We start from the raw sequence: 72,089 nt of genomic DNA, 5'->3' as shown, positions 1-72,089 counted from the left end.
GCGCGGCATGAGGAGGCAGGAGAAGAGGAGACGAGCGGAACAGGGCGAGCGCGGCATGAGGAGGCAGGAGAAGAGGAGACGAGCGGAACAGGGCGAGCGCGGCATGAGGAGGCAGGAGAAGAGGAGACGAGCGGAACAGGGCGAGCGCGGCATGAGGAGGCAGGAGAAGAGGAGACGAGCGGAACAGGGCGAGCGCGGCATGAGGAGGCAGGAGAAGAGGAGACGAGCGGAACAGGGCGAGCGCGGCATGAGGAGGCAGGGAGAAGAGGAGACGAGCGGAACAGGGCGAGCGCGGCATGAGGAGGCAGGAGAAGAGGAGACGAGCGGAACAGGGCGAGCGCGGCATGAGGAGGCAGGAGAAGAGGAGACGAGCGGAACAGGGCGAGCGCGGCATGAGGAGGCAGGAGAAGAGGAGACGAGCGGAACAGGGCGAGCGCGGCATGAGGAGGCAGGAGAAGAGGAGACGAGCGGAACAGGGCGAGCGCGGCATGAGGAGGCAGGAGAAGAGGAGACGAGCGGAACAGGGCGAGCGCGGCATGAGGAGGCAGGAGAAGAGGAGACGAGCGGAACAGGGCGAGCGCGGCATGAGGAGGCAGGAGAAGAGGAGACGAGCGGAACAGGGCGAGCGCGGCATGAGGAGGCAGGAGAAGAGGAGACGAGCGGAACAGGGCGAGCGCGGCATGAGGAGGCAGGAGAAGAGGAGACGAGCGGAACAGGGCGAGCGCGGCATGAGGAGGCAGGAGAAGAGGAGACGAGCGGAACAGGGCGAGCGCGGCATGAGGAGGCAGGAGAAGAGGAGACGAGCGGAACAGGGCGAGCGCGGCATGAGGAGGCAGGAGAAGAGGAGACGAGCGGAACAGGGCGAGCGCGGCATGAGGAGGCAGGAGAAGAGGAGACGAGCGGAACAGGGCGAGCGCGGCATGAGGAGGCAGGAGAAGAGGAGACGAGCGGAACAGGGCGAGCGCGGCATGAGGAGGCAGGAGAAGAGGAGACGAGCGGAACAGGGCGAGCGCGGCATGAGGAGGCAGGAGAAGAGGAGACGAGCGGAACAGGGCGAGCGCGGCATGAGGAGGCAGGAGAAGAGGAGACGAGCGGGAACAGGGCGAGCGCGGCATGAGGAGGCAGGAGAAGAGGAGACGAGCGGAACAGGGCGAGCGCGGCATGAGGAGGCAGGAGAAGAGGAGACGAGCGGAACAGGGCGAGCGCGGCATGAGGAGGCAGGAGAAGAGGAGACGAGCGGAACAGGGCGAGCGCGGCATGAGGAGGCAGGAGAAGAGGAGACGAGCGGAACAGGGCGAGCGCGGCATGAGGAGGCAGGAGAAGAGGAGACGAGCGGAACAGGGCGAGCGCGGCATGAGGAGGCAGGAGAAGAGGAGACGAGCGGAACAGGGCGAGCGCGGCATGAGGAGGCAGGAGAAGAGGAGACGAGCGGAACAGGCGAGCGCGGCATGAGGAGGCAGGAGAAGAGGAGACGAGCGGAACAGGGCGAGCGCGGCATGAGGAGGCAGGAGAAGAGGAGACGAGCGGAACAGGGCGAGCGCGGCATGAGGAGGCAGGAGAAGAGGAGACGAGCGGAACAGGGCGAGCGCGGCATGAGGAGGCAGGAGAAGAGGAGACGAGCGGAACAGGGCGAGCGCGGCATGAGGAGGCAGGAGACGAGCAGACGGAGCGGAACAGGGCGAGCGCGGCATGAGGAGGCAGGAGACGAGCGGAACAGGGCGAGCGCGGCATGAGGAGGCAGGAGACGAGCGGAACAGGGCGAGCGCGGCATGAGGAGGCAGGAGACGAGCGGAACAGGGCGAGCGCGGCATGAGGAGGCAGGAGACGAGCGGAACAGGGCGAGCGCGGCATGAGGAGGCAGGAGACGAGCGGAACAGGGCGAGCGCGGCATGAGGAGACAGGAGACGAGCGGAACAGGGCGAGCGCGGCATGAGGAGACAGGAGACGAGCGGAACAGGGCGAGCGCGGCATGAGGAGACAGGAGACGAGCGGAACAGGGCGAGCGCGGCATGAGGAGACAGGAGACGAGCGGAACAGGGCGAGCGCGGCATGAGGAGACAGGAGACGAGCGGAACAGGGCGAGCGCGGCATGAGGAGACAGGAGACGAGCGGAACAGGGCGAGCGCGGCATGAGGAGACAGGAGACGAGCGGAACAGGGCGAGCGCGGCATGAGGAGACAGGAGACGAGCGGAACAGGGCGAGCGCGGCATGAGGAGACAGGAGACGAGCGGAACAGGGCGAGCGCGGCATGAGGAGACAGGAGACGAGCGGAACAGGGCGAGCGCGGCATGAGGAGACAGGAGACGAGCGGAACAGGGCGAGCGCGGCATGAGGAGACAGGAGACGAGCGGAACAGGGCGAGCGCGGCATGAGGAGACAGGAGACGAGCGGAACAGGGCGAGCGCGGCATGAGGAGACAGGAGACGAGCGGAACAGGGCGAGCGCGGCATGAGGAGACAGGAGACGAGCGGAACAGGGCGAGCGCGGCATGAGGAGACAGGAGACGAGCGGAACAGGGCGAGCGCGGCATGAGGAGACAGGAGACGAGCGGAACAGGGCGAGCGCGGCATGAGGAGGCAGGAGAAGAGGAGACGAGCGGAACAGGGCGAGCGCGGCATGAGGAGGCAGGAGAAGAGGAGACGAGCGGAACAGGGCGAGCGCGGCATGAGGAGGCAGGAGACGAGGAGACGAGCGGAACAGGGCGAGCGCGGCATGAGGAGGCAGGAGAGAGGAGACGAGCGGAACAGGGCGAGCGCGGCATGAGGAGGCAGGAGACGAGCGGAACAGGGCGAGCGCGGCATGAGGAGGCAGGAGACGAGCGGAACAGGGCGAGCGCGGCATGAGGAGGCAGGAGACGAGCGGAACAGGGCGAGCGCGGCATGAGGAGGCAGGAGACGAGCGGAACAGGGCGAGCGCGGCATGAGGAGACAGGAGACGAGCGGAACAGGGCGAGCGCGGCATGAGGAGACAGGAGACGAGCGGAACAGGGCGAGCGCGGCATGAGGAGACAGGAGACGAGCGGAACAGGGCGAGCGCGGCATGAGGAGACAGGAGACGAGCGGAACAGGGCGAGCGCGGCATGAGGAGACAGGAGACGAGCGGAACAGGGCGAGCGCGGCATGAGGAGACAGGAGACGAGCGGAACAGGGCGAGCGCGGCATGAGGAGACAGGAGACGAGCGGAACAGGGCGAGCGCGGCATGAGGAGACAGGAGACGAGCGGAACAGGGCGAGCGCGGCATGAGGAGACAGGAGACGAGCGGAACAGGGCGAGCGCGGCATGAGGAGACAGGAGACGAGCGGAACAGGGCGAGCGCGGCATGAGGAGACAGGAGACGAGCGGAACAGGGCGAGCGCGGCATGAGGAGACAGGAGACGAGCGGACAGGGCGAGCGCGGCATGAGGAGACAGGAGACGAGCGGAACAGGGCGAGCGCGGCATGAGGAGACAGGAGACGAGCGGAACAGGGCGAGCGCGGCATGAGGAGACAGGAGACGAGCGGAACAGGGCGAGCGCGGCATGAGGAGACAGGAGACGAGCGGAACAGGGCGAGCGCGGCATGAGGAGACAGGAGACGAGCGGAACAGGGCGAGCGCGGCATGAGGAGACAGGAGACGAGCGGAACAGGGCGAGCGCGGCATGAGGAGACAGGAGACGAGCGGAACAGGGCGAGCGCGGCATGAGGAGACAGGAGACGAGCGGAACAGGGCGAGCGCGGCATGAGGAGACAGGAGACGAGCGGAACAGGGCGAGCGCGGCATGAGGAGACAGGAGACGAGCGGAACAGGGCGAGCGCGGCATGAGGAGACAGGAGACGAGCGGAACAGGGCGAGCGCGGCATGAGGAGACAGGAGACGAGCGGAACAGGGCGAGCGCGGCATGAGGAGACAGGAGACGAGCGGAACAGGGCGAGCGCGGCATGAGGAGACAGGAGACGAGCGGAACAGGGCGAGCGCGGCATGAGGAGACAGGAGACGAGCGGAACAGGGCGAGCGCGGCATGAGGAGACAGGAGACGAGCGGAACAGGGCGAGCGCGGCATGAGGAGACAGGAGACGAGCGGAACAGGGCGAGCGCGGCATGAGGAGACAGGAGACGAGCGGAACAGGGCGAGCGCGGCATGAGGAGACAGGAGACGAGCGGAACAGGGCGAGCGCGGCATGAGGAGACAGGAGACGAGCGGAACAGGGCGAGCGCGGCATGAGGAGACAGGAGACGAGCGGAACAGGGCGAGCGCGGCATGAGGAGACAGGAGACGAGCGGAACAGGGCGAGCGCGGCATGAGGAGACAGGAGACGAGCGGAACAGGGCGAGCGCGGCATGAGGAGACAGGAGACGAGCGGAACAGGGCGAGCGCGGCATGAGGAGACAGGAGACGAGCGGAACAGGGCGAGCGCGGCATGAGGAGACAGGAGACGAGCGGAACAGGGCGAGCGCGGCATGAGGAGACAGGAGACGAGCGGAACAGGGCGAGCGCGGCATGAGGAGACAGGAGACGAGCGGAACAGGGCGAGCGCGGCATGAGGAGACAGGAGACGAGCGGAACAGGGCGAGCGCGGCATGAGGAGACAGGAGACGAGCGGAACAGGGCGAGCGCGGCATGAGGAGACAGGAGACGAGCGGAACAGGCGAGCGCGGCATGAGGAGACAGGAGACGAGCGGAACAGGGCGAGCGCGGCATGAGGAGACAGGAGACGAGCGGAACAGGGCGAGCGCGGCATGAGGAGACAGGAGACGAGCGGAACAGGGCGAGCGCGGCATGAGGAGACAGGAGACGAGCGGAACAGGGCGAGCGCGGCATGAGGAGACAGGAGACGAGCGGAACAGGGCGAGCGCGGCATGAGGAGACAGGAGACGAGCGGAACAGGGCGAGCGCGGCATGAGGAGACAGGAGACGAGCGGAACAGGGCGAGCGCGGCATGAGGAGACAGGAGACGAGCGGAACAGGGCGAGCGCGGCATGAGGAGACAGGAGACGAGCGGAACAGGGCGAGCGCGGCATGAGGAGACAGGAGACGAGCGGAACAGGGCGAGCGCGGCATGAGGAGACAGGAGACGAGCGGAACAGGGCGAGCGCGGCATGAGGAGACAGGAGACGAGCGGAACAGGGCGAGCGCGGCATGAGGAGACAGGAGACGAGCGGAACAGGGCGAGCGCGGCATGAGGAACAGGAGGACGAGGGAACGGAGGAGACAGGAGACGAGCGGAACAGGGCGAGCGCGGCATGAGGAGACAGGAGACGAGCGGAACAGGCGAGCGCGGCATGAGGAGACAGGAGACGAGCGGAACAGGGCGAGCGCGGCATGAGGAGACAGGAGACGAGCGGAACAGGGCGAGCGCGGCATGAGGAGACAGGAGACGAGCGGAACAGGGCGAGCGCGGCATGAGGAGACAGGAGACGAGCGGAACAGGGCGAGCGCGGCATGAGGAGACAGGAGACGAGCGGAACAGGGCGAGCGCGGCATGAGGAGACAGGAGACGAGCGGAACAGGGCGAGCGCGGCATGAGGAGACAGGAGACGAGCGGAACAGGGCGAGCGCGGCATGAGGAGACAGGAGACGAGCGGAACAGGGCGAGCGCGGCATGAGGAGACAGGAGACGAGCGGAACAGGGCGAGCGCGGCATGAGGAGACAGGAGACGAGCGGACAGGGCGAGCGCGGCATGAGGAGACAGGAGACGAGCGGAACAGGGCGAGCGCGGCATGAGGAGACAGGAGACGAGCGGAACAGGGCGAGCGCGGCATGAGGAGACAGGAGACGAGCGGAACAGGGCGAGCGCGGCATGAGGAGACAGGAGACGAGCGGAACAGGGCGAGCGCGGCATGAGGAGACAGGAGACGAGCGGAACAGGGCGAGCGCGGCATGAGGAGACAGGAGACGAGCGGAACAGGGCGAGCGCGGCATGAGGAGACAGGAGACGAGCGGAACAGGGCGAGCGCGGCATGAGGAGACAGGAGACGAGCGGAACAGGGCGAGCGCGGCATGAGGAGACAGGAGACGAGCGGAACAGGGCGAGCGCGGCATGAGGAGACAGGAGACGAGCGGAACAGGGCGAGCGCGGCATGAGGAGACAGGAGACGAGCGGAACAGGGCGAGCGCGGCATGAGGAGACAGGAGACGAGCGGAACAGGGCGAGCGCGGCATGAGGAGACAGGAGACGAGCGGAACAGGGCGAGCGCGGCATGAGGAGACAGGAGAAGAGCGGAACAGGGCGAGCGCGGCATGAGGAGACAGGAGAAGAGCGGAACAGGGCGAGCGCGGCATGAGGAGACAGGAGAAGAGCGGAACAGGGCGAGCGCGGCATGAGGAGACAGGAGAAGAGCGGAACAGGGCGAGCGTGGCATGAGGAGACAGGAGACGAGCGGAACAGGGAGGAGACAAGGCAAAGGGGGCGAGAGGCAAAGGGGGCGAGAGGCAAAGGGGGCGAGAGGCAAAGGGGGCGAGAGGCAAAGGGGGCGAGAGGCGGCAGCTGGGGTGAGAGGCAAAGGGGTGAGTTATCTGACTGACAGTCCAGTATAGGGGTTGCAGTTAGTGATTGGCTGCAGCGGTCTCCTGGGAGGGGGAATGGGGAATATGGGGGAGGGGTAGGATTTATCTGTTAGCAGAGGCCTGTACATGGCCACAAGGTGGCGCACCATTGAGGCGGCTCCTGACTTCTTAGGCCGCAGAATGTGACATGATGGGAGTTGTAGTCCCATGTTAACACTGCAGGCACCACAAGTCCCAACATGCCCCGGGACTGTATGGAGAGCAGGGCATGCTGGGACATGTTCTTCCTCCAGTCCATGAGCCGCCCGGCCCTGTCATGTCATGTCTGGCCACACAGCACAGCCGCTCCACACCGCACTACCGGGGTACGGCCACCTCCGCTGCACTCCCCTCCACCACCCCGTACCGGTGCTCGGCCGCGCTCTCTTTCTCTCTCACCACAGGCTAAGTCGCTCCTTCTTTCGTCTCCTGCAGCAGTTTGAATTTGCGCGCTTTGCGGCACGTCGCATCACATGACCGACCTCTTCCAATGGTTTTCCGGCCGCGTTTTGCGTCATCTCCTTTCAGCCTACAGGAGACCGCCGAAGACGGACCAATCAGGATGCGGCCGTTGGGACAATCAGAGCGTTTGGCCAATCAGTGGTCAGTGTCGCGGTGTGCAGCCAATGAGAAGACGCGGATCGGTGAGAGCGGAGATGACGCCGGGACTGAGCCGGAGACCGGGAGATTCAGGTGATGCGGGGGGCGCCTGGGGCGGTCAGTCCGGGCTGAGCGGACGGCAGGTGACTGCGGCGGAGCGCTCTCCTGTCAGATGCTGTTTATTTGGTCACTTTACAATTTGTTGCGTTTTTTGAGAACAGAATTAGAACAAGCGGTAATTCTGGCGTTTTCTTTATTTTTCTTCCTCTCTTTACCTCTGGTGTAAATATTTGTATCTTTCCATTGCACTTATTTAAAGGGGTCGTCCAGAAGTGCACAGTCCCTTTAATGGTCTTAACTTTTTTGCCAAAATAATTTTGTGCCTTTTTCTGTGTTACATGAAATTTTTGCACATACAAAAAAAACAAAACTGCGCCCCACTCACCCTCCCCAGGTCCAGTGCGGAGTCTCCCGCGTTATCTGTTGATCGGCTCTATGTCGGCAGCGCTGCAGCTAATCACTGATCTTAGTAGCATTTGCCATATAGATTGGCTGCAGTGCTGTCTACAGAGATTGTGGCAGCGGTGGAGACTCTGCGCCGAACCTGGGTAGGGTGAGCAGAGCCATTATTTGGGGAATTGTTAGTCCAGGGATGATCACTGTCTCGTTCTTTTCCAGATTCCTCGGTGAGTCCGCCCGCTGCTCCGCGTCTCTCCACCATGTGGCGCTCACTCTCGTGGCCTCTCCGCGCTAATGCCGCCCAAGAAACGGAGCGCCTGTAACCCGCGGAGACCTCACCTGCTCTTCCTGGAGACCCCGCAGGACGGGAGGTCCACGAGTACGGGGCGGCTCCCTCCAAAGACGAGAAACCGAAATATGTCCCCACCAAACCCCTGGACCACAGCTCCTCCACGTCCTGGGTAACGGCTTGTGTTCTAGTCTCCTCTATTATCATGTAATACTTGGTTTCCCCTGTGGGGGCGCTGTGTAGATCATCGCTGATCCTGTCACAGGCGTCTGACGGTCTCTTCTGTCTCGCAGGTTTCCCCGCAGTTTGATCAGACGTTACAGCTGCACTTTCCTCCTCGCCTGCGCCGCCGCCGGGTGTCCAACAGCAGCACCGCTGCACACCGCCGCGCCAGGGTCACGGACCGGAGTCAGCACCCAGCGCCGGGGAGGAAGCCGAGCGTCTGCAGATTCCCTCCATTACCGTTCTCTACTGCTGAGATTCTAGAGACTCCGTCATCTGGCTCCACCAGGAGGAGGACGGGGCAGAATGTGCCCACCTCTCCGCCCAGCCCAGAGGGACACCCCAGCCCCCCGGAAATACGGACCCCAGAGATGAGCCCTATACAGACCCTGCTGATCAGAACACAGGCGGACCCTCCGGACACACCGCCGGCAGCCGGGCTGGGGCAGATCCTGGCGGAGGACACACCAGAGCATGAGTATGGCGTACGGCCCACCTGGAGGAGGAGGCAGGGACTGATGACCTTCCTGAAATCACGGGGGAGGCTGAAGAGCAGCCAAATCCTGGTGAAGCCCTGACGCGCATCACTGATCACTGGGAATAAAGGCAAAAACTGCCAAATATACAAAGTTTCCTTCTCGTTCCTGTATGGGGCTGCGGTGCCTGAGTGCGGGGCGCCGGGGGCTGCAGTGGCTGAGTGCTGAAATCGCGTATTCAACCCCTTTCTACTGCGGCCGTCTGTCGTTTCGGTGCATTCGTTTATTTCTGACATGATTACTGATCGCTGTGCAGCCGTCATCACCAGACGAGGGGCAGTGATGACTCGTATAGTGATGACTCATGTTACCATATAATGTGCTGGGAAACCGGGAAAAATCCAAATGCTGCAAGAAGGAAAAAAAGCCGCAATTCTTCCGTCTGTTTTCTTTCTTACAATGTTCATTGTACGATAAAAATGGTGACTTTTTTTTACTCTGCGGATGGTTCTGTGTGATCAAAAGAAACAGCGACTCTGGGGGCTTCTTGTTTGGACTTTTTTTTACGGTTGCGGCGATAATGTAATAAATGTGTTTTTCTTCTGATTTCTTTTTGAATAACTTTCTCTTGCTCTCTCTTCTCTCTGGCTCTTTTGCTCACTTGCTCTCTTTTTTTTCTTATAGCTGCTGTGGGTGCACCCCTAATGCGTCTCCAGCCTATTGCTGTGAGTCACTGGATATTTAAACCCCCTCCACCCAGAAGGAGGTGCCTGAGCAACACTATCAGTGTGCTCCTTGCCTCTGAGTTGCCAGGTCTTGTCCTGTATCTTGTCTGTTTCTGCCACCCTGGGGGCTGCATACCCAGGCTCATTCCTGTATCTCGTTACAGTATCAGTTCCTCTCTGAACGGTCTCCTAGCCCAGGGTTCCCCAACTCCAGTCCTCAAGGCCCACCAACAGATCATGTTTTCAGGATTTCCTTAGTATTGCACAGGTGATAATTCCATCACCTGCACAGGCAATAATTCCATCACCTGTGCAATACTAAGGAAATCCTGAAAACATGGCCTGTTGGTGGGCCTTGAGGACTGGAGTTGGGGAACCCTGTCCTAGCCTGTTACCTGTTAGTCTCTATATCCGTACCCTCCCTTTTCCTGAAGTGTCAGAACCTGCACCTAACTCCATCTCATTGTCTCTGTACTTCAGCTTGTGAGTTTTGTGTCCACTCGCTACTTCATTGTAAGTACCTTGTGTGTATCTGGTTCTGCTTGCCCGTTTTCCCTTCCTCTGTATCTACCTCCTGTGTTTTAGCCATCTTCCAGTCTGTTCCATGTGAACAGAGCCCTGTCCTCTCTGTCTGCACCGTTAGCCCTGTTCTGCTCTGCTTTCTCACCGCTCTGGCGGTTCCTCTCTGCTCTGCCTTGTCCACCGCTCCGGCGGTTCCTCTCTGCTCTGCCTTGTCCACCGCTCCGGCGGTTCCTCTCTGCTCTGCCTTGTCCACCGCTCCGGCGGTTTCGCTCTGCTCTGCGTTGTCCACCGCACCTGCAGTTTTGTTCTGCTCTGCTTGCTCACCGCGCCAGCGGTTTCTCTCTGCTCTGCCTTACCCACCGCTCCGGCGGTTCCTCTCTGCTCTGCCTTGTCCATCGCACCTGCGGTTTCGCTCTGCCTTGTCCACCGATCCGGGGGATTCCTCTCTGCTCTGCCTTGTCCACCGCTCCGGCGGTTTCGCTCTGCCTTGTCCACCACACCTGCGGTTTCACTCCGCTGTACTTGCTCACCGCTCCTGTGGTTTCGCTCTGCCTTGTCCTCCGCACCTGCGGTTCCGCCCTGCTCTGCCTTGTCCTCCTCTCCGGCAGTTTCGCTTTACTCTGCTTGTCTACCGCATCTGCGGCTCTGTTCCTGTCTCCCCGTCTGTACTGGACCCTATCCAGCCTGCGCTCCAACCTGCTAGTACCTGCCTGTCTGCACTCCAGCCGTGCTTCCCAGTATCTCCCTGTCTGCACTCCAGCCGTGCTTGCCAGTACCCACCTGTCTGCTTGCCAGCCGTGCTTGCCAGTACCCACCTGTCTGCATGCCAGCCGTGCTTGCCAGTACCCACCTGTCTGCATGCCAGCCGTGCTTGCCAGTACCCACCTGTCTGCATGCCAGCCGTGCTTGCCAGCACCCACCTGTCTGCATACCAGCCTTGCTTGCCAGCACCCACCTGTCTGCATACCAGCCTTGCTTGCCAGCACCCACCTGTCTGCATACCAGCCTTGCTTGCCAGCACCCACCTGTCTGCATACCAGCCTTGCTTGCCAGCACCCACCTGTCTGCATACCAGCCGTGCTTGCCAGCACCCACCTGTCTGCATACCAGCCATACTTACCAATACCCACCTGTCTGCATACCTGCCGTGCCTGCCAATACCCACCTGTCTGTATGCCAGTCTAACCTGCCTGTTCATGCATTCCCCGGTGTGGGTCAACAGCTGTGAGCGGGGTCTGACCTGGAGTAGCACCTGGTCCCTCTGCTCGGTTCCTCCTTGGTTCACGGAGTCGACTGAGCCGCCGTGCGACCTTGGTTGGATCGGGTTGATACTTAGTTACGCCCCTCCAGGCACTCCTCGATTCATGGTACAGTGGGATCACTAATCACGCTCACGGTAGTCAGTCCGGGCGTGAGCGTAACAACTACTATAATACCGCCCCTATGTACAAGAATATAACTACTATAATACTGTCCCTATGTAGAAGAATATAACTACTATAATACTGCTCCCTATGTACAAGAATATAACTACTATAATACTGCTCCTATGTACAAGAATATAACTACTATAATACTGCTCCTATGTACAAGAATATAACTACCATAATACTGCCTCCTATGTACAAGAATATAACTACCATAATACTGCCCCCTATGTACAAGAATATAACTACTATAATACTGCCCCTATGTACAAGAATATAACTACTATACTGCCCCCATGTACAAGAATATAACTACTATAATACTGCTGCTATGGACAAGAATACAACTCCTATAATACTGCCCCCTGTGTACAAGAATATAGCTACTATAATACTGACCCCTATGTACAAGACTATAACTACTATAATTCTGCCCCCTATGTACAAGACTATAACTACTATTATACTGCTCCTATGTACAAGAATATAACTACTATAATACTGCCCCCTATGTACAAGAATATAACTACTATAATACTGCCCCCTATGTACAAGAATATAACTACTATAATACTGCCCCCTATGTACAGTAATATAACTACTATAATACTGCCCCCTATGTACAGTAATATAACTACTATAATACTGCCCCCTATGTACAGTAATATAACTACTATAATACTGCTCCTATGTACAGTAATATAACTACTATAATACTGCCCCTATGTACAAGAATATAACTACTATAATACTGCCCCCTATGTACAAGAATATAACTAGTATAATACTGTCCCTATATACAGGAATATAACTACTATAATACTGCCCCTATGTACAAGAATATAACTACTATAATACTGCCCCCTATGTACAAGAATATAACTACTATAATACTGCCTCCTATGTACAAGAATATAACTACTATAATACTGCCCCCTATGTACAAGAATATAACTACTATAATACTGCCCCTATGTACAAGAATATAACTACTATAATACTGCCCCTATGTACAAGAATATAACTACTATAATACTGCCCCTATGTACAAGAATATAACTACTATAATACTGCCCCTATGTACAAGAATATAACTAGTATAATACTGCTCCTATGTACAAGAATATAACTAGTATAATACTGTCCCTATATACAAGAATATAACTACTATAATACTGCCCCCTATGTACAAGAATATAACTACTATAATACTGCCCCCTATGTACAAGAATATAACTACTATAATACTGCTCCTATGTACAAGAATATAACTACTATAATACTGCCCCCTATGTACAAGAATATAACTACTATAATACTGCTCCTATGTACAAGAATATAACTACTATAATACTGCTCCCTATGTACAAGAATATAACTACTATAATACTGCCCCCTATGTACAAGAATATAACTACTATAATACTGCCCCCTATGTACAAGAATATAACTACTATAATACTGCCCCTATGTACAAGAATATAACTACTATAATACTGCCCCTATGTACAAGAATATAACTACTATAATACTGCCCCTATGTACAAGAATATAACTACTATAATACTGCCCCTATGTACAAGAATATAACTACTATAATACTGCCCCTATGTACAAGAATATAACTACTATAATACTGCTTCTATGTACAAGAATATAACTAGTATAATACTGTCCCTATATACAAGAATATAACTACTATAATACTGCCCCCTATGTACAAGAATATAACTACTATAATACTGCCCCCTATGTACAAGAATATAACTACTATAATACTGCTCCTATGTACAAGAATATAACTACTATAATACTGCCCCCTATGTACAAGAATATAACTACTATAATACTGCTCCTATGTACAAGAATATAACTACTATAATACTGCTCCCTATGTACAAGAATATAACTACTATAATACTACCTCTATGTACAAGAATATAACTACTATAATACTGCCCCCTATGTACAAGAATATAACTACTATAATACTGCTCCCTATGTACAAGAATATAACTACTATAATACTGCCCCTATGTACAAGAATATAACTACTATAATACTGCTCCCTATGTACAAGAATATAACTACTATAATACTGCTCCTATGTACAAGAATATAACCACTATAATACTGCACCCTATGTACAAGAATATAACTACTATAATACTGCTCCTATATACAAGAATATAACTACTATAATACTGCTCCTATGTACAAGAATATATCTACTATAATACTGCTCCTATGTACAAGAATATAACTACTATAATACTGCTCCTATATACAAGAATATAACCACTATAATACTGCACCCTATGTACAAGAATATAACTACTATAATACTGCTCCTATATACAAGAATATAACTACTATAATACTGCTCCTATGTACAAGAATATAACCACTATAATACTGCACCCTATGTACAAGAATATAACTACTACAATACTGCTCCTATGTACAAGAATATAACTACTATAATACTGCCCCCTATATACAAGAATATAACTACTATAATACTGCCCCTATGTACAAGAATATAACTACTATAATACTGCTATATACAAGAATATAACTACTATAATACTGCTCCTATGTACAAGAATATAACTACTATAATACTGCCCCCTATGTACAAGAATATAACTACTATAATACTGCCCCCTATGTACAAGAATATAACTACTATAATACTGCCGGTCTCTGTATATTGGGGGGTGTCTCTGTATATATCAGGATCTCTCTGCATCTCGGGGTTCTCTGTATGTATCGGAGGGGTGTCTGTGTATATCGGGGGGGTCTCTGTGTGTATCGGGGGTTTCTGTGTATATTGGGGTATCAATTCAAGTCAAAGAAGCTTTATTAGCAGGACCAAATAAACATTAGTTTTGCCAAAGCAAGTGTACAGTAGGGGATGGGGATGGGGACTGTTGGGATGATGGATGGGGACTGTTGGGATGATGGATGGGGGCATATTCAGGGTGGGGGCTAAGGAAGTCCATGACGTATCATAGTCCTCTTTCTCGCATGCGTTCACATACTGCGCTGCTATCTCCACCGCACGCTCTTCTTCCGCCAGCAGGATATATGTTTTCTCTTCCTCCTTCATGGATCTGAAGTTTGGGAAGAGATCTGAGAGTCTCATGAAGTGAGTGTCCCTCATTACTGAGTATTTGGTGCAGTGTAGCAGGAAGTGGGTCTCATCCTCCAGGTCACAGTGTGGGCCCAGTCTGTCCTCTCTGGGCTTGTAGCTCTGTCTGTGCCGGCCGACCTCGATGGCCAGATTGTGGGCACTGAGTCTATAGCGGCTCAGGATCTGGCGGTCTCTGGGGTCCGGGAGTTTCTCCAGATATGGAGCCAGTCTGTATTCTCTCTGTAGGCTCCGGTACATGGTCAGTTTCTGTGAGGCGATGATATCGCTCCTCCAGTCACTGACGTATCTCTCCTGGCCCTCATCTACCATCTTCCTGATTCTGGCTTTTGTCAGGCTGCTGGGGTTGTTGTTTCGGTCCGGTTGGGTTTGGTCAGGTTGGGTTTGAGTGAGTTGCTCCGGTGGTCCTGGTTTGTTTGACCCCCTTACATGTAGAAGAGCTTTATGGTGATGGGAGCTTGGATTGCTACTATGTAGATGAGCCTGGAAGGACAGCGCCCTCTTCAGGACTGCTAGGTGCAGTGGGAATCTGCCCAGCTCAGCCCGACATGCACTATTGGTGGTGCTCCGAAGGATCTGGAGAAAGTGCTTACAAAATTCCAGGTGGAATATTTCTGTTGGGCTGGAATCCCACCTTCATTAGCCAGGGTACAGTACAGACCAAAAGTTTGGACACACTTTCTCATTTAAAGATTTTTCTGTATTTTCATAACTATGAAAATTGTACATTCACACTGAAGGCATCAAAACTATGAATTACCACATGTGGAATTATATACTTAACAAAAAAGTGTGAAACAACTGAAAATATGTCTTATATTCTAGGTTCTTCACAGTAGCCACCTTTGGCTTTGATGACTGCTTTGCACACTCTTGGCATTCTCTTGATGAGCTTCAAGAGGTAGTCACCGGAAATGGTCTTCCAACAATCTTGAAGGAGTTTTCAGAGATGCTTAGCACTTGTTGGCCCTTTTGCCTTCACTCTGCGGTCCAGCTCACCCCAAACCATCTCGATTGGGTTCAGGTCTGGTGACTGTGGAGGCCAGGCCATCTGGCGTAGCACCCCATCACTCTCCTGCTTGGTCAAATAGCCCTTACACAGCCTGGAGGTGGGTTTGGGGTCATTGTCCTGTTGAAAAATAAATGATGGTCCAACTAAACGCAAACCGGATGGAATAGCATGCCGCTGCAAGATGCTGTGGTAGCCATGCTGGTTCAGTATGCCTTCAATTTTGAATAAATCCCCAACAGTGTCACCAGCAAAGCCCCCCCACACCATCACACCTCCTCCTCCATGCTTCACAGTGGGAACCAGGCATGTAGAGTCCATCCATTCACCTTTTCTGCGTCGCACAAAGACACAGTGGTTGGAACCAAAGCTCTCAAACTTGAACTCATCAGACCAAAGCACAGATTTCCACTGGTCTAATGTCCATTCCTTGTGTTCTTTAGCCCAAACAAGTCTCTTCTGCTTGTTGCCTGTCCTTAGCAGTGGTTTCCTAGCAGCTATTTTACCATGAAGGCCTGCTGCACAAAGTCTCCTCTTAACAGTTGTTGTAGAGATGTGTCTGCTGCTAGAACTCTGTGTGGCATTGACCTGGTCTCTAATCTGAGCTGCTGTTAACCTGCGATTTCTGAGGCTGGTGACTCGGATAAACTTATCCTCAGAAGCAGAGGTGACTCTTGGTCTTCCTTTCCTGGGGCGGTCCGCATGTGAGCCAGTTTCTTTGTAGCGCTTGATGGTTTTTGCAACTGCACTTGGGGACACTTTCAAAGTTTTCCCAATTTTTCGGACTGACTACCCTTCATTTCTTAAAGTAATGATGGCCACTCGTTTTTCTTTACTTAGCTGCTTTTTTCTTGCCATAATACAAATTCTAACAGTCTATTCAGTAGGACTATCAGCTGTGTATCCACCAGACTTCTGCACAACACAACTGATGGTCCCAACCCCATTTATAAGGCAAGAAATCCCACTTATTAAACCTGACAGGGCACACCTGTGAAGTGAAAACCATTTCCGGTGACTACCTCTTGAAGCTCATCAAGAGAATGCCAAGAGTGTGCAAAGCAGTCATCAAAGCAAAAGGTGGCTACTGTGAAGAACCTAGAATATAAGACATATTTTCAGTTGTTTCACACTTTTTTGTTAAGTATATAATTCCACATGTGATAATTCATAGTTTTGATGCCTTCAGTGTGAATGTACAATTTTCATAGTCATAAAAGTACAGAAAAATCTTTAAATGAGAAGGTGTGTCCAAACTTTTGGTCTGTACTGTATGTGTAAGGACCCCAGACTTCGCTGCCGTACAGGAGGATTGGGGTGATGATGGCATAGAAGATTTTTAGCCAGACCCTCACTGGCGGCTTCAGATGGTAGAGTTTCTTACGGATGGCATAGAAGGTTTTGCAGGCCTTGTCATTCAGGGTCTCTATGGCGTGTTTGAAGCTCCCTGACCGGTGAATTTCCAGGCCCATGTAGGTGTACTTCTCAGTTTCTGTGAGAGCGCAGTTGTTTAGCACGAATGAAGGATGCTGGTCCAATCTTGTCTTTCTCTTCTGGAACACCATGATGTTGGTTTTGTTTGGGTTGATGGGTAATGCCCATGCTGAATTTCTCTAAGATTTTCAGGTGGTCTTGGAGACCTTTCTCGGTTGGTGACAGCAGCAGTAGGTCATCTGCATACAGCAGGAATTTCACCTGGGCTTCATGGAGTGTGAGACCTGGTGCCGCAGAGGATTCTAGGGCAGTGGCCGGCTCATTGATGTAGATATTGAAGAGCGTTGGACTTAGGCTGCAGCCCTGTCCGACTCCTCGGCACTGCTGGAAATCAGCCGTTCTTTTCCCGTTCACCCTCACGCTGCAGCGGTTCTCAGTGTAGGAGCTTTTGATGACATCATAGGTCTTTCCACCTATTCTGCTCTCCAGCAGTTTCAGGAACAGGCCCAGGTGCGATATCGAGTCAAAGGCTTTTTTAAAGTCTACAAAACAAGTGTATATCTTCCCGTGCTTTGTGTTGTGGACGTGACTCTGAATCAGACTGTGCAGGGTGTAGATGTGGTCGGTGGTTTGGCATGAACCCTGCTTGGCTTTTGCTGAGGACATTGTGCTCGTTGAGGAAACAGAGGATCCTCTTGTTTAGGATACTGTTGAACAGTTTTCCCAGGTTGCTACTGACACATATGCCTCTGTAGTTGGAGGAGTCATATCTGTCCCCACTTTTGTGAATGGGTGAGATGTGGCCTTGATTCCAGGTGTGAGGGAAGTAGCCAGTGCTCAGCACTTTATTGAACAGTTTAGCCATTGCAGCCTTTATTTCTGGTGGGCTGTATTTCAGCATTTCGAGCGGGATTCCATCCATGCCACTGGCTTTCCTACACCTTATGGAAGACATTGTCTTTGAAACTTCCTGTAATGTGATTGGTGTATCTAGAGGATTTTGGAAATTCTTTACTTTTTCCCCCATTGCCTTTAGTTTTGCAGTTATGTTTTCCTGTTCTTGGCTTAGTCCTTCCTTCGGGATGTCTTTATAGAGGTCGCAGTAGTATTGGAGCCAGATGTTGCCGTTTTGGATATGGATGTTGCTTTTCTTGCTTTTTGTGCCCATGTGGTTCCATGGTTCCCAGAAGGAGTTGTCTTGGAGAGCGTCTTGGAGTTGGTTAAGTTTAGTGGAGATGTAACTCTGCTTCTTCCTCCTGAGAATGGTTTTGTATTGCCTTTGTAAGGTGTTGTAGGTTTCTCTGAGATCCGAGTGGTTGGGGTTTCTGTGTTTCTTGTTTGAGTCTGTTCTCAGGCTCTTCCGAACAGCTTTACATTTTCTGTCAAACCAACCATAGATCTGTTTTTCTTTTGGCCTCTTGTAGGGTGACTTTTTTAAGGTCGGACAATTCGGCCATGGTGTAGAGTATATCAATGAGGCCTTTTGCAGCTTGACGCACTCCTTCTGGGTTTGACTTGTACTCATAGTTGTAGAAGTGGTGGAGCATCTCCTGTATTTCGGGGCTGCTTGGGACCTCTTTATATTTTGTTGCTGACGTCTTGGACCATTTATAGGATAGAGGCCGTTCAGCTGGGGCTTTTCTGTTGATGATTTCTTTGAAGATTTCATGTATAGAAGAAGTTGGCTGTGATCTGTCAGGTGCGTTTGTGGGGTGACAATGAAGGCACCGATATTTGTCGGGTCCATGTCTGTAATGGCATAGTCAACAACACTCCTTCCTACATGGGAGTTTAATGTAAATCTTCCTAGAAGGTGAGTGTCCTTTGGTACAGCCATTGAATATATGAAGTCCTAAACTTCTGCATAGGTTCAGGAGCTTTTTGCCACTTTTGTTGACTGTACTGTCATAGCTGTTTCTCTCCATGTGTACTGAGCCGTGGCCGTCAGCCTCTTCTCCAAATATTATTATTATTTATTATTATAGTGCCATTAATTCCATGGTGCTTTACATATGAAAAAGGGGTATATATAGCAAACAACAAGTACAATAGTTTGAACAAAAACAAGTCGTCGACTGGTACAGGAGGAGAGAGGACCCTTCCGCGAGGGCTCACAATCTACAAGGGGGGGTGAGGATACAGTTGGTGAGGGTAGAGCTGGTCATGCAGCGAGGGTTACTGCATGTTGTAGGCTTGTTGGAAGAGGTCGGTCTTCAGGTTCTTTTTGAAGGTTTCCACAGTAGGCGAGAGACTGATGTATTGGGGTAGAAAGTTCCAGAGTAGGGGGGATACAAGGGAGAAATCTTGTATGCGATTGTGGGAAGAGTAGATAAGAGGGGAGTAGAGAAGGAGATCTTGTGAGGATCGGAGGCTGCGTGCAGGTATGTACCGGGAGACTAGATCACAGATGTATGGAGGAGACAGTTTGTGGATGGCTTTGTATACCAAGGTTAGAGTCTTGAACTTGAGTCTCTGGGCAATGGGGAGCCGGTGCAGGGATTGACAGAGGGGAGAGGCAGGGGAATGGCAGGCGGACAGGTTGATTAGTCAGGCAGCAGAGTTTAAGATAGATTGGAGGGGTGCGAGAGTGGTAGAAGGGAGGCCACAGAGCAGGAGGTTGCAGTAGTCAAGGCGGGAGATGATGAGGGCGTGCACTAGGGTTTTTGCAGATTCATGGTTGAGGAATGTGTGGATCCGGGAAATCTTTTTGAGTTGGAGTCAGCATGAAGTGGAAAGGACTTGGATATGAGGTTTGAAGGAGAGGTCAGAGTCCAGGGTTACCCCGAGGCAGCAAGCTTGCGGGACTGGGGAGAGTGGACAGCCATTGACTTTGATGGATAGGTCAGATGGGAGGGTTGAGTGAGATGGTGGAAAGATGGTGAATTCAGTTTTATCCATATTAAGTTTTATGAATCTAGCAGAGAATAAAGATGAAATAGCAGACACACATTGTGGGATTCTGGTTCGTAGGGAGGAGGCATCAGGTCCAGAGAGGTAGATCTGTGTGTCATCAGCATAGAGGTGATACTGAAAGCCGTGATACTCTATGAGCTGTCCCAGGCCTAAGGTGTAGATAGAAAAGTGAAGTGGTCCTAGAACTGAGCCTTGGGGGACACCAACAGATAGAGGGTGAGATGAGGTGGTGTGTGAGTGGAAGACGCTGAATGTCCGGTCTGTTAGGTATGAGGAGATCCAAGATAGGGCCAAGTCTGTGATGCCGAGAGATGAGAGAGTCTGTAGTAAGAGGGAATGGTCCACTGTGTCAAAAGCAGAGGACAGGTCCAGGAGTAGTGTCGCTTGGATTTGGCAGTCAGTAGGTCGTTGGTGACTTTAGTCAGGGCAGTTTCAGTGGAGTGATGCAGTCGGAAGCCAGATTGTAAGCAGTCAAAGAGGGAGCAGGAGGAGAGGTGAGCGGACAGCTCAAGATGGACATGTTCTTCCAGTAGGTTTGAGGCATAGGGGAGAAGTGAGATGGGGCGATAGCTAGACAGAGAGGATGGGTTAAGGGAGGGCTTTTTGAGGATGGGTGTGATCAATGCATGTTTGAAACATGAGGGGAAGACGCCAGTTGTTAGTGACAGGTTGAAGAGGTGGGTTAGGGTTGGGATGAAGACTGCGGTGAGGTTTGGGATGAGGTGGGATGGGGTTGGGTCAAGTTCACAGGTGATAAGATGTGACTTGGAGAGTAAAGAGGAAAGTTGATCTTCCGTGATGGCGGAGAAGCTGATTTTGGAGGCGGATAGTCGAGTAGTTATGAGAAGGGGCAGTGGGGACTTATGGCCAAAGCTTTGCCTTATAATGTCAATCTTCTGCTTGAAGAATGAGGCAAAACTTCAGCTGAAATGAGTGGGGAGGGAGGAGAGAATTGAAAGTACTGAATAGCTGTTTAGAGTTGTGAGACAGGGAGGATATGAGCGATGAGAAGTAGTTTTTTCTGCTGCAGTTAGTGTGGACTTGAAAGTAGTGAGGGACTGTTTGAATGCGATAAAGTGCTTGTTGGAGTGGGACCTTTTCCATTTCCGTTCAGCAACCCTGGAGGCCCGCCTCAGTTTTTTAGTCTGGCTGGTGTGCCAGGGTTGCCTGTTGATTGTGTGAGCTTTGGTATGTGTGAGGGGGGCGACCAAATTGAGAGCTGCAGCTGTTGTGGTGTTATATAAAGTGGCAGCAGCATCTGCATCGCGTAAGGAATTTATGTCTGTAAGAGGGAGGAGGGATTCAGAGAGTGAGTGAAGGTCAAAGGTGTTTGAGATTTCTGCGAGGGTGTGCAAGTTTCTGGATGGGGGATTGTGGACCTGGAGAGGAGAGGGAAGGGAATGTGAGTAAGTTATTGTCAGAAAGAGGGGAGTTAGAGAGGTTAGATAGGGAACAGAAGCGGGTGAAGATGAGGTAAAGTGTGTGTCCATCTTTGTGAGTGACCATTCAGCGAGGCCGAAGGAAGAAGTGAGGGATAGAAGCTTACAGACAGATGATTGGGACGTGTCAATAGGGATGTTAAAGTCACCCATGATGATAGTGGGGATGTCAGAGGAAAGGAAATGGAGTAGTCAGGTAGTGAAGTGGTCTAAGAAGTTGGTGGCTGGACCTGGGGGAAGGTAAATGACAGCCAGTTGGAGGTTGGAGGGGGAGTAGGTGCGCACACATTGCATTTCAAAAGAGGGGAGGGTAACGCAGGGTGGCAATGGGATATGTGAGAAGGAGCAGTTAGCTGACATGATAAAGCCAACTCCTCCACCATGCTTGCTGCTGGGGGGGGGGGGGGGGGGGGGGTGGAATATGTAGATGTTTCCGTCCGTGGTCAGAAAGTCTTTTTCTCTCCCTGTTCTGGAATTGAGGTCTCCAAATATGAGAACTTTGCCCAGGACCTGATAATGGGCAGCTTCTCCTTGTAAGGTCTCCACGCTGTCTGGATTGAAGTAGGGTGACTCTGGAGGGGGTATGTAGGTAGCGCAGAGGTAGACATCAGACTGAGAGGTGAGGATGGAGCTGCTGATTTTGATCCATACGTGTCTGTCTCCCCTCTTCATCGGTTTGATGTACGGTTGGAGCTCCTCTTTATACCAGAGCGATATTCCTCCTGAGCAGCGGCCCTGTTTGATGTTTTAATTTTTCAGGGCAGGGACGGAGATTTCCCTGAATCCAATGGGCACCAGGGATTCGTTTTCAGTTCTGGTCCATGTTTCCATTCACATATCGGGAGGTCTCTGTGCATATCGGGGTCTCTGTATGTATCCGGGAGGTCTCTGTGTGTATCGGGGGGCTCTCTGTGTGTATCGGGGGGTCTCTGTGTGCATCGGGGGGGTCTCTGTGTGCATCGGGGGTGTCTCTGTTTTCATCGGGGGTCTCTGTGTGTATCGGGGGGTGTCTCTGTGTGCATCGGAGGGGTCTCTGTGTATATCGGGGGGTCTCTGTGTGTATCGGGGGGTCTCTGTGTGTATCGGGGGGGTCTCTGTGTGTATCGGGGGGTCTCTGTGTATATCAGGGTGTCTCTGTTTTCATCGGGTGTCTCTGTGTGCATCGGAGGGGTCTCTGTGTGTATCGGGGGGTCTCTGTGTGTATCGGGGGTCTCTGTGTATATCGGGGGGTCTCTGTGTATATCGGGGGGTCTCTGTGTGTATCAGGGGTCTCTGTGTATATCGGGGAGGTCTCTGTGTATATCGGGGAGGTCTCTGTGTGTATCGGGGAGGTCTCTGTGTGTATCGGGGAGGTTTCTGTGTGTATTGGGGGTCTCTGTATATCGGGGAGGTCTCTGTGTGTATCAGGGGATCTCTGTGTATATCGGGGAGGTCTCTGTGTGTATGGGGGGGTCTCTGTGTATATCGGCGGGGTCTCTGTGTATTCCGGGGGGGTCTCTGTGCATCTCTTGGGGGGGTCTCTGTGTATATCGGGAGGGGTCTCTGTGTATATCGGGGGGGGTCTCTGTGTATATCGGGGGGGTCTCTGTATATCGGGGAGGTCTCTGTGTGTATCAGGGGATCTCTGTGTATATCGGGGAGGTCTCTGTGTGTATGGGGGGGTCTCTGTGTATATCGGCGGGGTCTCTGTGTATTCCGGGGGGGTCTCTGTGCATCTCTTGGGGGGGTCTCTGTGTATATCGGGAGGGGTCTCTGTGTATATCGGGGGGGGTCTCTGTGTATATCGGGGGGGTCTCTGTATATCGGGGAGGTCTCTGTGTGTATCAGGGGATCTGTGTGTATGGGGGGGGTCTCTGTGTATATCGGCGGGGTCTCTGTGTATTCCGGGGGGGTCTCTGTGTATCTCTTGGTGGGGTCTCTGTGTATCTCTTGGTGGGGTCTCTGTGTGTATCGGGAGGGGTCTCTGTGTATATCAGGGAGGTCTCTGTGTATATCAGGGAGGTCTCTGTGTGTATCAGGGAGGTCTCTGTGTGTATTGGGGGGATCTCTGTGTGTATATCGGGGGGTGTCTGTGTATATCGGGGGGGGTGTCTGTGTATATCGGGAGGTCTCTGTGTATATCGTGGGGTCTCTTGTGTATATCGGGGGGGTCTCTGTGTGCATTGGGGGGATCTCTGTGTGTATATCGGAGGGGTCTCTGTGTATATCGGAGGCGTCTCTGTGTATATGGGGGGGTCTGTGTATATCGGTGATCTGTGTATTTATCAGGGGGTCTCTGTGTATATCGGAGGGGTGTCTGTATATCGGGGGGTCTCTTTGTATATCGGGGATCTCTGTGTATATATCTTGGGGGGGGTCTCTGTGTATATCGGGGGGGTCTCTTTGTATATCGGGGATCTCTGTGTATATATCTTGGGGGGGTCTCTTTGTATATCGGGGATCTCTGTGTATATATCTTGGGGGGGTCTCTTTGTATATCGGGGGGTCACTATATTACACGTCCACCTCTTGTCCAGTTTCGGGGTCTGTTAATTACACATAAAGTTTCGTCTCCCGTTTCTTTAGCCCCGCCCTTCATTCCACAGTTCAGCCCCGCCCCCAGGACGCTCTCACGTTCTACCAACCAATGAGGAGAGACCTCTGACCAATGGGCGGGCGGGACACTGCCGGGTGCGGTTGTCAGGTGCAGACTGGTTGCTAAGGGACTGGGGACGGGAAATAACGGGGAGAAAAGCTGCGGAATGGAGTCCAGCGCGGAGTGGGGACCCGGAGCCAGGTACAAGGGAGGGAGACCCCCCATCATCCTCCTCCCCCAATACACAGACCCCCAGCATCCTCCTCCCCCAATACACAGACCCCCAGCATCCTCCTCCCCCAATACACAGACCCCCAGCATCCTCCTCCCCCAATACACAGACCCCCAGCATCCTCCTCCCCAATACACAGACCCCCAGCATCCTCCTCCCCCAATACACAGACCCCCAGCATCCTCCTCCCCCAATACACAGACCCCCAGCATCCTCCTCCCCTAATACTCAGACCCCCATCATCCTCCTCCCCTAATACACAGACCCCCATCATCCTCCTCCCCTAATACACAGACCCCCGTCATCCTCCCAATACACAGACCCCCATCATCCTCCTCCCCTAATACGCAGACCCCCATCATCCTCCCAGTGCACAGACCCCCATCATCCTCCCAATACACAGACCCCCATCATCCTCCTCCCCTAATACACAGGCCCCCAACATCCTCCTCCCCTAATACACAGACCCCCATCATCCTCCTCCCCTAATACACAGACCCCCCATCATCCTCCTCCCCTAATACACAGACCCCCATCATCCTCCTCCACTAATACACAGACCCCCATCATCCTCCTCCCCTAATACACAGGCCCCCATCATCCTCCTCCCCTAATACACAGACCCCCATCATCCTCCTCCCCTAATACACAGACCCCCATCATCCTCCTCCACTAATACACAGGCCCCCATCATCCTCCTCCCCTAATACACAGGCCCCCATCATCCTCCTCCCCTAATACACAGACCCCCCATCATCCTCCTCCCCTAATACACAGACCCCCATCATCCTCCTCCCCTAATACACAGACCCCCATCATCCTCCTCCCCTAATACACAGGCCCCCATCCTCCTCCTCCCCTAATACACAGACCCCCATCATCCTCCTCCCCCAATACACAGACCCCCTTCATCCTCCTCCCCTAATACACAGACCCCCCATCATCCTCCCAATACACAGACCCCCCATCATCCTCCCAATACACAGACCCCCCATCATCCTCCCAATACACAGACCCCCCATCATCCTCCCAATACACAGACCCCCCCATCATCCTCCCAATACACAGACCCCCATCATCCTCCCAATACACAGACCCCCATCATCCTCCCAATACACAGACCCCCATCATCCTCCTCCCCTAATACACAGACCCCCATCATCCTCCTCCCCTAATACACTGACCCCCATCATCCTCCTCCCCTAATACACTGACCCCCATCATCCTCCTCCCCTAATACACTGACCCCCATCATCCTCCTCCCCCAATACACAGACCCCCAACATCCTCCTCCCCCAATACACAGACCCCCAACATCCTCCTCCCCCAATACACAGACCCCCATCATCCTCCTCCCCTAATACACAGATCCCCATCATCCTCCTCCCCTAATACACAGACCCCCATCATCCTCCCAATACACAGACCCCCATCATCCTCCCAATACACAGACCCCCATCATCCTCCCAATACACAGACCCCCATCATCCTCCCAATACACAGACCCCCATCATCCTCCTCCCCTAATACACACACCCCCATCATCCTCCTCCCCTAATACACAGACCCCCATCATCCTCCTCCCCTAATACACAGACCCCCAACATCCTCCTCCCCCAATACACAGACCCCCATCATCCTCCCCCAATACACAGACCCCCGTCATCCTCCTCCCCTAATGCACAGACCCCCATCATCTCCCCAATACACAGACCCCCATCATCCTCCTCCACTAATACACAGACCCCCATCATCCTCCTCCACTAATACACAGACCCCCAGCATCTCCCCAATACACAGACCCCCATCATCCTCCTCCCCTAATACACAGACCCCCGTCATCCTCCTCCCCTAATACACAGACCCCCATCATCCTCCTCCCCTAATACACAGACCCCCATCAGCCTCCTCCCCTAATACACAGACCCCCGTCATCCTCCTCCTCTAATACACAGACCCCCGTCATCCTCCTCCTCTAATACACAGACCCCCATCAGCCTCCTCCACTAATACACAGACCCCCAGCATCTCCCCAATACACAGACCTCCATCATCCTCCTCCCCTAATACACAGACCCCCGTCATCCTCCCCAATACACAGACCCCCGTCATCCTCCTTCCCTAATACACATTCCCCAATACACAGACCCCCATCATCCTCCTCCACTAATACACAGACCCCCAGCATCTCCCCAATACACAGACCCCCATCATCCTCCTCCCCTAATACACAGACCCCCGTCATCCTCCCCAATACACAGACCCCCATCATCCTCCTCCCCTAATACACAGACCCCCGTCATCCTCCCAATACACAGACCCCCATCATCCTCCTCCCCTAATACACATTCCCCAATACACAGACCCCCATCAGCCTCCTCCCCTAATACACAGACCCCCGTCACCCTCCTCCCCTAATACACAGACCCCTGTCATCCTCCCCTAATACACAGACCCCCCATCATCCTCCTCCCCCAATGCACAGACCCCCCATCATCCTCCTCCCCCGATACACAGACCCCCATCATCCTCCTCATCTCTCATACACAGACCCCCATCATCCTCCTCCCCCAATACACAGACCCCCATCATCCCCCTCTTCTCTCATACACAGACCCCCATCATCCTCCTCTTCTCTCATACACAGACCCCCATCATCCTCCTCTTCTCTCATTCACAGACCCCCATCATCCTCCTCTTCTCTCATTCACAGACCCCCATCATCCTCCTCTTCTCTCATACACAGACCCCCATCATCCTCCTCTTCTCTCATACACAGACCCCCATCATCCTCCTCTTCTCTCATACACAGACCCCCATCATCCTCCTCTTCTCTCATACACAGACCCCCATCATCCTCCTCTTCTCTCATACACAGTAATTACTTTTTGTTTCCAGTATCTTGGATGATGAGAATCTTCGGCTCCGGCAGCTCAAGTTGCACAATCAGGTGCGGGAAGTGTGAGATCTGCGGGTGTGGTGGGGGTATTGTGGGTGCGGGTAAGGTTGGGTGTCAGGTACGATTGGGTGTGGGTTCGGTGGTGTGTGGGTATTGTGGGGTGCGGGTACGGTTGGGTGTGGGTTCGGTGTGTGGGTATTGTGGGGTGCGTGTATGGTGTGGTCTGGGAATTGTGGGGTGCGGGTATGGTGAGGTGTGGGTTTCGGGGTGTGGGTATTGTGGGGTGCGGGTACGGTGTGGTGTGGGTATTGTGGGGTGCGGGTACGGTGTGGTCTGGGTATTGTGGGGTGCGGGTGTGGTGTGGGTATTGTGGGGTGTGGTGTGGGTATTGTGGGGTGTGGGTACGGTGTGGTGCGGGTACGGTGGGGTGTGGGTATTGTGGGGTGCGGGTACGGTGGGGTGTGGGTATTGTGGGGTACGGGTATTGTGGAGTGTGGGTATTGTGGGGTGCGGGTACGGTGGGGTGTGGGTATTGTGGGGTACGGTGGGGTGTGGGTATTGTGGGGTGCGGGTGGGGTGCGGGTACGGTGGGGTGTGGGTATTGTGGGGTGCGGGTGGGGTGTGGGTATTGTGGGTATTGTGGGGTGCGGGTACGGTGGGGTGTGGGTATTGTGGGGTACGGTGGGGTGTGGGTATTGTGGGGTGTGGGTATTGTGGGGTGCGGGTATTGTGGGGTGCGGGTACGGTGGGGTGTGGGTACGGTGGGGTGCGGGTACGGTGGGGTGCTTGTACGGTGGGGTGTGGGTACGGTGGGGTGCGGGTACGGTGGGGTGTGGGTATTGTGGGGTACGGTGGGGTGCGGGTACGGTGGGGTGTGGATATTGTGGGGTGTGGGTACGGTGGGGTGTGGGTATTGTGGGGTGCGGGTACGGTGGGGTGTGGGTATTGTGGGGTGCGGGTACGGTGGGGTGTGGGTATTGTGGGGTGCGGGTACGGTGGGGTGTGGGTATTGTGGGGTGCGGGTACGGTAGGGTGTGGGTATTGTGGGGTGCGGGTACGGTGGGGTGCGGGTACGGTGGGGTGTGGGTATTGTGGGGTGTGGGTACGGTGGGGTGTGGGTACGGTGGGGTGTGGGTACTGTGGGGTGCGGGTACGGTGGGGTGCGGGTACGGTGGGGTGTGGGTACGGTGGGGTGCGGGTACGGTGGGGTGTGGGTATTGTGGGGTGCGGGTACGGTGGGGTGTGGGTATTGTGGGGTGCGGGTACGGTGGGGTGTGGGTATTGTGGGGTGCAGGGTGCATGTACTGTGGTGCTGCTCTGCCTTACATCTCCATGTGATCCCTGCACTGTCTCTTCCTCTCTCTGCTGCAGTCAGTCTTCGGTCGTAACCAATGACACAATCTACACTATACGTTTTGTAATTGGGGGCCCGTACAGTCCCTGTTCTCCTTCCTCCGCTCCTCACTGTTCTCCTCCCTCCGCTCCTTCCTCCGCTACTTCCTCTACTACTTCCTCCGCTCCTTCCTCCGCTCCTTCCTCTGCTCCTTCCTCCGCTCCTTCCTCTGCTCCTTCCTCCGCTCCTCTCTCTGCTCCTTCCTCCGCTCCTCTCTCTGCTCCTTCCTCCGCTCCTCTTTCTGCTCCTTCCTCCGCTCCTCTTTCTGCTCCTTCCTCCGCTCCTCTTTCTGCTCCTTCCTCCGCTCCTCTCTCTGCTCCTTCCTCCGCTCCTCTCTCTGCTCCTTCCTCCGCTCCTCTCTCTGCTCCTTCCTCCGCTCCTCTCTCTGCTCCTTCCTCCGCTCCTCTCTCTGCTCCTTCCTCCGCTCCTCTCTCTGCTCCTTCCTCCGCTCCTCTCTCTGCTCCTTCCTCTGCTCTGCTCCTCACTGTTCTCCTCCCTCTGCTCCTCACTTTTCTTCTCCCTCCGCTCCTCTCCTTCCTCTGCTCCTCACTGTTCTCCTCACTGTTCTCCTCCCTCTGCTCCTTCCTCCGCTCCTCTCTCTGCTCCTTCCTCCGCTCCTCTTTCTGCTCCTTCCTCCGCTCCTCTCTCTGCTCCTTCCTCCGCTCCTCTCTCTGCTCCTTCCTCTGCTCTGCTCTGCTCCTCACTGTTCTCCTCCCTCTGCTCCTCACTTTTCTTCTCCCTCCGCTCCTCTCCTTCCTCTGCTCCTCACTGTTCTCCGCTCCTCCCGCTGCTCCTCACTGTTCTCCTCACCCCTCTCCTTCCTCTGCTCTGCTCTGCTCCTTCCTCTGCTCTGCTCCTTCCTCTGCTCTGCTCCTCACTCTGCTCTTTACTCTGCAGCGCGCCCTGCTGGAGATGAAGCAGAGGAGGAGGCGTCAGGAGTCGCACATGGTGCTGCCGAACCAGGAGCCCCGATCACTACGAGGAAGGAGCAAGAGGAGCGAGGAGCAGGCGCCCCTGATGCAGCGCAGCAGCCCCCGATCCAAACCCACAGATGTCGTGTTACATGGTGAGTGTGGACCCCAAACACACCCAGAGCCCTCCAATATTGGATGTCACTTCTTGATTATTATCAGCAATGTCCAGAAGGTGGCAGCAAAGCACAGGATAATATAGGGACGCGTGTGGCCACCTGTGCATACAGCCGGCGCCTGCAGCAGGGACCATCCTGTCTTTTCGGCCCCCGGGGGCCGTTCTGTTACTCACATGACGTTGCGTTGTCTCGCAGGCATCGATGGCCCCGCCGCGCTCCACACCACCAAGGAGCTGGAGTTTAAGATCCACATTCTGTCCGTGGGTGAAACCTGCCCCGATGAGATCACATCAGATGATTCCCGGCCGAGCTCGGGCACGAGGCCCGGATCCCCCCAGAGCAAGCCCACCGCCTCCCCGAAAGAGTGGAAAGGCCGATTCCAAATATCTGAGGCCATTCCCCAATCCGGGACCACCAGGAGCGACGTCACACAGGCGCGGACCCACCCTGCTCCCCCCAGCGAGCCCGCACCCAAACCGAGCTCCAAGGAGGAAGAAGAGACCCCAAGAAAGAAAGAGGTGTCCAAACGGGACCTCCAAAAAATGCTGCAGAAAAGGGGTGAGTTTCCCTGTTCACTGCTCCAGAGCTGCACTCACTATTCAGCTCTTGGGGTTTCACTGCTGTCTGACTTCTTCCAGGAATATCGGACAGTCTGAAGTTTGATGAGGAGTCTTCAGACGAGGGGCCGCCGGGGTCTCGACCGGGATCAGCCTCCAGTAAGAAGTCCCAGGCAGTGAGTACCGGCCCCCAGGATTCTTGCTGTCGCCCCTCTTCTTCCTCCTCCATTAACCCCTTCTTGCAGGACTCGGCCTCTCCAGACACCGCTCCGGCTGCACCGTCTGGAGACGCGGTGGACGTGGGAGACCTGAAGGAGTTCGCTTTACGCCCAGCGCCTCGGGGCGTCACTATAAGGTGCCGGATCAGCCGCGACAAGAAGGGCATGGACCGCGGCCTGTACCCGACGTACTACATGCACCAGGAGAAGGACGACAGCCGGAAGGTGAGAGAGGAGGGGTCTGCGAGGGCAGGGACCCCCGCGATCCGTCCTGACCTTGCTCTCTTGCAGGTTTTCCTTCTCGCTGGAAGGAAGAGGAAAAAGAGCAAAACCTCCAATTACCTGATCTCCATCGACCCCACGGACATGTCGCGAGAAGGGGGCAGCTTTGTAGGAAAACTCCGGTATGTGTGAGGCGGGATCCCTGCTTGCTGACGTGCTCCGCAGGGTTGGTTTGTAACCATGGAGACACATAGGACTGCACAGGAGCTGTATAACCCTCTGTCCTCATTTTATTAGATCCAACCTAATGGGGACCAAGTTCACGGTGTACGATGATGGGGTGAACCCGACCAAGGCCCGGGGGTCGCCGGAGGGCCATGGCGTGCGGCAGGAGCTGGCGGCGGTCTGTTATGTAAGTATAGCGCTAAGATCCGGGGTAACGTCCCCCCTGCAGGTCCGTATTCACCCCACTGTCCTCCAACAGGAGACTAACGTCCTGGGCTTTAAGGGGCCGAGGAAGATGTCCGTCCTGATACCGGGGATGAACATCAACCACGAGCGCATCCCGTTCCAGCCGCAAAACGTACGTTGTTTAACCCTTTGGCTGCCAGGGCGGTTTTTTGGGGACAATTACAGCTGGAATATGCGATTTCCTTAGAAACGGCGCCATCATGGGCTGTGTTGTGGTATTACAGCTCTGTGGATTAGCTGCAGCATCAGAAAGCGCCACGAGGAGAAGGCGGCGCTGTGTCTGCGGTCACTGAGGTCTCTTGTGTTTCAGGATTCGGAGAGTCTTCTTTCCCGGTGGCAAAGTAAGCGTCAGGAGAACATCATCGAGCTGCACAACAAGGCGCCGGTGTGGAACGACGACACGCAGTCCTACGTGCTGAACTTCCACGGGCGCGTCACGCACGCCTCCGTCAAGAACTTCCAGATCGTACACGACAATGACCGTGAGTCTGTGAGCGCCACGCTCCTCCTCTGTGCCGCCGCCGTCCTCCTCCTCTGTGCCGCCTCCGTCCTCCTCCTCTTCGCCGCCCTCCACCTCTGTGCCCTTGTCCTCTGCGCCGCCCTGTTCCTCTGTGCCGCCCTGTTCCTCTGTGCCCTTCTCTTCCTCTGCGCTGCCGTCCTCCTCCTCTGCTCCGCCGTCCTCCTCCTCTGTGCCGTTGCCCTCCTCTGCTCCGCTGTCCTCCTCCCCTGCACCCACCTCCTCCTATGCACCGCCGTCCTCCTCTGCGCCACCCTCTCCTGATCCAATTTCCACCTCTGTGCCCTCTTCCTCCTCTTCGCCGCTCTCCACCTCTGTGCCCTCGTCCTCCTCGCCGCCCTCCACCTCTGTGCCCTCTTCCTCCTCTTCGCCGCCCTCCACCTCTGTGCCCTCGTCCTCGCCGCCCTCCACCTCTGTGCCCTCGTCCTCTTCGCCGCCCTCCACCTCTGTGCCCTCGTCCTCCTCGCCGCCCTCCACCTCTGTGCCCTCGTCCTCCTCGCTTCCCTCCACCTCTGTGCCCTCGTCCTCCTCGCCGCCCTCCACCTCTGTGCCCTCGTCCTCTGCGCCGCCCTGTTCCTCTGTGCCCCCCTCTCCCTCTGCGCTGCTGTTCTCCTCCTCTGTGCCGCCGCCTTCCTCCTCTTCGCCGCCCTCCACCTCTGTGCCCTTGTCCTCTGCGCCGCCCTGTTCCTCTGTGCCCTTCTCTTCCTCTGTGCTGCCTTTCTCCTCCTCTGCTCCGCCGTCCTCCTCCTCTGTGCCGTTGCCCTCCTCTGCTCCGCTGTCCTCCTCCCCTGCACCCACCTCCTCCTATGCACCGCCCTCCTCTGCGCCACCCTCTCCTGATCCGATTTCCACCTCTGCGCCGTCCTCTGTGCCCTCTTCCTCCTCTGCTCCGCCCTCCACCTCTGTGCCCTCTTCCTCCTCTATGCTGCCCTCCACCTCTGTGCCCTCGTCCTCTTCGCCGCCCTCCACCTCTGTGCCCTCGTCCTCCTCTATGCTGCCCTCCACCTCTGTGCCCTTGTCCTCTTCGCCGCCCTCGTCCTCTGTGCCCTCGTCCTCCTCTATGCTGCCCTCCACCTCTGTGCCCTTGTCCTCTTCGCCGCCCTCGTCCTCTGCGCCGCCCTGTTCCTCTGTGCCCTCGTCCTCTTCGCCGCCCTCCACCTCTGTGCCCTCTTCCTCCTCTATGCTGCCCTCCACCTCTGTGCCCTCGTCCTCCTCTATGCTGCCCTCCACCTCTGTGCCCTTGTCCTCTTCGCCGCCCTCGTCCTCTGTGCCCTCGTCCTCCTCTATGCTGCCCTCCACCTCTGTGCCCTTGTCCTCTTCGCCGCCCTCGTCCTCTGCGCCGCCCTGTTCCTCTGTGCCCTCGTCCTCTTCGCCGCCCTCCACCTCTGTGCCCTCTTCCTCCTCTATGCTGCCCTCCACCTCTGTGCCCTCGTCCTCCTCTATGCTGCCCTCCACCTCTGTGCCCTTGTCCTCTTCGCCGCCCTCGTCCTCTGTGCCCTCGTCCTCCTCTATGCTGCCCTCCACCTCTGTGCCCTTGTCCTCTTCGCCGCCCTCGTCCTCTGCGCCGCCCTGTTCCTCTGTGCCCTCGTCCTCTTCGCCGCCCTCCACCTCTGTGCCCTCTTCCTCCTCTATGCTGCCCTCCACCTCTGTGCCCTTGTCCTCTTCACCGCCCTCGTCGCCGCCCTCCACCTCTGTGCCCTCTTCCTCCTCTATGCTGCCCTCCACCTCTGTGCCCTCTTCCTCCTCTATGCTGCCCTCCACCTCTGTGCCCTTGTCCTCTTCGCCGCCCTCGTCCTCTGTGCCCTCGTCCTCCTCTATGCTGCCCTCCACCTCTGTGCCCTTGTCCTCTTCGCCGCCCTCGTCCTCTGCGCCGCCCTGTTCCTCTGTGCCCTCGTCCTCTTCGCCGCCCTCCACCTCTGTGCCCTCTTCCTCCTCTATGCTGCCCTCCACCTCTGTGCCCTCGTCCTCCTCTATGCTGCCCTCCACCTCTGTGCCCTTGTCCTCTTCGCCGCCCTCGTCCTCTGTGCCCTCTTCCTCCTCTATGCTGCCCTCCACCTCTGTGCCCTTGTCCTCTTCGCCGCCCTCGTCCTCTGCGCCGCCCTGTTCCTCTGTGCCCTCGTCCTCTTCGCCGCCCTCCACCTCTGTGCCCTCTTCCTCCTCTATGCTGCCCTCCACCTCTGTGCCCTTGTCCTCTTCGCCGCCCTCGTCCTCTGCGCCGCCCTGTTCCTCTGTGCCCTCGTCCTTTTCGCCGCCCTCCACCTCTGTGCCCTCTTCCTCCTCTATGCTGCCCTCCACCTCTGTGCCCTTGTCCTCTTCACCGCCCTCGTCGCCGCCCTCCACCTCTGTGCCCTCTTCCTCCTCTATGCTGCCCTCCACCTCTGTGCCCTCTTCCTCCTCTATGCTGCCCTCCACCTCTGTGCCCTTGTCCTCTTCGCCGCCCTCGTCCTCTGTGCCCTCGTCCTCCTCTATGCTGCCCTCCACCTCTGTGCCCTTGTCCTCTTCGCCGCCCTCGTCCTCTGCGCCGCCCTGTTCCTCTGTGCCCTCGTCCTCTGCGCCGCCCTGTTCCTCTGTGCCCTCGTCCTCTTCCCCGCCCTCCACCTCTGTGCCCTCTTCCTCCTCTATGCCGCCCTCCACCTCTGTACCCTCTTCCTCCTCTTCGCCGCCCTCCACCTCTCTGCCCTCTTCCTCCTCTATGCTGCCCTCCACCTCTGTGCCCTCTTCCTCCTCTATGCTGCCCTCCACCTCTGTGCCCTCTTCCTCCTCTATGCTGCCCTCCACCTCTGTGCCCTCTTCCTCCTCTATGCTGCCCTCCACCTCTGTGCCCTTGTCCTCTTCGCCGCCCTCGTCCTCTGCGCCGCCCTGTTCCTCTGTGCCCTCGTCCTCTTCGCCGCCCTCCACCTCTGTACCCTCTTCCTCCTCTTCGCCGCCCTCCACCTCTGTGCCCTCTTCCTCCTCTATGCTGCCCTCCACCTCTGTGCCCTTGTCCTCTTCGCCGCCCTCGTCCTCTGTGCCCTCGTCCTCCTCTATGCTGCCCTCCACCTCTGTGCCCTTGTCCTCTTCGCCGCCCTCGTCCTCTGCGCCGCCCTGTTCCTCTGTGCCCTCGTCCTCTGCGCCGCCCTGTTCCTCTGTGCCCTCGTCCTCTTCCCCGCCCTCCACCTCTGTGCCCTCTTCCTCCTCTATGCCGCCCTCCACCTCTGTACCCTCTTCCTCCTCTTCGCCGCCCTCCACCTCTGTGCCCTCGTCCTCCTCTATGCTGCCCTCCACCTCTGCGCCCTTGTCCTCTTCGCCGCCCTCGTCGCCGCCCTCCACCTCTCTGCCCTCTTCCTCCTCTATGCTGCCCTCCACCTCTGTGCCCTCTTCCTCCTCTATGCTGCCCTCCACCTCTGTGCCCTCGTCCTCCTCTATGCTGCCCTCCACCTCTCTGCCCTCTTCCTCCTCTATGCTGCCCTCCACCTCTGTGCCCTCGTCCTCCTCTATGCTGCCCTCCACCTCTGCGCCCTTGTCCTCTTCGCCGCCCTCGTCGCCGCCCTCCACCTCTGTGCCCTCTTCCTCCTCTATGCCGCCCTCCACCTCTGTACCCTCTTCCTCCTCTTCGCCGCCCTCCACCTCTCTGCCCTCTTCCTCCTCTATGCTGCCCTCCACCTCTGTGCCCCCCTCTCCCTCTGCGCTGCCCTCCTCTCCGCTCCTGACTGCCGCTTTTCTCTGTTTCCAGCCGAGTACATCGTCATGCAGTTCGGCCGGGTGGCGGAGGACCTCTTCACCCTGGACTACAGCTACCCGCTCTGCGCCCTGCAGGCTTTCTCCGTGGCGCTCTCTAGTTTTGACAGCAAGTTGGCGTGTGAGTGATGGAGGAGCCGGAGCCAAGGGACAAACTGATCACATTAAACCTGCACAATCTGCGGGACGAGAGGAGCCGCCGTCCGTGCCTTTAATAGTCCCAAATATCCAGCGGCTGTGGGGGCCGGACCCCCGCCCTCCACCGCCCGTCCTCTGTATGTAACCAATGCTTTGCACATTGAAACCACGTGTAGGTGTCCTTACACGTAATATACAGCGCTGTGTACATGGGGGTCTCCTGTGTATTGCGCTGTGTGTATGGGGGTCTCCCATGTATGGAACCGTGTATCTGAGGGTCCCCTGTGTACAGCTCCATATACATGGGGTTTCCCTGTGTAGAGCATTGTATATAGGGGGGTTTCCCTGTGTACAGCGTTGTGTATATGGGGGTTTCCCTGTGTACAGCGTTGTGTATATGGGGGTTTCCCTGTGTACAGCGTTGTGTATATGGGGGTTTCCCTGTGTACAGCGTTGTGTATATGGGGGTCTTCTGTTTATGGGGCTGTGTATATGGGGTCTCCCGTGTATCTGGGGGTCACCTGTGTGCAGCACTATATACGTGGGGTTTCCTTGTGTACAGCGTTGTGCATATGGGGGTCTCCTGTGTACAGTGTTGGGTATATTGGGGTCTCCTGTGTACGGTGCCGTATATCGTTGCTGCTGCCTTGTTTTTGCTTTGTGTACAGAATTATGTATGGAGACTACGGCTACAGCCTTAATGTTCACCCTCGTGTACAGTACTGTGTACGGAGGCCGCGGTCTCATATTCGGCCTCGTGTGTGGCGCTGTGTACGGAGGCCGCGGTCTCATATTCGGCCTCGTGTGTGGCGCTGTGTATGGAGGCCGCAGTCTTATATTCACCCTCGTGTACGGTACTGTGTACGGAGGCCACGGTCTCATATTCGGCCTTGTTTGTATACAGTATTGTGAATGGAGGCCGCGGTCTTATATTCACCCTCGTGTACGGTACTGTGTATGGAGGCCGCGGTCTCATATTCGGCCTCGTGTGTGGCGCTGTTTACGGAGGCCGCAGTCTCATATTCGGCCTTGTGTGTGGCGCTGTGTACGGAGGCCGCAGTCTTATAGTCACCCTCGTGTACGGTACTGTGTACGGAGGCCGCAGTCTCATATTCGGCCTTGTGTGTGGCGCTGTGTACGGAGGCCGCAGTCTTATATTCACCCTCGTGTATGGAGGCCGCAGTCTCATATTCGGCCTCGTGTACGGAGGCCGCAGTCTTATAGTCACCCTCGTGTACGGTACTGTGTACGGAGGCCGCGGTCTCATATTCGGCCTTGTGTGTGGCGCTGTGTATGGAGGCCGCAATCTCATATTCGGCCTCGTGTGCGGGGCTGTGTACGGAGGCCGCAGTCTCATATTCGGCCTCGTGTGCGGCGCTGTGTACGGAGGCCGCAGTCTTATAGTCACCCTCGTGTACGGTACTGTGTACGGAGGCCGCAGTCTCATATTCGGCCTCGTGTGCGGCGCTGTGTACGGAGGCCGCAGTCTCATATTCGGCCTCGTGTGCGGCGCTGTGTATGGAGTCCTCGGTCTCCTATTCGGCCTCGTGTGCGGCGCTGTGTACGGAGGCCGCAGTCTCCTATTCGGCCTCGTGTGCGGCGCTGTGTATGGAGTCCTCGGTCTCCTATTCGGCCTCGTGTGCGGCGCTGTGTACGGAGGCCTCGGTCTCATATTCGGCCTCGTGTGCGGCGCTGTGTATGGAGTCCTCGGTCTCATATTCGGCCTCGTGTGCGGCGCTGTGTACGGAGGCCGCAGTCTCCTATTCGGCCTCGTGTGCGGCGCTGTGTATGGAGTCCTCGGTCTCCTATTCGGCCTCGTGTGCGGCGCTGTGTACGGAGGCCGCAGTCTCATATTCGGCCTCGTGTGTGGCGCTGTGTACGGAGGCCGCAGTCTCATATTCGGCCTCGTGTGCGGCGCTGTGTACGGAGGCCGCAGTCTCATATTCGGCCTCGTGTGCGGCGCTGTGTACGGAGGCCGCGGTCTCATATTCGGCCTCGTGTGCGACGCTGTGTACGGAGGCCGCGGTCTCATATTCGGCCTCGTGTGCGACGCTGTGTACGGAGGCCGCGGTCTCATATTCGGCCTCGTGTGCGGCGCTGTGTACGGAGGCCGCGGTCTCATATTCGGCCTCGTGTGCGGCGCTGTGTACGGAGGCCGCGGTCTCATATTCGGCCTCGTGTGCGGCGCTGTGTACGGAGGCCGCGGTCTCATATTCGGCCTCGTGTGTGGCGCTGTGTACGGAGGCCGCGGTCTCATATTCGGCCTCGTGTGTGGCGCTGTGTACGGAGGCCGCGGTCTCATATTCGGCCTCGTGTGTGGCGCTGTGTACGGAGGCCGCAGTCTCATATTTGGCCTCGTGTGTGGCGCTGTGTACGGAGGCCGCAGTCTCATATTCGGCCTCGTGTGTGGCGCTGTTTACGGAGGCCGCGGTCTCATATTCGGCCTCGTGTGTGGCGCTGTGTACAGAGGTCGCGGTCTCATATTCGGCCTCGTGTGTGGCGCTGTGTACGGAGGCCGCGGTCTCATATTCGGCCTCGTGTGCGGCGCTGTGTATGGAGTCCTCGGTCTCCTATTCGGCCTCGTGTGTGGCGCTGTGTACGGAGGCCGCGGTCTCATATTTGGCCTCGTGTGTGGCGCTGTGTACGGAGGCCGCGGTCTCATATTCGGCCTCGTGTGCGGCGCTGTGTATGGAGTCCTCGGTCTCATATTCGGCCTCGTGTGTGGCGCTGTTTACGGAGGCCGGTCTCATATTCGGCCTCGTGTGCGGCGCTGTGTATGGAGTCCTCGGTCTCATATTCGGCCTCGTGTGTGGCGCTGTGTACGGAGGCCGCGGTCTCATATTCGGCCTCGTGTGCGGCGCTGTGTACGGAGGCCGCGGTCTCATATTTGGCCTCGTGTGTGGCGCTGTGTACGGAGGCCGCAGTCTCATATTCGGCCTCGTGTGCGGCGCTGTGTACGGAGGCCGCAGTCTCATATTCGGCCTCGTGTGCGGCGCTGTGTACAGAGGTCGCGGTCACATTTCTGACCTGTAATCCCAGGGTCTTCTAACTAGATTTGGGGTGACTCATTTCGCAGCCCCCAGAACCTCGTCCCGCCACCCCCCCTCTCTTGTTCGCCGGCATGTGCTGCAGGTAAGCGGCGATGTTTCTTGGCGATGGATGGGTCCTGGGAATCGATTCGCACCAACTCCAATATATTCAAAACTATGGCTGACGCCGCACTGCCCCCTGGTGGTCGGTCTCTGTATGGTCACAGGGTCACATGATCTGCTGCAACTCTACACCATGGCCAAGAGAGGGCGACTGTGAGCGGACAAATCCCCCTGTAATACTTTGTTACAGTAATACCTTATGTTACAACCCTCATAATTGCAGGTCTTCTGGCATTTGTAGTTCTACAGGTCCCAGTCCTGGGATTCCTGATGTCTGTAATAGAGGATAATTATGTTTTCATAGTAATTGATACCAATGAGTGAGAGGCCGGGCAGCACAACGGCGCCACCTAGTGGCACAACCAGTAGAAGCCTCAGGTGAGAGCTGCCCGGAATCACCCGGCGTGGAGCCGCGGCGTGGAGGCTTCAGATTCACTGCACATCATGAAAAGGGATCATCTGTAATCACCCGATCGCTGATCGCCGGGCGAGATCACACCGGGCGAGATCACACCGGGGTTTATATCCAACAATATGACAATAAAATTATTGGATTTCAGCTTCTGACCAAAAATCGTGTTTGTTTATTTCTCCCCATAGAGGGGAACGTCGGCAAAAACGGGGCGAGATCTGCGGAAATGGGGAAGGTGCAGGTTGTCAGAGGATGGAGGGCATATACCGGGTTGTCAGAGGGTGCTGGTATATTAGAGGTTGTCAGAGGGTGCTGGTATATTAAAGGTTGTCAGAGGGTGCTGGTATATTAGAGGTTGTCAGAGGGTGCTGGTATATTCCAGGTTGTCAGAGGATGGAGGGCATATACCGGGTTGTCAGAGGGTGCGGGTATATCACAGGTGGTCAGAGGTTTCCCGGTATATCACAGGTGGTCAGAGGGCTCCCGGTATATCACAGGTGGTCAGAGGGCTCCCGGTATATCACAGGTGGTCAGAGGGTTCCCGGTATATCACAGGTGGTCAGAGGGTTCCCGGTATATCACAGGTGGTCAGAGGGTTCCCGGTATATCACAGGTGGTCAGAGGGCTCCCGGTATATCACAGGTGGTCAGAGGGTTCCCGGTATATCACAGGTGGTCAGAGGTTTCCCGGTATATCACAGGTGGTCAGAGGGCTCCCGGTATATCACAGGTGGTCAGAGGGTGCCGGTATATTAGTGGTTGTCAGCCGGTGAAGCTGGAATTGTAAAGTAATCCCCAGCAGTTGTCCGTTTATCCTGGATGCTGGGAGTTGTAGTCCTGCAGTACCTCTCAGCCGATCAGTCCTGACTGTGGAGGTGGCAGCTTGTCCTGGGCATGCTGGCACCTGTGGTTCTTCTCTCACTGAACTGCACAGGACGTGCTGGGACTTGTAGTCCCCGCTTACAATCTCCGCACACACTCGGGTGTTTCGGGTCACCTCATCTTCCCCGTTCCACCTTAACCGGGAGGACGTCTGTGGCAGCCAATCACCAGCAGGGGGCGTTTAAATCCCCCCGTCGGGCGCTGGCTCGTACAGCCGCCATATTGGGCAGCGCAGGGTCGCCCGGTGACCCGCTGAACTGCGTTGTGAGCCCCATGTCGGGCGTGGGCCTGTCCCCGGGCTCTCCGGGTGTGGAGCGGGTGTCTCGGACCCCGGGCTCGCCCCGGCCCCCCGCCCGCCGGTGCTTGTTCGGGCCGGTAGACCATGAGAGCCTCGCCCGGGAGCTGGCCCGGTGCCGCCGGGAGCTGGAGGACGAGCAGCGGGAGCGCTGGAACTTTGACTTCCGAAACGAACGCCCGCTGGACGGCGCCCTGAAATGGGAGGTGGCTGGGCCCGACACACCCGACTTCTACCGGCGGGGACCTCACCAGGAAAGCGACACCCGCGGGAGGAAGAGATGCGGAGAGCTGACGGGTGAGAGCCGAGCGACAGGTAAGACGCCCAGCTGTGGGCGGGGCCTCGGGTGTGGGGGGTCACCTATCTGTCAGAGTGGGTGTAAGGTCACTAGGGGCGACTCAGCCCGAAAATCCGTCGCAGGGGAATCGCACAGAGTCGCGTCCGAATGTCGCCTCCGAATGTTTACATGTTTACACTTTGTGTCCGAACGTTCCATTCAAACATTGCAACATTGTATCAGTCCCAGGTAACGTCCGCGCCTGCGCGAGCTGTGTCCCCCTGTGCTGGGAGCTCCGCGGTCACTCAGGGGAGTTTTACTTTTCTGCCATATATGTTTTTTTCTTAATCCCTTTTAGCCTCACTTCATTTTTGTGATTTTATTTCATTGCCTTCCATTCTAACAAAATCAATACTTATATATTTTTTTATTTTCCCCCATTCACTTAAACTTCGGTGCGGGGCGTCTTGTCGTTTTAGGGTGACACCAATCATTTTGTGAGATTATGTACTGGAGAATGAAGGGGGTGGGGGAGCGTGATAAAATAATGAACATTAAAATGCAATTCCACTATTATTTTATTAAAGGTGCTGATTTTACACAAAAAAATGACCTGATAATGGGATTCTCTAGGTCGGTCTGATTACAGCAACACCAAACTGTTTATACTTTTTTTTATTATTATTTTATTTGTGAATTTTGTATACCGTATTTAAAAATAAATAAAAAATATTCGCCTTTTTCTTAGACTCATAGCTCTATTATCGGGCAAATAAAGTTGTGATAACTTTTTTTGCATATCAATGTGACGTTTTTATTATCATTTTAGGGTACATACGTTTTGATCGGTCCTTGCTGCTTTTTTTTGGGGGGGGGGGGGCGCGGAGAGGGGGGGGGGGTGAATGCAGCCACAAAAATCCTTGGAAATGTTAGCTTTTTACATTTGTCTCATTTTTTTACTACGTTAACCAAGTGGGTTAAATAATGTATGTTTATAGACTGGACTTTTATGATCATGGCGATGCTGGTTATGTTTTATATTTTTCATTAAAAAAAAAAATTACTAAGAAAATTGGGGTGGTTCACATTTTTTTTATTTTTTTTTTTATAATTATATTATTATTAAATGTTATATTGAATTTTTATAAATTTTATTATATATATATATATATATATATATATATATATATATATATATATTATTTTTTTAGAGTCGTAGGGGTTAGTAATTGGCATAGTTAAACAGCAGCGATGAAAGCTAGCTGTTTAACTATAAGCAGGTGACAGCTGTATAACACAGCCAGCTCCTGTCCAGGATGGTGCAGGCTCAGCTTTATCAAGGATATCGAATGAGCCCCTTTATAATCCACAGTCAGGATTATGGTATGACCGCTGCTCACCCTTCTCACCCACAGAACCCCCCACATCCATTGCAAGAATATCCCACAGAACGGAGACTGGAGAAACCGTGGAGGGCAGCTCGACCCCCGTCACTTGAGAAGACTCCGAAAAAGAGCCGACCCGGCATGTAGAGCCATGGGTACGTACGAGCTTGGACTCTAAAACCGCCTTCCCCCGTCGTCATGCTTCCTAGCGGTGGTCACTCTAGACTGAATACACTGTAACAAACCCTCAGCTGTGGGATGTTGGGTATGTGCAGGTTTGATGACAGCAAGCAGAGATCTTCAAACTGGTGAACAATTGTAACACAAAGTCTATTCAGAAGTTTCCAAACTTTTCCTTATGCAGCTAATTAATTTAGATAATTAATCTGGATGCCGCTCCTTTAAGGAGTGTTCTCTGGGTTGGAGACACCTGCACAGTCGCATCATGTTATATAGAAATACACAGTATGACTGATCGCCGGCCCGCACCGCACAAGTTCGTCTGCAGCTAAAACTTTATCAAAGTGTCTGGAAGTCAAAGCTGAAAAACAACATATAGCGGAAATGGGGGGGAGGGGTCAGGAAGCGGTCGCTGCAGGAACACGCTGGGGACACGGTGAACGGCTGTTTGATAACAAAACAAACCAAACCCCCTCAGGCCGTACAATGAGCTGCGGGCGAGAGTGTACTACACAACACGTGTATCTGATGATAGAGGATCTCCTCTAATACTAATATTTACAGAGAGGCCGTCACGTGAGAGCGAAGGGGCAAGAGCCGGCCCATAACATCACCGCCATGTAGTGAAGAGGAGATGAGCAACATCCCATAATATCATTACAAGAGTATAACTATAATACTGCACCCCATGTACAAGAATATAACTACCATAATACTGCTCCTATGTACAAGAATATAACTACTATAATACTGCTCCTATGTACAAGAATATAACTACTATAATACTGCCCCTATGTACAAGAATATAACTACTATAATACTGCTCCTATGTACAAGAATATAACTACTATAATACTGCTCCTATGTACAAGAATATAACTACTATAATACTGCCCCCTATGTACAAGAATATAACTACTATAATACTGCCCCTATGTACAAGAATATAACTACTATAATACTGCTCCTATGTACAAGAATATAACTACTATAATACTGCCCCCTATGTACAAGAATATAACTACTATAATACTGCCCCTATGTACAAGAATATAACTACTATAATACTGCTCCTATGTGCAGGAATATAACTACTATAATACTGCTCCTATGTACAAGAATATAACTACAATAATACTGCCCCCTATGTACAAGAATATAACTACTATAATACTGCCCCTATGTACAAGAATATAACTACTATAATACTGCTCCTATGTACAAGAATATAACTACTATAATACTGCTCCTATGTACAAGAATATAACTACTATAATACTGCTCCTATGTACAAGAATATATCTACTATAATACTGCTCCTATGTACAAGAATATATCTACTATAATACTGCTCCTATGTACAAGAATATAACTACTATAATACTGCCCCTATGTACAAGAATATAACTACTATAATACTGCCTCCTATGTACAAGAATATAACTACTATAATACTGCCCCTATGTACAAGAATATAACTACTATAATACTGCCTCCTATGTACAAGAATATAACTACTATAATACTGCCCCCTGTGTACAAGAATATAACTACTATAATACTGCCTCCTATGTACAAGAATATAACTACTATAATACTGCCTCCTATGTACAAGAATATAACTACTATAATACTGCCTCCTATGTACAAGAATATAACTACTATAATACTGCCCCTATGTACAAGAATATAACTACTATAATACTGCCCCTATGTACAAGAATATAACTACTATAATACTACCCCTATGTACAAGAATATAACTACTATAATACTGCCCCTATGTACAAGAATATAACTACTATAATACTGCTCCCTATGTACAAGAATATAACTACTTTTAATACTGCCCCTATGTACAAGAATATAACTACTATAATACTGCCCCTATGTACAAGAATATAACTACTATAATACTGTCCCTTATGTACAGGAATATAACTACTATAATACTGCTCCTATGTACAAGAATATAACTACTATAATACTGCTCCCTATGTACAAGAATATAACTACTATAATACTGCCCCTATGTACAGGAATATAACTACTATAATACTGCTCCCTATGTACAAGAATATAACTACTATAATACTGCCCCTATGTACAAGAATATGACTACTATAATACTGCTCCTATGTACAAGAATATGACTACTATAATACTGCCCCCTATGTACAAGAATATAACTACTATAATACTGCTCCCTATGTACAAGAATATAACTACTATAATACTGTCCCTTATGTACAGGAATATAACTACTATAATACTGCTCCTATGTACAAGAATATAACTACTATAATACTGCTCCCTATGTACAAGAATATAACTACTATAATACTGCCCCTATGTACAGGAATATAACTACTATTATACTGCTCCCTATGTACAAGAATATAACTACTATAATACTGCCCCTATGTACAAGAATATGACTACTATAATACTGCTCCTATGTACAAGAATATGACTACTATAATACTGCTCCTATGTACAAGAATATGACTACTATAATACTGCCCCCTATGTACAAGAATATAACTACTATAATACTGCTCCCTATGTACAAGAATATAACTACTATAATACTGCTCCTATGTACAAGAATATAACTACTATAATACTGCCCCCTATGTACAAGAATATAACTACTATAATACTGCTCCCTATGTACAAGAATATAACTACTATAATACTGCCCCTATGTACAAGAATATGACTACTATAATACTGCCCCTATGTACAAGAATATAACTACTATAATACTGCCCCTATGTACAAGAATATAACTACTATAATACTGCCCCTATGTACAAGAATATAACTACTATAATACTGCTCCCTATGTACAAGAATATAACTACTATAATACTGCCCCTATGTACAAGAATATGACTACTATAATACTGCCCCTATGTACAAGAATATGACTACTATAATACTGCCCCTATGTACAAGAATATGACTACTATAATACTGCCCCCTATGTACAAGAATATAACTACTATAATATTGCCTCTATGTACAAGAATATAACTCCTATAATACTGCCCCCTATGTACAAGAATATAACTAATATAATACTGCCCCCTATGTACAAGAATATTACTACTATAATACTGCCCCCTATGTACAAGAATATAACTACTATAATACTGCTCCTATGTACAAGAATATAACTACTATAATACTGCTCCTATGTACAAGAATATAACTACTATAATACTGTTCCCTATGTACAAGAATATAACTACTATAATACTGCTCCCTATGTACAAGAATATAACTACTATAATACTGCTCCCTATGTACAAGAATATAACTACTATAATACTGCCCCCTATGTACAAGAATATAACTACTATAATACTGCCCCCTATGTACAAGAATATAACTACTATAATACTGCTCCTATGTACAAGAATATAACTACTATAATACTGCTCCCTATGTACAAGAATATAACTACTATAATACTGCCCCCTATGTACAAGAATATAACTACTATAATACTGCCCCCTATGTACAAGAATATAACTACTATAATACTGCCCCTATATACAAGAATATAACTACTATAATACTGCTCCTATGTACAAGAATATAACTACTATAATACTGCTCCCTATGTACAAGAATATAACTACTATAATACTGCCCCCTATATACAAGAATATAACTACTATAATACTGCCCCCTGTACACAAGAATATAACTACTATAATACTGCTCCTATGTACAAGAATATAACTACTATAATACTGCTCCCTATATACAAGAATATAACTACTATAATACTGCCCCCTATGTACAAGAATATAACTACTATAATACTGCCCCCTATGTACAAGAATATAACTACTATAATACTGCCCCCTATGTACAAGAATATAACTACTATAATACTGCCCCCTATATACAAGAATATAACTACTATAATACTGCCCCCTATATACAAGAATATAACTACTATAATACTGCCCCCTATGTACAAGAATATAACTACTATAATACTGCCCCCTATGTACAAGAATATAACTACTATAATACTGCCCCCTATGTACAAGAATATAACTACTATAATACTGCCCCCTATGTACAAGAATATAACTACTATAATACTGCCCCCTATGGACTCGTATATAGCACAGCGCAGGTGTTGGCTTTTGTCCCAGTGTTCTCGGCCTGTGTGATGTATTCTGTGTATTTGTGGCGTCTCCTTACTTCTCTCTTTCCCCCGCAGGTACCTGGCTCACCTTCCTCCAGTGTCGGCTGACTTCTGCCCACTCAGCCCGTGGACTCTGTCACTGGTGGGAGAACCCTGCAAAGCACTGATACAGAGTAACACTAATGTCCCCGGGCATGACATGTAGCATTGTGCAACGAAGCACCTTCGTCTTCTCTTACACCCGTGCGCCCGCCCGTCGCCCCTTGTGTAGCACATAAAACTTTTTAGAGAGGGGCGATGGGCGTAACGGGCGCACACTGATCCGAGTGAAGAGAAGCCTCGGAGCTCACACACGAGGTCACCCGGTGATCTGTGATTTCTTCTGCAACTCCAGGTCTGCAACGTGTTGTTTTTTTTTTGGGGGGGGGGGGGGGGGTCCATGAGCATCTACTAACCTTGCCTACAGCCCCTCATTTATAGATCATAGCCCATGGATATTTATTTTACAAGAATGCATCAGCGCCACCTACAGACTGTATGTGATTCTGCGCCCTTGTGAAGAACAAAAATTTTGGCGTTTTCTCATTATATTTTGCCTTTTTTTTTTATTTGACATAATAAATATATAAATATTTTTTTTATTTTTTTTTAAGGGAATGTGTTATCATAAAACTGATTTAAAGTCATATTCTCATAATACAAAACTAACATAAAAATAATATTAAAAAAAAAAAAATTCTATAATATTTTTTTTATTTATTATTTTTTTGGTTTATATGAAGAAGAGTAGATCTCCCACCCGCCCACCCACCCATCAATTTTCTTTTCTTCGTGTTTTAGACCTGGCGTTGCTAGAAGACGGCTCCACAGTATTTTTTTTTTATTTTATTATTTTTATATTACATTTTTTTTTTATGTTCTGTAAATACAAATATATCTATTTTTTAATTTGTAATAATGTTTAAAATTTGAGAAAAAAAAAATTAAAAATTCTGATTTTTGTGAACACTGGCCACATTGCTATGTGAAGAAGAAAAAAAATAATAATTGTCTGGTTCTAAGCTTTATCATTTTTATTTTTTTTTATTATTTTTTTTTTTTTTTGTAATGCAACCATCATATTTCCGTTATTCTGGAGTAAAATAAAAATTACGTCCGCACAGTAGAATGCGCCATTTTTTTTTTCATTCTCTGGCTGTCAACAGCTCAGGGGTTAATCATTAGATATATATATATATATATAATTATTTTTATTTTTTTTTATTTTTTTTTTTCTTTAGGTCAATTTATTTTTCCTAGATGCGTCGCCCACCCTCCACCAGTCCATGCCCTATAATGTACCAGTCATGCACTTCCTGGGCACCGTAACCAGCTGTGCCCGGCAATAATACCCCCCCCTGTTCTCGCCGCTGCCGCTTGTGCGTGGTGTCTATATGTAGCAAACCCCTTGGTGACCAATGTTGAGGTGTGTATGTGAATTGCTGTGTAAAGACACTGAAACCTTTTACTAACTTATTTATGTTTTTAAAAGAAAAAAAAAATAAAAAAAATTGTTTAATTTTAGAATTTTTTTTTTTTATTTTTTTTCCCCAAAAAAAAAAAGCCAAAGCGGCAGATTTTGTGCATCCTGTAAATGCTGTTTATAAATATACGTCTTTTTTTTTTTTTTTTTTTTTTTTTTTTTAATGTTGTAGCAGGAATTTTTTTTTTTTTTAATAATTTGGCTGTAGAAAAAGATTGCAGACTGAGCCAGATGCCTGATGCGAAAAAAAAAATATTTTTTATTATGTAAAAGTGAGAAAAAAAATTGTTTTATTTCTATTTCGATGTCATGCAATCAAAAAAAAAAAAAAAAAAAAAATCAATTAATAAATTCATGCACAAAAGAAATGTAAGTGTGTTCTTATTTCGTCACGTGTCCTGGGTATGCTAATGAGCAAAAATAGCGAAAAATCTGATTTTAATAGGGCAGTAGTGGATGCATTGTATAACGGTCACGGCCGTGGTCTTCCAGGCCGGGAGGGGGGCGCTACAGGTTGGAAGCTGCTGCCTCTATGTGTTCTCTCCATGTCTCGCTGCCCTACTAATCAGATTTTATTGTAAAAATCAATTTAAAGGGGACTTGTCACTTGCCATAAATATGTAATTTTTCACCTGGCGCTCTTCTCCTGAATCCGGCGCTGTTTTTCTTTTGTACCTGTGCTTTTCTGTTCCTGAGATATGGCTCTTTCTCTCCTATATATTAATCTAGTCTTTATAGCCAACTGGGTGTGATCAGTTATTTTTTTTTGTGGGTTTCTTCTTGATAACCACACCCACTTATAAAAAAAAAAGACTACATTTATATACAGGAAAGAGAGGGCCATATCTCAGGCACAGGAAGTAAAGAAAAACCGCGTTGGATTCAGGACAACGTTGGCATTTACACCATTTTAAAAAAAGTCACGTATTTATGGTAAGTGACCGGCACCTTTGAAATATAAAGCCCCCTTTAGTAGGAAGAGATTTTGGAAGTAGCTCCTACTACTGTGGCGATGATCCTAGGCTCAGCTTAGGAATTTTTGGATAACCTCATTTAGATGAAATACATATATAATCTGCTTGCTGACAGCACTTAAAGGGGATCCGTATTTTGCCATAAACATGCATTTTCTTTATCTGATGTAAATGCCCCTGTTCTCCTGAGTCCGGCGCTGTTTTTCTTTTGTTCCTGTGCCTCTCCGTTCCTGAGATATGGCCCTCTCTTTCTTGTATATAAATGTAGTCTTTTTATAAGTGGGCGTGGTTTATAAGAAGACACCCACAGAGAAAAGTTAACGACTACGCCCACACGGAACAAAAAAGGGTCCTAACTCGGGAATAGAAAGGAGTAGGAACAAAAGAAAAACATCACCGGATTCAGGAGAACAGGGGCATTTACACCAGCTAAACATAATTACATATAGGCACCTTTTTAAATGGAGACCCCCTTTAAGTAGGGAGAAATTCTGTACATCAGTTGGTGTAATTCCTGGAAGTAGCTCCCACAACACACAAGAAGATGAGGAGTTGAGCCAAGACTCAGCCTAGAAATGTTTGGATAACCTCATTTAGATGAATTTCATTTACAATCTGCTTGCAGACAGCACTTAAAGGGGCTGTGTATTTTGCCAAAAACATGCATTTTCTTTATGAGATGTAAATGGCGATGTTCTCCTGAATCTGGCGCTGTTTTTCTTTTGTTCCTGTGTCTCTCTGTTCTTGAGATATGTCCCCATCTTCCCTGTACATAAATGTAGGGGTTTTTTTAAAAAAAAGTGGGTGTGGTTATCAAGAATACACCCCCAAAGAACAGTTAAGGACCACGCCCACACGGAACAAGACTACATTTATATACAGGGAGGAGAGGGTTATAGCTCGGGAACGGAGAGGAGTAGGAACAAAAGAAAAACATCGTCGGATTCAGGAGAACAGGGGCATTTACACCAGATAAAGAAAATACATATTTCTGTTAAGTGACAGGCATCTTTGAAATGGAGATGCCCTTTAAGTAGAGAGAAATTCTGTATATGAGTTACTGTAATTCCTGGAAGTAGCTAACTACACCGATGAAGAAGAAGTGATGATCCAAGACTCGGCGAAGAAATTTTTGTCTACCCTTAGATGTGTTACATATACAATTTCGTTGTAGTTAAAGGGACCTGTGACTTGTGACTCGCCCCCTGGGCCGTGGGGTACTCAAGACCGGGTCTCTAGGTTGCGCGGTGCTGATGGGGGTAGTAGTGGCAACCCGGTCCCGTGCTCAGGGTGTCAAGCTAAAATGGTGGCAGTCTTTTATATATATATATATATATATATATATATATATATATATATATATATACACACACATGTGAAAGTCCGACTACGCCACCCGTGGATTGTGGTCAGGGATAACCGCCGCTGCAGGACAGGCCGCTGGGGCTGGTGTTGGTGAGCAGCACAGGAATGGTATAACTCCCCACGGGAGGAGTGTAGCCCCAGGGCAGTGTAGGTGGATGTTGGGGGTGATAGTGCAGGCCACAATAGTCAGTATGCGGAGTCCGCTTAAACAGTTCAGGGTCTTTATTGTAACAGATGGTAATGACCCAACAACAGTACCGGCTAGAAGGGGAGGCCTGGATGTCTGAGAACACTTGGGATGCCCCTCTGGTCAGGGTGAGGGTGTAGGCCTACCGTGCTCTCTATGCTCTTTCTGACTATTCCCCTCTTCGTGGTATAATAGCCCACGTCCCTGAGCGTGCCGTGTATTCTCGCTTGGGTTCTTTTTACCTTTGGCCTCTCTTGGCCTTGCTGGTCCCTTCTGCTGTGACGGAGCCTCCGGGCTTCTTAGGCTGAGAGACCTGAAATCCCTCGCGGGTTGGTTCTCTACTGTGGGACTTAGTCTTCACAACCTCGGACCCCAATGTCCGGTAGGAAGTTCTCTATCTGCCAGGACAGGCTCTCCACGCTGTACGTCCCTGGCTCGTGGCTTCACTGCCTCACGACCTCCTCAGCTACAGCTGAACTGTCCCTCCTTCTCTAGGACTAGTCTCAGTCCTGAGCTAGGTCGTCCAGTTCCCTCTAACCCTGCCCCCAGTTCCAGCTTTTATAGGGGCTGCCAGCTCCCCCTACTGGCCTGGGACAGGAGGTGCTGTATGCTAATTGTCCCTAACCAGGGAACCTCCCTCCTGCTCTCAGACACAGCCTTTATTATTTGTGGCATCCAGGCCTGGAGTGACACATTCCCCCCTAGTAAAAGTTTAGTACTCCGGGACTAAGCCTTTTTGGCCAAAAACAAACAGGGTATTTATGCATTACCATGAAAACACTACAGGGAAGGAAATAGCAAACAACATCGCATATTGAGTTCTTAGGGTCACAGTATGATCTGTGACCAGGTGTCCATTTCACCAACACAAGGGGAGCCTTAACCAGGTGGGGGTCAGTCCTTGCCCCGAGTCCTTGACAGTCTTTTTTTATTCCTTTGGTTAAGCTCCGAACATATTTTACAAGAAAGTCCCAGTTACTCAAAGTTCATAACCTGTTAGTCCATATAGTCAACTGAAAGAAACTGAAAAAACATAATTACTGGTCATCCAATTAACTGTTTAAACATTTGACAACTATTTAAGGGTTATTTACAGTTCTTTACACACCCTATATTTTCCAGCGAGCGGGTATCTGCCCCCTAGTGCTCTGGGTTGACCTGCGTAACCCACTGTCTGGTGGTGGTCTAACCTGGCTTTCCCCACTAGCATTAAGGGTACTACTAGCTGGGTTTACAGGCAGTGCAGGCAGCTGTCTGCGGGCCCTTTGGCTTACCGCAGGCATGGCAGGCTCACTGTCAGCAGAGGGTTGACTCTCCTGGGCTGCTGGCATGGGTTCTTCTGCCTCTGGGGCGGCTCGTTCTTCTGATTCTTCCTGCTCTCCAGTAGGTTCCTGCTGGGTTGGTTGAAGGAAGTGTAGGACGGGTACCACTATTGCGTCATTTATCCGAGTCCAGGACCGGGGAAACTTTCCAAGAACTGTGCTCATCATTTCTTCCTTGTCCTCTGCGGGTTCAAGGTCATCTTGATCTTCTCCTGCACTCTGTAGTTGCTCGGGGCACCTTTTTAGGTGGTCTCTGGAGACGGTGCTAGTGGTTTCTCCTCCATCCTTGGTAATTACGCATACCTTCGGGTTGTCGTGGTTGGACGGCAGTACTGTGTACGGGTCTCTTTCCCACTGGTCATCTAGCTTGTGAAGCCTTCTCTTCCGCTTCAGGATCTGCTCGCCAGGTTCCAGGGGACCAGCAGGGGCGTGTTGGTTGAAGAGCCTCTCTTGCTTTTCTCTCGCTTGAGCCAGACTCCTCTCCACACTCTCCTGTACCTTCTTGTACTGTAGCCGCCGTTCCGTATCCCAGTCCGCGTCTGGGGAGGTGTCCTCCGGTGTCAGGACTCCCATCTCCAGGTCTATCGGCAGCTTACCTGGTCTTGCTCGCATCAGGTAAGCCGGGGTGCAATTTGTAGCATTCACCGGGATATGGTTGTATAAGACTATCAGGTCTGGCAGCTTCTCCGGCCACTGGCTGCGTTCCTCCAGGGGCAACGTCTTGAGGAGATCAATGACGATATTATTAATTTTCTCACACAGCCCGTTGGTTTGTGGGTGGTAAGGCGTTGTCCGAATCTTCTTACAGCCGTAGAGGTTGCAAAACTAATGGAAGATTTCCGCCTCGAACGCTGAACCTTGATCTGTCAAGACCTGTTCCGGATACCCATGTGGACGGCAGAAGTGCTGCTGGGAGGCTCTGGCAGCTGTTTGGGCTGTCAAGTCTTTAACAGGAACCACCACCAGGAATCGGGAATAGTGGTCCACTATTGTCAGGGCATAGATGTAGCCGGACCGGCTTAGAGACAATTTCACATGATCCAGAGCTACCAGCTCAAGAGACTGCCTGGTGGCGATGGGCCTCAAGGGTGTCTTCTGGCTGGTACGGTCCTTCCTTCTGAGGTTACATGGGCCGCAGTCCCTGCACCACTTCTCTATGGCCCCTCTCATACCGATCCAGAAGAACCGCTTTCTCAGTAGGAACTCCAGTTTCTTCCACCCGAAGTGTCCCGCTCTGTCATGGTAGGCCTCCAGGACCATTGCTGCATCTCGTCTTGGGACCAGTACTTGCCAGATCAGCTAGTGCGTCCGGTGGTTGACAAGCCTTCTGCACAGCTTACCTTCGTAGAGGAATAGCCTGCTTTTCTCCTTCCATAACTGCTTGGCTTCCTCTGGAGTGTCCGGGCCAGGGCTAGCGTCTGCCTGGGTTAACATGTCTTTCACCAGGCGAATCGCAGGGTCACTATCTTGCGTTTCAGCCCAGCCGTGGTGGGGTAAGGGGTTGAACATGACGGTGGTTAGGTCTTTGTCTCTTACTCGGTGAGAATACTGAGTGGCCCCATACCGGTGGAACGCAGGGAGCTCTACTTCCGCCAGCTCTTCTGAGTCTTCTTCTCCTTCGGGTAGGTGCGGCGTCAGCGTTGGCATTGGTTTTGCCTGCCCGGTATTTGATTGTGAAGTCATAATTTGATAGCCGGGCCATCCACCGCTGTTCTAGGGCACCAAGTCTTGCATTGTCCAGGTGTGTCAATGGGTTGTTGTCCGTGTACACAGTGAACTTTGCAGAGGCCAGGTAATGTTTAAACTGTTCTGTGATGGCCCACACCACTGCCAAGAATTCTAGCTTGAAGGAGCTGTAATTCTCTGGGTTTCTTTCGGTGGGCCTCAGCTTCTGGCTGGCATACGCTATCACTCGTTCCCTGCCCTGTTGGTTTTGGGACAGTACGGCTCCTAGCCCCACATTACTGGCATCGATGTGGAGGATAAAAGGCTGGCCATAATCAGGGTAGGCCAGAATTTCATCCCCCGTGAGGGCCATTTTCAGCTGGCGGAAGGAATCCTCTTTCAACTTATCCCACTTGAAGGGTGGCTTGTGACTTCTGGATTTAGACTGACCTATCAGGAGGTCCTGCATTGGAGCTGTCATCTTAGTGAACCCGGGGATGAACCTTCGGTAGTAGCCTACCAACCCGAGGAATTGCCTCACTTCTTTGATGTTAGAGGGGCTTGGCCAGCTCTTGATTACTGTGACCTTGTCGGGGTAGGGGGCTACTCCCTCAGCACTCACCACGTGCCCTAGGTACTGTACCTTCGGTTTCAACAGGTGACACTTTGAGGGCTTCACCTTCAGGCCATAGCCTGCCAGGGCTTCGAACACCTCTGCCAGGTGTTTTAGATGGTCCTCGTAGGTCTTTGAATATACAATCACGTCGTCCAAGTAAAGTAGGACCGTCTCGAAGTTTCGGTGCCCTAGACAGCATTCCATCAGCCTCTGGAAGGTCCCTGGTGCGTTGCAGAGCCCGAATGGCATACAGTTGAATTCGCTTAATCCCATCGGGGTGGTGAAGGCGGTCTTCTCCTTGTCAGCCTCTGCCACAGGAACCTGCCTGTACCCGCTAGTAAGGTCCAAAGTAGAGAAGAAACTTGCTGATTTTAGGGCTGCTAAAGACTCCTCTATTCTAGGTAACGGGTATGCGTCTTTATGGGTGATACGATTAATTTGTCTATAGTCCACGCACATTCTCATGGTACCGTCTTTCTTTTTTACCAGAACCAAAAGGGGCTGCCCAGGGGCTACAGCTGTCTCTAATGACCCCGGCTTCTTTCATTTCTCTCAGCATACCCTTGGCGTTCTGATAATGTGCAGGGGGTACAGGTCTGTGTCTCTCTTTTATCGGTGGGTGGTTCCCTGTGGGGATGTGGTGTTCTACCCCTTTCACTCTGCCGAAGTCTAGCGGGTACTTACTAAAGATTCTCTCGTACTCCTGAACCACCCGGTAGACTCCTTGTTTTTGATGCAGGGGAGTGGAGTCAACACCCACGTGGAGTTTCTGGCACCAGTCCTCCTTGGGTTTCTGGGAGCCATTACCCTCCGCCTGGGGAGATGGAGGCAAGGGTTCCACGGCCCTGACAGCATTGTGTTCAACAGTATACAATTTGGCTAGTGTAGCGTACCGGGGCAAGAGTACTTCCCTTTCCCCAATGTTTAAGATCCGGACGAGCACCCTTTCATGGCGGACATCAACCACCCCCTGGGCTGTCAAAATGGTGGGCCTGCTGTCTGAGTACACGGATTCTACCATGGCTTGGTAGTCTCTTCCTCTTAACCCGATTGCAGTCCGACACCAGATCATCATTTCGCTTTTGGGAGGCATGGAAATGGGGAATGGGTCACTCATCCTCACGCTACCGATCTCACCACCAGACAGTTCTACCTGCTGCCGTCTCATCAGGGCTTTTATCTCCTTGTTGAGGACTCTGTTGGCTGGAGCTCGCATTCATCGCCACCTGCTGCAAAATTACAATTACTTCTGAAAGACAATTTTCAATCACGTTAGTAACCAAAGTTATTTTAGGGTGACTTTCTCGACGGTCAATGTCCACAGTAGTCACTCCCTGTGCCGGCAGTCCAACCTTACCAATCTTGATGGTCATCTCTCTGAACCCCACCTGCGGCACGGGTTGGCCATTGCTGGCGATGATGCTCAAGTCATCGTCTGGGTAGCGGGTTATGTCAGCGTCACTCCAGTACTGCTTGAAAAGTACGTAGGGGATGGTAGTCACTCATGGGGATACCGTCCAGCACTACGGGTAAAACCGGGCGTCCCCCCACGTACTTATCGCGCCAATTAGATGGGCCTGGTGACCTTATGCCTGGGAGTTGGCCGTCTGCCCCAGGTCGGACCCATTTAAAGTACAGTACCTGGTTATGTGTCCTGGCTGGTTGCAACGGCGGCAAATCGGCTGTCCATCCTCAGTGTAACGATCGGCGGGCCTCCCTCTGAACGACGGGATCCTCCTCCGTTGACGCCACGGGACATCCTCCGGACTGGACGCCAGCTTGATTGGTCCTGACGGGTCCATCTGTAACGACTGTACGGTCCGGGTCAATGCAGCAACACTCTTGGTTAGTTCTTGGACCTGATGGTGCAGGTTTGCAGGCGGGGATGGGTTTAGGGCCTGCGCATCAGCCCCCACAAGGTCTGCAGGGTAGGGCGCCGCCTCCTGGTGGTACGTAATGGCAGGACGCCGGGAAGCTACAGCGCCACCTGGTGTGGGTTCTCGGAGCACCCGGATGGCCCTCTCTTTAAACTGTGCATAAGTCAAATCGGGGTTCTGTAGGGCCATGAGGCGCAGTTGGGTTCTGTGGGCGCTGGACAGCAGACCTTCTATGAACTGGTCAGTCAATAGTTTATCTATATCCTGCACGCTGCCGGGTCAGCTTGTTTGATTGCTCCCAAGGCTTCCTGTGAATTTAGGGCTTAATCTCTGATGCTGTCCTGTGTCCGCTGCTTACAGCCATAGAACCGCATTTTAATTTCAGCGGAGGTGCGGGTGTCAAAGGTACCCCGCAGCCGGGCCAAAATGCCCTTTACAGTCCTTCTCTCCTCAGCTGGCCATGATTTTACCTCCTGCTGGGCCGCACCAGTTAACTGCCCGGTCAGTATGCTGATTTTCTGTTCTTCTGTCAGGGGATAAACTTTAAATAAACTGTGCAGTCTTTCCTTAAAGTCACTTAATGTATGGGATTCCCCTGAGTACTGTGGCAGCCAGGCCGCTCCGGAGATATAGGGCATGGAAAACGGCATCACCGCTGCTGCAGCCACGCTGGTGGTAGAGGGCCCCTCCGCTTCCGACATCTTCCTCCCCCCCTAGTTAACTGTGGCCTACCTTCCGTTGATCCTCTTCCGTAGGCCGCGGTTCCACTAGCGCTGCTCTGGGCGAGGACCTTGCGTCGCTCTCTCTCCTTCCAGGACCTTGCGCAGCATCCGGACGTAGGGCAGGGCTTCAGGTCTCGCGCTGTTTTGGTGTCCACGCCCCTCTTCTTCCCGCGCGGCGTCCCGAAGATGGCGCCTTTTGGCGGGAAACTTCACTCAGGTAAGTATAAAGTCTTTTCAGGCACGCAATACCCGTTTGTGGCGGGTTGGTCACAATCCTGCCGACTACGCCAAGAAGCTGACTCACCCCCTGGGCCGTGGGGTACTCGAAACCGGGTCTCTAGGTTGCGCGGTGCTGATGGGGGAAGTAATGGCAACCAGGTCCTGTGCTCAGGGTGTCAAGCTAAAATGGTGGCAGTCTCTCTCTCTCTCTCTCTCTCTCTCTCTCTCTCTCTCTCTCTCTCTCTCTCTCTCTCTCTCTCTCTCTCTCTCTCTATATACAGTACAGACCAAAAGTTTGGACACACCTTCTCATTTAAAGATTTTTCTGTATTTTCTTGACTATGAAAATTGTACATTCACACTGAAGGCATCAAAACTATGAATTAACACATGTGGAATTATATACTTAACAAAAAAGTGTGAAACAACTGAAAATATGTCTTATATTCTAGGTTCTTCAAAGTAGCCACCTTTTGCTTTGATGACTGCTTTGCACACTCTTGGCATTCTCTTGATGAGCTTCAAGAGGTAGTCACCGGAAATGGTCTTCCAACAATCTTGAAGGAGTTCCCAGAGATGCTTAGCACTTGTTGGCCCTTTTGCCTTCACTCTGCGGTCCCGCTCAACCCAAACCATCTCGATTGGGTTCAGGTCTGGTGACTGTGGAGGCCGGGTCATCTGGCGTAGCACCCCATCGCTCTCCTTCTTGGTCAAATAGCCCTTACACAGCCTGGAGGTGTATTTGGGGTCATTGTCCTGTTGAAAAATAAATGATGGTCCAACTAAACACAAACCGGATGGAATAGCATGCCGCTGCAAGATGCTGTGGTAGCCATGCTGGTTCAGTATGCCTTCAATTTTGAATAAATCCCCAACAGTGTCACCAGCAAAGCCCCCCCACACCATCACACCTCCTCCTCCATGCTTCACGGTGGGAACCAGGCATGTAGAGTCCATCCGTTCACCTTTTCTGCGTCGCACAAAGACACGGTGGTTGGAACCAAAGATCTCAAATTTGGACTCATCAGACCAAAGCACAGATTTCCACTGGTCTAATGTCCATTCCTTGTGTTCTTTAGCCCAAACAAGTCTCTTCTGCTTGTTGCCTGTCCTTAGCAGTGGTTTCCTAGCAGCTATTTTACCATGAAGGCCTGTGCACAAAGTCTCCTCTTAACAGTTGTTGAAGAGATGTGTCTGCTGCTAGAACTCTGTGTGGCATTGACCTGGTCTCTAATCTGAGCTGCTGTTAACCTGCGATTTCTGAGGCTGGTGACTCGGATAAACTTATCCTCAGAAGCAGAGGTGACTCTTGGTCTTCCTTTCCTGGGGCGGTCCTCATGTAAGCCAGTTTCTTTGTAGCGCTTGCTGGTTTTTGCAACTGCACTTGGGGACACTTTCAAAGTTTGCCCAATTTTTCGGACTGACTTACCTTCGTTTCTCAAAGCAATGATGGCCACTCGTTTTTCTTTACTTAGCTGCTTTTGTCTTTCCATAATACAAATTCTAACAGTCTATTCAGTAGGACTATCAGCTGTGTATCCACCAGACTTCTGCACAACACAACTGATGGTCCCAACCCCATTTATAAGGCAAGAAATCCCACTTATTAAACCTGACAGGGCACACCTGTGAAGTGAAGACCATTTCCGGTGACTACCTCTTGAAGCTCATCAAGAGAATGCCAAGAGTGTGCAAAGCAGTCATCAAAGCAAAAGGTGGCTACTGTGAAGAACCTAGAATATAAGACATATATTCAGTTGTTTCACACTTTTTTGTTAAGTATATAATTCCACATGTGTTAATTCATAGTTTTGATGCCTTCAGTGTGAATGTACAATTTTCATAGTCATGAAAATACAGAAAAATCTTTAAATGAGAAGGTGTGTCCAAACTTTTGGTCTGTACTGTATATATATATATATGTATATATATATATATATATATATATATATATACACGTGAAAGTCCGACTACGCCACCCGTGGATTGTGGTCAGGGATAACCGCCGCTGCAGGACAGGCCGCTGGGGCTGGTGTTGGTGAGCAGCACAGGAATGGTATAACTCCCCACGGGAGGAGTGTAGCCCCAGGGCAGTGTAGGTGGACGTTGAGGGTGATAGTTCCGGCCACAATAGTCAGTATGCGGAGTCCGCTTAAACAGTTCAGGGTCTTTATTGTAACAGATGGTAATGACCCAACAACAGTACCGGCTAGAAGGGGGGGCCTGGATGTCTGAGAACACTCGGGAAGCCCCTCTGGTCAGGGTGAGGGTGTAGGCCTACCGTGCTCTCTATGCTCTTTCTGACTATTCCCCTCTTCATGGTGTAATAGCCCACGTCCCTGAGCGTGCCGTGTATTCTCGCCCGTATGGCTTGCAACTTGGGTTCCTTTTACCTTTGGCCTCTCTTGGCCTTGCTGGTCGCTTCTGTTGTGGCGGAGCCTCCAGGCTTCTTAGGCCGAGAGACCTGAAATCCCTCGCGGGTTGGTTCTCTGCTGCTGGACTTAGAGTCTTCACAACCTCGGACCCCAATGTCCGGTTAGATGGTTCTCTATCTGCCAGGACAGGCTCTCGGCGCCGTACGTCCCTGGCTAGCAGTTCCTCCACTGCCTCACGACCTCCTCAGCTACAGCTGAACTGTCCCTCCTTCTCTGGGACTAGTCTCACTCCTAAGCTAGGTCGTCCAGTTCTCCCTAACCCTGCCCCCAGTTCCAGCTTTTATAGGGGCTGCCAACTCCCCCTACTGGCCTGGGACAGGAGGTGCTGTATGCTAATTGTCCCTAACCAGGGAACCTCCCTCCTGCTCTCAGACACAGCCTTTATTATTTGTGGCATCCAGGCCTGGGGTGAACACTTGCCATAAATATGTTAATTTATTTAGCTGCTGTAAATGCCGCTGCTCTTCTATATCTGGTGATTTTTATATTTTTGTTCCTGCGCCTCTCTGTTTCTGAGAAATGGCCTCCTTTTTCTAGTTATTTTATCTAACCAGGCGTGGCCGTCAAGAAAAATACTAAGAGAGAACACGAGGACCACGCCCAATTGGCTAAAGAAAAATTCTATATTTCTATAGAGAGAAGAGGAGGTCATATCTCAGGAACGGAGGGGAGCGGGAAGAAAAGAAAGATGAAGGCAGAAAATGTCCAAGATGATGTTACCTAAGAGAATTCTAAGCTCTGGGAGGACGGAGACTCGCAGCCAGGTCGAGTGGCCGGAAGGTCCCGCTGCAGGCAGTCACCATACAGCCAGCGGCACGTCTGATCAGAGGTGGGTGAGAAGGTGAAGGCATGGCCGATCGTTGGCCACACGCCGCACCAGTCATGTTCTCTGATTCCAATATTACTCAGATTTTTATGATGGATTTGTTTTTGCAGAGGATTCATCACTGACGGTAACTTTTTTTCCATGAAATTAACCAAAAGGGTGTGGCCATTATTATTCATGGGTGTGGCAAGCTGATTTTGCAGACTGATTGGCCAAAAAATATTATGTCTCTGACGCAGTAGCTCCTGGTCTGTTGATCTTGGCCAACTTTTTACTAACTTGGGCCGGAGTTGCTCTATAGGAGAAGTAGCACCCGGCTTCTATTCTTCATGTGCTCTAGTCACATCCAAAGCTGCATTCAACACTACTTTTGGCCCTTTATTTGTGTACAGGGATTCTTACCCAGAATTATGAGCTACATGCCACTTAGGGTCGCGTGGCAAGCGGCTGAAAATGTGGCAATATTGGTCATCACCAGATTTCCCAAAAATTAGGCACAAACCAAGAACTCAGATTTTCAAGAAATTTTGCTTTAAGACTCGGAATAATCTGCAAGTTACAATTAATCATACAAGGTGATGGGATCCAGAGTGTGACCGATGGGATCCAGAGTGTGACCGATGGGATCCAGAGTGTGATGGGATCCAGAGTGTGACCGATGGGATCCAGAGTGTGATGGGATCCAGAGTGTGACCGATGGGATCCAGAGTGTGACCGATGGGATCCAGAGTGTGATGGGATCCAGAGTGTGACCGATGGGATCCAGAGTATGATGGGATCCAGAGTGTGATGGGATCCAGAGTGTGACCGATGGGATCCAGAGTGTGATGGGATCCAGAGTGTGACCGATGGGATCCAGAGTGTGACCGATGGGATCCAGAGTGTGATGGGATCCAGAGTGTGACCGATGGGATCCAGAGTGTGACCGATGGGATCCAGAGTGTGATGGGATCCAGAGTGTGACCGATGGGATCCAGAGTGTGACCGATGGGATCCAGAGTGTGATGGGATCCAGAGTGTGACCGATGGGATCCAGAGTGTGACCGATGGGATCCAGAGTGTGACCGATGGGATCCAGAGTGTGACCGTTCCGCTCGCTGATCACTATTTGGCAGCACTCGGATCATTATTTTGCATCCGTATTTCTAAACCCAAAGCAGAAGACGAGCCCAAGAATTCCTACATCTTCCATGTTTTTGGCACATGAAAGACACGGCACACACTCTAAAGACCTCACGAAGGACCTCACGAAGGACCGCACGAAGGACCGCACGAAGGACCGCACGAAGGACCGCACGAGCACAAATTCTTATTCCTCCATGTTCCGGTTGTTTTTCAGTATTTTTTTTTCCCTTGCTTGATTGATTGACGGGAGCAGGAGCCAATAGGAATCTAAGATGGAGGAGGGGCCTGAGGTTACAAGTGAAGCAAGGAGGAGGCGGGACTAAGACTTAAGGTGGAAATTTGGAATTGTGTAATGATTCCTTCTGATTGGTCACATCCTCTCAGTCCACACACGTACGGCATTATATATATATATACACATACACTGCACAGTACCACTCCTCCTGTCCTGTATATATACACTGCACGGTACCTCTTCTCCTGTCCTGTATATATACACTGCACAGTACCACTTCTCCTGTATATATACACTGCACGGTACCACTCCTCCTGTATATATACACTGCACAGTACCACTCCTCCTGTCCTGTATATATACACTGCACAGTACCACTCCTCCTGTATATATACACTGCACAGTACCACTCCTCCTGTCCTGTATATATACACTGCACAGTACCACTCCTCCTGTCCTGTATATATACACTGCACAGTACCACTCCTCCTGTCCTGTATATATACACTGCACAGTGCCACTCCTCCTGTCCTGTATATATACACTGCACAGTACCACTCCTCCTGTCCTGTATATACACTGCACAGTACCACTCCTCCTGTCCTGTATATATACACTGCACAGTACCACTGCTCCTGTCCTGTATATACACTGCACAGTACCACTCCTCCTGTCCTGTATATATACACTGCACAGTACCACTCCTCCTGTCCTGTATATATACACTGCCCAGTACCACTCCTCCTGTCCTGTATATATACACTGCCCAGTACCACTCCTCCTGTCCTGTATATATACACTGCACAGTACCACTCCTCCTGTATATATACACTGCACGGTACCACTCCTCCTGTATATATACACTGCACAGTACCACTCCTCCTGTCCTGTATATATACACTGCACAGTACCACTCCTCCTGTCCTGTATATATACACTGCACAGTACCACTCCTCCTGTCCTGTATATACACTGCACAGTACCACTCCTCCTGTATATATACACTGCACAGTACCACTCCTCCTGTCCTGTATATATACACTGCACAGTACCACTCCTCCTGTCCTGTATATATACACTGCACAGTACCACTCCTCCTGTATATATACACTGCACGGTACCACTCCTCCTGTATATATACACTGCACAGTACCACTCCTCCTGTCCTGTATATATACACTGCACAGTACCACTTCTCCTGTCCTGTATATATACACTGCACGGTACCTCTTCTCCTGTCCTGTATATATACACTGCACAGTACCACTTCTCCTGTATATATACACTGCACGGTACCACTCCTCCTGTATATATACACTGCACAGTACCACTTCTCCTGTCCTGTATATATACACTGCACAGTACCACTCCTCCTGTCCTGTATATATACACTGCACAGTACCACTTCTCCTGTCCTGTATATATACACTGCACGGTACCACTCCTCCTGTATATATACACTGCACAGTACCACTCCTTCTGTCCTGTATATATACACTGCACAGTACCACTTCTCCTGTCCTGTATATATACACTGCACAGTACCACTCCTCCTGTCCTGTATATATACACTGCACGGTACCTCTTCTCCTGTCCTGTATATATACACTGCACAGTACCACTTCTCCTGTATATATACACTGCACGGTACCACTCCTCCTGTCCTGTATATATACACTGCACAGTACCACTCCTCCTGTCCTGTATATATACACTGCACAGTACCACTCCTCCTGTCCTGTATATACACTGCACAGTACCACTCCTCCTGTATATATACACTGCACAGTACCACTCCTCCTGTCCTGTATATATACACTGCACAGTACCACTCCTCCTGTATATATACACTGCACGGTACCACTCCTCCTGTATATATACACTGCACAGTACCACTCCTCCTGTCCTGTATATATACACTGCACAGTACCACTTCTCCTGTCCTGTATATATACACTGCACGGTACCTCTTCTCCTGTCCTGTATATATACACTGCACAGTACCACTTCTCCTGTATATATACACTGCACGGTACCACTCCTCCTGTATATATACACTGCACAGTACCACTTCTCCTGTCCTGTATATATACACTGCACAGTACCACTCCTCCTGTCCTGTATATATACACTGCACAGTACCACTTCTCCTGTCCTGTATATATACACTGCACGGTACCACTCCTCCTGTATATATACACTGCACAGTACCACTCCTTCTGTCCTGTATATATACACTGCACAGTACCACTTCTCCTGTGATGTATATATACACTGCACAGTACCACTCCTCCTGTCCTGTATATATACACTGCACAGTACCACTCCTCCTGTCCTGTATATATACACTGCACAGTACCACTTCTCCTGTCCTGTATATATACACTGCACAGTACCACTCCTCCTGTATATATACACTGCACAGTACCACTCCTTCTGTCCTGTATATATACACTGCACAGTACCACTTCTCCTGTCCTGTATATATACACTGCACAGTACCACTTCTCCTGTCCTGTATATATACACTGCACAGTACCACTCCTCCTGTATATATACACTGCACAGTACCACTCCTTCTGTCCTGTATATATACGCTGCACAGTACCACTCCTCCTGTATATATACACTGCACAGTACCACTCCTCCTGTCCTGTATATATACACTGCACAGTACCACTCCTCCTGTCCTGTATATATACACTGCACAGTACCTCTTCTCCTGTCCTGTATATATACACTGCACAGTACCACTTCTCCTGTATATATACACTGCACGGTACCACTCCTCCTGTATATATACACTGCACAGTACCACTCCTCCTGTCCTGTATATATACACTGCACAGTACCACTTCTCCTGTCCTGTATATATACACTGCACAGTACCACTCTTCCTGTCCTGTATATATACACTGCACAGTACCACTCCTCCTGTCCTGTATATATACACTGCACAGTACCACTCCTCCTGTCCTGTATATATACACTGCACAGTACCACTCTTCCTGTCCTGTATATATACACTGCACAGTACCACTCTTCCTGTCCTGTATATATACACTGCACAGTACCACTCCTCCTGTCCTGTATATATACACTGCACAGTACCACTCCTCCTGTCCTGTATATATACACTGCACAGTACCACTCTTCCTGTCCTGTATATATACACTGCACAGTACCACTCCTCCTGTCCTGTATATATACACTGCACAGTACCACTTCTCCTGTCCTGTATATATACACTGCACAGTACCACTCCTCCTGTCCTGTATATATACACTGCACAGTACCACTCCTCCTGTCCTGTATATATACACTGCACAGTACCTCTTCTCCTGTCCTGTATATATACACTGCACAGTACCTCTTCTCCTGTCCTGTATATATACACTGCACAGTACCACTCCTCCTGTCCTGTATATATACACTGCACAGTACCACTCCTCCTGTCCTGTATATATACACTGCACAGTACCTCTTCTCCTGTCCTGTATATATACACTGCACAGTACCACTTCTCCTGTCCTGTATATATACACTGCACGGTACCACTCCTCCTGTCCTGTATATATACACTGCACGGTACCACTCCTCCTGTCCTGTATATATACACTGCACAGTACCACTCCTCCTGTCCTGTATATATACATTGCACAGTACCACTCCTCCTGTCCTGTATATATACACTGCACAGTACCACTCCTCCTGTCCTGTATATATACACTGCACAGTACCACTCCTCCTGTCCTGTATATATACACTGCACAGTACCACTCTTCCTGTCCTGTATATATACACTGCACGGCACCACTCCTCCTGTCCTGTATATATACACTGCACAGTACCACTCCTCCTGTCCTGTATATATACACTGCACAGTACCACTCTTCCTGTCCTGTATATATACACTGCACGGTACCACTCTTCCTGTCCTGTATATATACACTGCACGGTACCACTCCTCCTGTCCTGTATATATACACTGCACAGTACCGCTCCTCCTGTATATATACACTGCACAGTACCGCTCCTCCTGTATATATACACTGCACAGTACCAATCCTCCTGTCCTGTATATATATGCTGCACAGTGCCACTCCTCCTGTCCTGTATATATACACTGCACAGTACCACTCCTCCTGTCCTGTATATATACACTGCACAGTACCACTCCTCCTGTCCTGTATATATACACTGCACAGCACCACTCCTCCTGTCCTGTATATATACACTGCACAGTACCACTCCTCCTGTCCTGTATATATACACTGCACAGTACCACTCCTCCTGGATATATACACTGTACAGTACCACTCCTCCTGTCCTGTATATATACACTGCACGGTACCACTCCTCCTGTATATATACACTGCACAGTACCACTCCTCCTGTATATATACACTGCACAGTACCGCTCCTCCTGTCCTGTATATATCCACTGCACAGTACCACTCCTCCTGTCCTGTATATATACACTGCACAGTACCACTCCTCCTGTCCTGTATATATACACTGCACAGTACCACTCCTCCTGTCCTGTATATATACACTGCACAGAACCACGTCTCCTGTCCTGTATATATACACTGCACGGTACCACTCCTCCTGTCCTGTATATATACACTGCACAGTACCACTCCTCCTGTCCTGTATATATACACTGCACAGTACCACTCCTCCTGTCCTGTATATATACACTGCACAGTACCACTCCTCCTGTCCTGTATATATACACTGCACAGTACCACTCTTCCTGTCCTGTATATATACACTGCACAGTACCACTCCTCCTGTCCTGTATATATACACTGCACAGTACCACTCCTCCTGTCCTGTATATATACACTGCACAGTACCTCTTCTCCTGTCCTGTATATATACACTGCACAGTACCACTTCTCCTGTATATATACACTGCACGGTACCACTCCTCCTGTATATATACACTGCACAGTACCACTCCTCCTGTCCTGTATATATACACTGCACAGTACCACTTCTCCTGTCCTGTATATATACACTGCACAGTACCACTCTTCCTGTCCTGTATATATACACTGCACAGTACCACTCCTCCTGTCCTGTATATATACACTGCACAGTACCACTCCTCCTGTCCTGTATATATACACTGCACAGTACCACTCTTCCTGTCCTGTATATATACACTGCACAGTACCACTCCTCCTGTCCTGTATTTATACACTGCACAGTACCACTTCTCCTGTCCTGTATATATACACTGCACAGTACCACTCCTCCTGTCCTGTATATATACACTGCACAGTACCACTCCTCCTGTCCTGTATATATACACTGCACGGTACCACTCCTCCTGTCCTGTATATATACACTGCACGGTACCACTCCTCCTGTCCTGTATATATACACTGCACGGTACCGCTCCTCCTGTCCTGTATATATACACTGCACGGTACCACTCCTCCTGTCCTGTATATATACACTGCACAGTACCACTTCTCCTGTCCTGTATATATACACTGCACAGCGCCACTCCTCCTGTCCTGTATATATACACTGCACAGTACCACTCCTCCTGTCCTGTATATATACACTGCACAGTACCACTCCTCCTGACCTGTATATATACACTGCACAGTACCACTCCTCCTGTCCTGTATATATACACTGCACAGCGCCACTCCTCCTGTCCTATATATATACACTGCACAGTACCACTCCTCCTGTCCTGTATATACACTGCACGGTACCACTCCTCCTGTCCTGTATATATACAGTGCACAGTACCACTCCTCCTGTCCTGTATATACACTGCACGGTACCACTCCTCCTGTCCTGTATATATACAGTGCACAGTACCACTCCTCCTGTCCTGTATATATACACTGCACAGTACCACTCCTCCTGTCCTGTATATATACACTGCACAGTACCACTCCTCCTGTCCTGTATATATACACTGCACAGTACCACTCCTCCTGTCCTGTATATATACACTGCACAGTACCACTCCTCCTGTCCTGTATATATACACTGCACAGTACCACTCCTCCTGACCTGTATATATACACTGCACAGTACCACTCCTCCTGTCCTGTATATATACACTGTACAGTACCACTCCTCCTGTCCTGTATATATACACTGCACAGCACCACTCCTCCTGTCCTGTATATATACACTGCACAGTACCACTCTTCCTGTCCTGTATATATACACTGCACGGTACCACTCGTACTGTCCTGTATATATACACTGCACAGTACCTCTTCTCCTGTCCTGTATATATACACTGCACAGTACCTCTTCTCCTGTCCTGTATATATACACTGCACAGTACCACTCCTCCTGTCCTGTATATATACACTGCACAGTACCACTCCTCCTGTCCTGTATATATACACTGCACAGTACCTCTTCTCCTGTCCTGTATATATACACTGCACAGTACCACTTCTCCTGTCCTGTATATATACACTGCACGGTACCACTCCTCCTGTCCTGTATATATACACTGCACGGTACCACTCCTCCTGTCCTGTATATATACACTGCACGGTACCACTCCTCCTGTCCTGTATATATACACTGCACAGTACCACTCCTCCTGTCCTGTATATATACACTGCACAGTACCACTCCTCCTGTCCTGTATATATACACTGCACAGTACCACTCCTCCTGTCCTGTATATATACACTGCACAGTACCACTCCTCCTGTCCTGTATATATACACTGCACAGTACCACTCCTCCTGTCCTGTATACATACACTGCACAGTACCACTCCTCCTGTCCTGTATATATACACTGCACAGTACCGCTCCTCCTGTATATATACACTGCACAGTACCGCTCCTCCTGTATATATACACTGCACAGTACCACTCCTCCTGTCCTGTATATATATGCTGCACAGTGCCACTCCTCCTGTCTTGTATATATACACTGCACAGTACCACTCCTCCTGTCCTGTATATATACACTGCACAGTACCACCCCCTGTATATATACACTGCACAGTACCACTCCTCCTGGATATATACACTGTACAGTACCACTCCTCCTGTCCTGTATATATACACTGCACGGTACCGCTCCTCCTGTCCTGTATATATACACTGCACAGTACCACTCCTCCTGTCCTGTATATATACACTGCACAGTACCACTCCTCCTGTCCTGTATATATACACTGCACAGTACCACTCCTCCTGTCCTGTATATATACACTGCACAGTACCACTCCTCCTGTCCTGTATATATACACTGCTTGGTACTACTCCTCCTGTCCTGTATATATACACTGCACAGTACTTCTCCTGTCCTGTATATATACGCTGCACAGTACCGCTCCTCCTGTCCTGTATATATACACTGCACAGTACCACTCCTCCTGTCCTGTATATATACACTGCACAGTACCACTCCTCCTGTATATATACACTGCACAGTACCACTCCACCTGTATATATACACTGCACAGTACCACTCCTCCTGTCCTGTATATATACACTGCACAGTACCACCCCCTGTATATATACACTGCACAGTACCACTCCTCCTGGATATATACACTGTACAGTACCACTCCTCCTGTCCTGTATATATACACTGCACGGTACCACTCCTCCTGTATATATACACTGCACAGTACCACTCCTCCTGTATATATACACTGCACAGTACCGCTCCTCCTGTCCTGTATATATACACTGCACAGTACCACTCCTCCTGTCCTGTATATATACACTGCACAGTACCACTCCTCCTGTCCTGTATATATACACTGCACAGTACCACTCCTCCTGTCCTGTATATATACACTGCTTGGTACTACTCCTCCTGTCCTGTATATATACACTGCACAGTACTTCTCCTGTCCTGTATATATACGCTGCACAGTACCGCTCCTCCTGTCCTGTATATATACACTGCACAGTACCACTCCTCCTGTCCTGTATATATACACTGCACAGTACCACTCCTCCTGTCCTGTATATATACACTGCACAGTACCACTCCTCCTGTCCTGTATATATACACTGCACAGTACCACTCCTCCTGTCCTGTATATATACACTGCACAGTACCACTCCTCCTGTCCTGTATATATACACTGCACAGTACCACTCCTCCTGTCCTGTATATATACACTGCACAGTACCACTCGTACTGTCCTGTATATATACACTGCACAGTACCTCTTCTCCTGTCCTGTATATATACACTGCACGGTACCACTCGTACTGTCCTGTATATATACACTGCACAGTACCTCTTCTCCTGTCCTGTATATATACACTGCACAGTACCTCTTCTCCTGTCCTGTATATATACACTGCACAGTACCACTCCTCCTGTCCTGTATATATACACTGCACAGTACCACTCCTCCTGTCCTGTATATATACACTGCACAGTACCTCTTCTCCTGTCCTGTATATATACACTGCACAGTACCACTTCTCCTGTCCTGTATATATACACTGCACGGTACCACTCCTCCTGTCCTGTATATATACACTGCACGGTACCACTCCTCCTGTCCTGTATATATACACTGCACGGTACCACTCCTCCTGTCCTGTATATATACACTGCACAGTACCACTCCTCCTGTCCTGTATATATACACTGCACAGTACCACTCCTCCTGTCCTGTATATATACACTGCACAGTACCACTCCTCCTGTCCTGTATATATACACTGCACAGTACCACTCCTCCTGTCCTGTATATATACACTGCACAGTACCACTCCTCCTGTCCTGTATACATACACTGCACAGTACCACTCCTCCTGTCCTGTATATATACACTGCACAGTACCGCTCCTCCTGTATATATACACTGCACAGTACCGCTCCTCCTGTATATATACACTGCACAGTACCACTCCTCCTGTCCTGTATATATATGCTGCACAGTGCCACTCCTCCTGTCTTGTATATATACACTGCACAGTACCACTCCTCCTGTCCTGTATATATACACTGCACAGTACCACCCCCTGTATATATACACTGCACAGTACCACTCCTCCTGGATATATACACTGTACAGTACCACTCCTCCTGTCCTGTATATATACACTGCACGGTACCACTCCTCCTGTATATATACACTGCACAGTACCACTCCTCCTGTATATATACACTGCACAGTACCGCTCCTCCTGTCCTGTATATATACACTGCACAGTACCACTCCTCCTGTCCTGTATATATACACTGCACAGTACCACTCCTCCTGTCCTGTATATATACACTGCACAGTACCACTCCTCCTGTCCTGTATATATACACTGCTTGGTACTACTCCTCCTGTCCTGTATATATACACTGCACAGTACTTCTCCTGTCCTGTATATATACGCTGCACAGTACCGCTCCTCCTGTCCTGTATATATACACTGCACAGTACCACTCCTCCTGTCCTGTATATATACACTGCACAGTACCACTCCTCCTGTATATATACACTGCACAGTACCACTCCTCCTGTCCTGTATATATACACTGCACAGTACCACCCCCTGTATATATACACTGCACAGTACCACTCCTCCTGGATATATACACTGTACAGTACCACTCCTCCTGTCCTGTATATATACACTGCACGGTACCACTCCTCCTGTATATATACACTGCACAGTACCACTCCTCCTGTATATATACACTGCACAGTACCGCTCCTCCTGTCCTGTATATATACACTGCACAGTACCACTCCTCCTGTCCTGTATATATACACTGCACAGTACCACTCCTCCTGTCCTGTATATATACACTGCACAGTACCACTCCTCCTGTCCTGTATATATACACTGCTTGGTACTACTCCTCCTGTCCTGTATATATACACTGCACAGTACTTCTCCTGTCCTGTATATATACGCTGCACAGTACCGCTCCTCCTGTCCTGTATATATACACTGCACAGTACCACTCCTCCTGTCCTGTATATATACACTGCACAGTACCACTCCTCCTGTCCTGTATATATACACTGCACAGTACCACTCCTCCTGTCCTGTATATATACACTGCACAGTACCACTCCTCCTGTCCTGTATATATACACTGCAGGTCTTTTTTTTATTGATAGAATAAGTACAGTACATGACAGAACAATAATACATTACAGGACACCGAACATAAGAACAAAACAAGACGACAAATCACAGAAAATAGAAACAAAATAAATCCCCCCAGGAATATATATATATATATATATATATATATATATATATATACAGGAAATAAATATTATAAAACCTATAAAACCCCCGGCCCAGCTTCATTCATACTACTATATACAATCCCACACAACACTCACACCGTCCTATATACACATAAAACACCGTCCTATATACAAGATTATATACAATAAAACACTAAACCTAATATAACGTATATACAACCGGACACTAACACTAACCTACTGGTCCCACCCGCCTGACCTTAGTCACCCCCTTACCGCACCTCATTCACACCACAGAAAAACAAAAATAACAATATATACAATAGTGACATGAACAATTTTTTTTTTTTTTTTTTTTTTTTTTTATATTTTATATTTTTTTTTGTAATTTTTAATATATATACATAAAACACAGACCTACACTAACTATCCCGCCACCCCTGATCCAGCTCTGGCCACAAAGTTCAGGATTACTCCGAGCTAGGATCAGGCCCCAAAGTTTTTCCCCAGGCGGGGCCTGGACCAGGCCAGATCAGTCCTCTTATCACCGCCGATGAAAACCCCCCCAAATCCCCCACCCAACCTAACTAAAACCCCTATTATACATTATATACAATATATACAGAACACAACCTACACACTCACCATCCAAGGCTCAAGTTCGATGCCGGCAAACCTTCTATCCAGGAGACAGAAATACAAAACAAAAATCTAGGGTGAAAAGACATCGGCCCACCACCAGGATATAGGAGTACTACCGGACTAAGGCACCCTGAAGGAAAAGCCCCTCCAGAGACGGGCCGCCCTCCGGGCACCCAGTCTTT

The 72,089-nt window shown here is 50.9% G+C and overlaps 4 protein-coding genes across 11 annotated transcripts in view; 3 read left to right on the top strand and 1 right to left on the bottom strand.

Moving 5' to 3' along the window:
• FOXM1 (forkhead box M1) overlaps positions 1–7,042 on the bottom strand; it is a 48,137-nt gene extending 41,095 nt beyond the window's left edge. For 6 of the 7 annotated variants that reach the window (XM_073650278.1, XM_073650281.1, XM_073650280.1 and 3 more), the window contains exon 1: positions 6,926–7,042. The gene's annotated coding sequence lies outside the window, so the exon portion shown is untranslated. Of the gene's footprint in view, positions 1–6,893 lie in introns of all 7 variants that reach the window. The other variant, XM_073650279.1, reaches the window with a different exon arrangement.
• Positions 7,043–7,081: 39 nt separating this feature from the next.
• On the top strand, positions 7,082–9,122 carry RHNO1 (RAD9-HUS1-RAD1 interacting nuclear orphan 1). The gene is given in 4 exon segments (XM_073650286.1): positions 7,082–7,219; positions 7,805–7,952; positions 7,955–8,046; positions 8,168–9,122. Coding segments are annotated over 3 exon segments (672 nt in total). The 5' UTR covers positions 7,082–7,219; positions 7,805–7,879; the 3' UTR covers positions 8,675–9,122.
• Positions 9,123–23,814: 14,692 nt separating this feature from the next.
• LOC141164756 (tubby-related protein 3-like) lies at positions 23,815–36,409 on the top strand. 2 transcript variants are annotated; one of them, XM_073650276.1, is made up of 11 exons: positions 23,815–23,971; positions 26,901–26,952; positions 29,192–29,360; positions 29,580–29,942; positions 30,023–30,117; positions 30,187–30,384; positions 30,451–30,563; positions 30,679–30,793; positions 30,866–30,964; positions 31,163–31,334; positions 35,082–36,406. In XM_073650276.1, the coding sequence occupies exons 1-11, from the start codon at positions 23,937–23,939 to the stop codon at positions 35,213–35,215; spliced, it is 1,545 nt and encodes a 514-aa protein (XP_073506377.1). In that variant the 5' UTR covers positions 23,815–23,936; the 3' UTR covers positions 35,216–36,406. The 2 variants fall into 2 exon arrangements, with proteins under 2 accessions (XP_073506377.1, XP_073506378.1); XM_073650277.1 differs by lacking the exon at positions 26,901–26,952 and having other exon boundaries at positions 23,825–23,971; positions 35,082–36,409.
• Positions 36,410–39,825: 3,416 nt separating this feature from the next.
• LOC141164755 (cyclin-dependent kinase inhibitor 1B-like) lies at positions 39,826–47,834 on the top strand. Its single transcript, XM_073650275.1, has 3 exons — positions 39,826–40,279; positions 41,657–41,781; positions 46,053–47,834. Exons 1-2 carry the CDS (start codon positions 39,943–39,945, stop codon positions 41,737–41,739), a joined length of 420 nt encoding a protein of 139 aa, XP_073506376.1. The 5' UTR covers positions 39,826–39,942; the 3' UTR covers positions 41,740–41,781; positions 46,053–47,834.
• Positions 47,835–72,089: the final 24,255 nt, after the last annotated feature.

The sequence above is a fragment of the Phyllobates terribilis genome, unplaced genomic scaffold (assembly GCF_046119375.1).
Source record: "Phyllobates terribilis strain yellow unplaced genomic scaffold, ASM4611937v1 Scaffold_10__3_contigs__length_209671492, whole genome shotgun sequence".
NCBI lineage: Eukaryota > Metazoa > Chordata > Amphibia > Anura > Dendrobatidae > Phyllobates > Phyllobates terribilis.
This window is presented reverse-complemented; position numbering and strand designations above follow the sequence as displayed.

Bases quoted from the DNA above. Each gene is read 5' to 3' on its own strand.
- LOC141164756 (XM_073650276.1), top strand. From the start codon at position 23,937: ATGGAGTCCAGCGCGGAGTGGGGACCCGGAGCCAG. The intron at 23,972-26,900 runs GTACAAGGGAGG...TTTTGTTTCCAG, and splicing joins GAGTGGGGACCCGGAGCCAG to TATCTTGGATGATGAGAATC. The intron at 30,118-30,186 runs GTGAGTACCGGC...CCCTTCTTGCAG, and splicing joins CCAGTAAGAAGTCCCAGGCA to GACTCGGCCTCTCCAGACAC.
- LOC141164755 (XM_073650275.1), top strand. From the start codon at position 39,943: ATGTCGGGCGTGGGCCTGTCCCCGGGCTCTCCGGGTGTGGAGCGGGTG. The intron at 40,280-41,656 runs GTAAGACGCCCA...TCTCACCCACAG, and splicing joins GGGTGAGAGCCGAGCGACAG to AACCCCCCACATCCATTGCA.